Below are 72,089 nucleotides of genomic sequence, written 5' to 3' on the forward strand. Positions count from 1 at the left end.
GAACTGTAAGACCAACTGACTTCTGGTTGTGTATTCCCTTTTTCTTTTGCTTAGATAAGATTCATTAACTGTTTCCTGTTGCTTAAATAAAACATCATTAGACACATGGTGGTAATGTTTTCTGATAATAATATTATAGGAGACCATAAAAGAAACTTTCCTTAGATCAAATCTGTTGTACAGAGTATATCTTTATTTTCAAAACAATTCTGTTTATATGTTACTATGCTCTGAAACCCTTTCACTGGAGACCTGAACTCATACAGTCAAGAGATAATTTATTAGTAGAACTTAAACACTGTCTCATCTGCTTATGCATGTAGTAGTTTATTATTTTTCAAATTACAGTTTGAAAGTTAGAGGTATGCACATCACCTGTGAGTCCCTTATCAGCATCCACACCAAATCCACATGTCTTTTGTCTGCATCTGTAGCTATTAAAACTTTGTAAATCACTTTAATCTGTTATGTGTGCCAGAGCGGTTATAACATTCTTGCTCCTGGCTTGAATTTTCGTCTGATGAAGTTTGATCTTGTAGTATACATTGAAGATACTAAGACTACAGAGACTAGTCATAACCACGTTTTAATTATATGTGTTTCAAATAGAACTTTACAGGTTTGAAAATTCATATAAATTTATTGAAAGAAGATATAGAGCTGGATTTGATGTTATTTTGTAGGGAAACACTTCAAGTTTTTTTTACCTCAAACTAAAGATGTTGTGTATGGCTTCTATTGGATATCCTGCACACATTCCATCAGAAGTCATTTTTTTCCCAGACTCGCTGTAGCATTGCAGGTGTATCTTGCTCAGTGGCGGCGTGAATTCTTGTTGTAAGTTCAGGTAGCGAAGCTGGCACAGGAGGTACAAACACGATAACCTTGATGAATCCCTATAATAAAAATCGTGTGGTATCAGGTCTGGGGAACGTAGGGGGGGGGGGGGCTACGTGATGGGCGCATCACAGCCAATCCATTGACCTGGAAAGCGGTCACTGAGAAATTCCTGGATGTCAGCCAGGTAGTGGGGTGGTGCACCATCTTGTATGAAATAAAAATTTCGTTTTTGGTCATCCTCATCGATCCGTGGTATCAAAAATTATTAGAACATATCCAGGTACACATCCTGTTGATGGTTCTCTCACAGAAAAAAAGGGCCATACGCTTTGTTCTCACTCAATGTATATAAAACGTTCAGTTTAGGGCTATCACGAACGTGTTGCAATGTTTGATGTCGATCTTCACTGCCCCAAATCCTACAGTTATGTGTGTTAACCTTGCCACTTAAGTGAAAAGTCGACTCATCAGAAAAGATGATTTTGTCCAAGAAATGTTCATCCTCATGTTATCGATTTAACATATCCGCACAGAAGTTCTTGCGAGCAGTGTTATCAGTGTCTTTTATTGCTTGTACGATCGTCAATCTGTATGGTTTCAAATACAGACGGTTTCTCAACATATGCCAAACAATCGTATGTGGAATTTGCAGTTTGCGAAATGCGCGCCGGGTCGATTTAGTATGGCTGTTGACAAAACGTTGTCTCATTCGCTCAACAACGTCGTCAGATGTGCTTGGACGACCTGATGATTCCCCATGCCTTTCCGAGCACCCTGTTTCTACATAACATTTATGCCACTCATAAATTGTAGGCCTACTAGGAGGGTCTTTAGGGTACTTGGTATGGAAATTACGCAGAACTGTCGTCACCGACTTCGATTCTTCAAACCAAAACACACGCTAGCACACTCGGGTCCAGTGAAGGCAGCCACCTTGAACGCAACTACCACTAGCGCTCCTTACGGTGCGATTCGGCACTAGCGAACTACTCGAGACAATACTTGTTGTATTTCCCAACAGATTGACTCTATGAATTAATTTATATGAATTTTCAATGTTTTGAAGTTATTTTTTTAAAAACACCCTGCACATAAAATTCTGTCATATTGTTGATACATTTTGTAAGTTACGGTTTTCTGCCATAATTACTGAAACTGATTTTGCGAAATTATATTTCCTCTACAGTGGGCACTGAATGAAATCCTGTCAGAAGCTGTTGTCTCAGTTCGCATGTTCCTAAATGTTAGTCATACTGTTTGGTTAGCAAATGTACATTAATTCACCATAATATTAGATCATATTAATAATCTGGGCTTCTCAGTGTAATTAACGTCATATTATGTATTTGTATGTAAAAACGCCAACAGCGTCACTGATTTTATACAGAACATTATTTATATCATATATGATACACAACAAGAATCAGATGACTATGGAGTGTTCTAGAACAGTCCACATGTCACTTCTTGGGAGCTTTACATAATTTCTTAGGCGAGCTCTGTTAATATAAATGAAACATAAATGACTCAGATGTTAGGCAGCTGCTGGTATGATGGAGCCAGAATGTATGTGTAATTCTATGGAAAACCAGGTGGAAGGGCATGCCACTGTGTTTGTTGCTGCATTTGACAGTAATGCATAAAAAGTAATGCATATAAAGGACACTGCACATTCAAGCCAATACAATACCATAGCACTGAATGAGTAGTATTAATGACCAACACTACAATAATTCTTGTTATCAGTCACTTGTAATGGAAACAGATGAAGATCATACTATAGACATTGCACATTCAAGCCAATACAATACCGTAGTACTGAATGGGTAGTATTAATGACCAACACTACAATAATTCTTGTTATTGGTCACTTGTAATGGAAACAGATGAAGATCATACCAGAGACATCGTTCTTTAACTTCCAAAAATAAGGTCATTATTATTGCAGTTATTCACAGTTGTACCCACAAACATCTGCTTCAGCACAAGCCTTTATACACACAGTAATGTTTACTGTGGATATCTGCAGATAACTCTGCAGATATTTGCATCTGCACACACAGCTATCGATAGTTAGCATGAGGTACTACGTCTCTTTTCTTTATGAACTGGTTTGACTGTAGATTTTCAAACATCTGGATAATTACCACTATGAAAAATGAAACGAAATGATCGTGTGGCATTGCTGGCCAGGAGGCGCCATCCGGGGAAGTCCGGACGCTGGGTTGCGAGTCTTATTTCACGTGACAACACATTGGGTGACTTGCATGTCAGTCATGATGAAACGATGACAAGGACAGCACAACATGCAGTCTGCAAGAGGAGAAAGTCTCCAACCCGACTGGGTATTGAACCTGAGCCCACTGTCTGTTAGGCAAACATGTTACCACTTTTTTTTATTACTCAGCTAAGCAACCAACATTTAATGTTTTATTAATTAGTGTAGTCAATTGCATAAAAAATTGTTCTTTCTTTGTTTAATAACATATCCGAGAGGCCTTAGTAGCCCCCTGCTCTAGAATAACACAAGTCTGGAGAATGCTGTTCATTAGTTTTTTTGGTGTAACACAGAATTTGTTATCTGTAAACTCGTAATACATCCAGAACTGAAATCAAATAAAAATATGTAAAAACAAAGGCATGGTCAATGTTGTTAGTCAAAGAGAAAACCCTTACAGAAGTTGTTCACACTTCATTTGCAGAAACTAAAAATTTAGTTATGACCTGGCGTGATAGCATTATAACTGTTCCTGTAGGTAAAGCAACTTGTATTTGTCACAGAAAAAAATACAGATCAAAAATTGGATTATTCAAATGTAGGGCAAATTATGACTACATTACAAACTCTAAAAAGAAATAAAAAAGACTGCTGGCAATTTCATTAATGCAGAATTAGGTAAAAGCAAAACTATAAAAAAGCAACAAATGAAGTTAATGTTACTACAGATGAACTGAACATTTTCTTCTTAATGCTTCAAAGACCAGTTTCAAAACTTCTGGTAATCCGAAGCCAAAACCTGATTCTAATCCTGTTTAATGCTTAAGTTATCCAGTTTTCTGAGGTACAGAATTCAAATGACATAAATTCGGGGTTTTTCCGATAGACATCAAAGATGCGAAATTTTGTACTTCTATCATCTGTAGATAAGCAAAAGTGTCTACAACTAATTTTATTATAATTTATATGTTAGTTAACTTACAGGAAGACGTAATTTCTATGTATATGATATTCTGTATTAGTTAATATATTTGTTTTGTATTTATTATTTATATGAGTTAATTCTAGGGTGGCATACAGTGGTTGAAATTCATCAGCAGACATCCTTGCATCATACCAGGAGCTACCAACAGCAGACATAGTGCCTGGGGACACACCTCGCAACACGGCACCTGTAGGGACTTCTTTATGTTTCATAGCATGGAACTCTTTCACGTAGTGGCCATGTTCAGAAACGAATCTGTAGTGAAGAAAAGGAGAAGATACTTATTGAGATGAAACAAAAATTCAAAAAGAAGAAAATATTTATTAAAGAATAGTGTAAATACGGCTCCGCTTCCCACTATTCAAGAATATTTCGCTACTTTCAAACGAACTGTGTGGCAGGTGCTTCAATCAGCATAAGTTGAATGGATTCAGACGACAGTGTTAGGCATGTAACCACTGCAACACAGTGATGAAGGCTGGGCGATTGTAAAAAATAAAAGGAAGAGAAGACTTAATAATTACAAAGAATGAAACATAAAACTGAGGACTGGATTTAATATTTCATCTGTAAAGTGAATTAACAGATTGTTTTGAAGTTATACTGATGTACTGTGATTAAGTGGCATGAATTGCTGATGGAGAATTGGCATTAACTGGAAGTCAGATAAATGCATATTTAATGTGTCAAAATATTGTCAAATTGTGCATAATTTGAATTTCAAACACTTTTAAAGTAGTTAATATACATTGAAAGGATGTATAAGATAGAATTTTTCTTGGCAACAGTAATACTCGAGACGCTGTCAAGAAATTCAGCAACCAGAGCAAACATTAATAACTATTATTCCATGTCATTTAGCAGCGAATATCACACACAAAGAAGATTTCCTAGAAACTGACTTTGATTTTAAATGATCGTGAAGAACGAAGAGTGAAAACCTGAACTTGAAAGATAAACGATGCAATAAGCATGTGAGTTGTGTGAAGAACATTCTAACTGCACTAAAAATATGGAATGCAAAGTGTTTTCTGCAGTTAAGACAACAGTTAGCGGGTCGTACACTGGTGGATAATTAGGTGCTGTCGAGGCATGTCTACTCAGAGGATTTGCGAACATAGAAAATATCTACACCCTGTGAGTTTATGTACTATTGTGTGAGCAGTTAGCCCTAAATCTATGCCCATAAAAAAAGTCCCAGTTGCAAATCAGATTGGTGAAAATGATGTTTTATCACGCATTCCTCGACTCAGGAGGTGTAACAAATGATTGCACTATTTTCTAAGCTAGAAGAGTGCAGTTGTTGATCTCACTGATAGCAATTTGTATGTTGTGATTGGTTGTTATGGCGTTACTATTGATTTCATTAGCGTGATAGAGGGCCACGGCAAATTTTGTCAGTGAGTTCAAATGAGGTTTGTGGGAGAGTTCAATGATACTAGTCAGATGACAACAACAACAGAACGAATATATTGGCTGCCATAAGCAAGATAATTAATAAATGAGATTGTCTCCAATCTATTCAGAGAGTTGCACTACAGTGAGTACTAGAATATTACGTTACAGTCTTTGAAAAGTGTCCTAACATTACCCATAAGTGCAAATGTAAATTAGATGTGTATCCTAAGGACAACTGCTCCTACAGTGTTCATTGGGTCAAACGACCAGCGGTAACTAACCATAACTGAAATTTCAAAAAGTCCGTATCACAAACCATTAGTTGCTGTCTCCAAGCAAGGTGGTAGTGTACGTCTAGTGCTTGAGTGAGGAAGATAGAACCAGGCCAGAAAATATTTTAAAAAATCCAGGTTCCATGGGGTAAGCTATCTGTCCAATATTGACTTACAAGCTTCTTCAACTGGCAGATCCCTGTTGCCAAAGAGTCACACAAATACATTACTTTCATTCTTGCTGGTAGAAGCTACCAATTTACAGTATTGCCGTTTGTGTTTAATGTAAACTCTGGCATATTTACACTGAGGTGACAAATTTATGCAATAGGATATGAACATATACAGATGGCGGTAGTATCGCATACAGAAGATATAAAAGGGCAGTGCATTGGCCGAGGTGTCATTTGTACTCCATTGATTCACATGAAAAGGTTTCTGACATGATTATACCTGCACGACATGAATGGTAGTTGGAGCTAGACTCATAGAAAATTCCATTTCGGAAATCGCGCGGGATTTCAACATTCCGAGATCTCTCACCACAGATAGAGCAGTGGACGGCACCCTTCACCTAACGACTGACAGCAGCTGCGTTACCAGGGAGTTGTCAGTGCTAACAGACAAGCAACACTGTGTGAAATAACCGCAGAAATTAATGTGGGACGTACGACGAATGTATTCGTTAACAGAGCGCTGTGAAATCTGGCGTTAATGAGCCATGGTAGCAGCTGACCAATGTGAGTGCCTTTGCTAGAAGCCCTTCAGTGGCCTCTCCTGAACTCGTGACCATATCGGTTAGATCCTAGACTTCCACATAACTTCAAATGAGTCCCAATTTCAGTTCGTTAGAGCTGAATGTCGGGTTCGCGTGTGGTGGAGATTCCATGAAGCAATGGTATGGACCAAAGTTGGCAACACTGCACTGCCCAAGACGGTGGTGGCTCCTTGATGGTGTGGGCTTTGTTTATATGGAATGGACTGGGTCCTCTGGCCCAACTGAACCGATCTATAACTGGAAATAGTTACTTTCGGCTAGTTGGAGACCATTTGTAGACATTCAAGGACTTCATGAGAGTGTGCCATGTCACTGGGCCACAGTTGTTCACGACTGGTTTGGAGAATAATCTGGACAATTCGAGCGAATGGTTTGGCCACCCAGATCGTCTGACATGACTCACATCGAACATTTATGGGATATAATCGAGAGATAAGTTCGTGTGCAAACTCCTAACACAGAGTCAAGGCCACATGAGAGTTTCATGATTGTTTTGCCAGTAACGAAGAGTTTTTTCTTGACTCCATAATGATGGGGAGAGAAACACTGATTTACCACCATATCCCAGTGAACAAGCGACAATCAATGCAGTTGCCCCCCAACTCACCCCCCTTCAAAAAAATTCTAAACTCAGCAATCAGCTGAAAAAGTCAGGGCAATCGTTTTTTTGGGAGGGAAAGGGGGTTCTACTTGTTGATTTCTTGCCAAGACGCGAAGGAGTCAACTCTGAATAATACTGTGAGTCCTTCGAGGAAATCCATAGAGCCATACAGAACACTGTGGAATGCTAAGGAAGGGAGTCTGCCGTTTATGACAAAGCAGGCCGTGTTCCTCTCAAACAATACAATTTTCTTTTTTACTAACCCTCTCACAGTTCCAATCTTGCAGTTAGCGACTGTCATTAATTTCCTAAATTCAAGGAATACGTCAATGGAAAACACTTTTCTGATGATGAGGAGGTGAAAAATGAAAGTGGAAGAAATGGTTTAAGGAGTTGGCAGGAGATACCTATGATTAAGGTTTTAAAAAACTCACCCCTTGGTCGATGATATGCACTGAAGTAAATGGTAGTTATGGGGCAAAATGATGTAGTAGTTATGCTACTGGTCCTGAACACTTCATTGAAATATATGCATTTGTCTTTGTGTAAAGAATCTTGTAACCTTACTTTCTGGATGTACCTTGTATTAGAGAGAGCGATGTTGTTTGTTAATGACTTACTGATAGCTACATGCACTTCATCTGAACATTTTGAATTACTGGGCAAAGTTCTATAAAAATCTAAAGAGGCTGAAGTCAAAGCGAATCTACAAAAATTGAAGTTTGAACAAGATAACATATAATTCTTGGACGTATTATTACTCTTTCAGACTCTGGACCTGAGAACATCAAATTAAGTGCTGTCAAGAATTTTCTAATCTTTAGATCTACGAAACAACTGAAATCTTTCTTTGAACTTGTATACTTTAATGGCAGGTTCTTTCCAAACCAGTTATTAAACAGCAAAGCTTTGTCTAAATTTCTCAAAGGGCATGCTCAATGATAATTATCCTGGGAATGGCAACAAGCTTTTGAAAAGGTCAGACAAGCTCTTTGCAGTTCATAATAACTGTACGATCAAGACGTGAATGAACACTTCTACCTCTCAGTGGACGCATCAGAATTGGCGTGGGGGCGTGTTTGTTCCAGATGCGACGAATAAATTGCAAACTAATCGCCTATACTATAAGTTTTGCAAGCAGGATTTTCACAAATTGTGGAAGATCTTACACTGCAGTAGAGCTGGAAGCATTAACTGTGATGTGGACCTTCAAAATATCCCACTGTTAACTGTCAGGTCACAATAAAAATGTTTATTGTGACCACCAGATTTCTGTTAAATGTAAATTACAGTTTGAAAGACTAGCAAGATGGTCAATAGACTTGCAGGAATAGTGTTTCAAGGGTGTACATGTCAAGGACCAAGATAATGTATGGCGGATACCTTACTGATGTTATGGGAAGGACTGGAAAATATACCATATTATTTTAATGACCAGGAATGTGATACTAAGGTGTATTTAATTGAGGGTTATATCAACAGGAATTACATCTTGGGTCTATTCAGAAATATGGCTCAGATGCAAGAGACAGATCTCAACTGGCTAAAAGTTGAGATCAACTGCAAAATAATTCCCCTGAAAAGTTAAGTTCTCTCGTTATAAAATCTATAATGAAGTGTTACTTCATGGGAGACATCTTGAATATAGCGCTTGGTGTGTCTCTATACCTGTTGAGGCAGAAGGTAAACTCATATGGTACAGACACTATGTGTGGGAGCACTATGGAGTAGTTAAGGGTGCCAAAAAGATTGATGAATACTGCTGTTTCAATAATTTGAGACAGGAGGTATAGCAGTTATTGAAAACTTGTCTTCTCTGCCATAAGGCAAAACCTTCAAATGTATGCAGGAAGAGTGAGCTAATCTTCAAATGTCTGCAGGAAGAGTGAGCTATTTTGTATGCTACCTACCAAACCATTACATGTAGTAGCTGTTAACATTTGTGACCCACTCTTCAGAAGCATGACAAGAGTGAAGATTGTAAAACTTTTGTATGTTTTTTTCTGAACATGTACAGTTGTGTAGTCTTGTACTGTTACCAGTGAACTAATCATAGAAAAGATTCAAAACGGCTATATACCTAGATTCGGTCATTCTAAAGCAATTCTTTCAGACAATGGCAATGTTTTCACTAGTAATAAGTGAAAGGACATTCTGCTACCAAAACAGATTAAGAAAATATTAATATCTAATTATTATCCTGAAGAAAACCCGACAGTAAAGATATTTAGGGAAAGATATTTAGGGAATTAAATCGGTTTATCATAGCTTACATTCACCATAAACAGAATACATGATATTAGCATTTAGGTCGGTTTGAACAATTAACGAGTGATTTACCTCATACTTCCACAAACTGCTCACCAAGAGAACTTATGCTCGACAAACCAGAAAGAAATGAGCGGTATTTGCTGATTGTGAGACTTCTTCAAAACTTAATTAAAAAGCAAGGCAGTGTAAGCAGTATTTTTGATAGTTAACACAGGCATACATGTGTCTGCCTTGTGATAAAGTGCTCATGTTGCTTAACCCTAAATCATCTTGGCTAAATAAACACAACAAAAATGGCAGCTAATGTATTGGCCTCTATTTATTGTCGCCAGAATTCCGAATTCGGTACACTGTTTACTAGTATATCCAAATTTTGGTAAGATTAAGAGACTGTATACTTACCAAAATAGCAAGGACTTCCAGAGATAGTTTGTGAACTAATGCAACTGCACACACACTTCAAAATAAAGTACAAAAATATAATTTTTGTTAGTATGTATCGATCTAATATGTGTGTACATAGGATATATATGTATATACATTCGAATATGTGTTAGTTGCATGGACATTCTGTTCAGTGTGATTTGTTGACTTAAAAGATGAAGATTATTGCACAGTTTGTTGAAACAAGTGCTGAGGATTAAAACATATTCATAGATGATATTTCACATATCCTTTAGGGTGGACAGATAGATAAGCAATTTTATTTTTGGGAGATTTATTTACTTTTTGTGGAAAGTAGATGCTTTGAAAAATGTGTATGCGAGACACCCTCCTGTTACAAATGCCATGAAAGTTTTTGTACTTCAGTACATATGTATTCTGACAAATATATACTCACTTCTGCAGAAATTACAACGCCTGATGAGAGGAGAAAATTATGATTGCTAACTAAGTGATCCAAGAAACGAGTTGATATCTATGTGTAAGTTCATTTAGCTATGGTGGGCCATGAATAATTCCATTTATTGGCCTTTTATTTAGACAGAAGTATGGATTTCTTTGTATGTCACTTAATTAGTCTCAGGATTGATTCTTCTTTTATTTGTTTTATTTCAACTAAGGTTAGTTATTAATGGGGAGAAGCAATTTCTTCACACATAATATTTGGTGGAAAATTGTATGCAAAACTAATGTATAGTAATGCGAGGTTGGAGACAGTTTTACTCTAGACAATGTACTGCAACTAGTGATGTGTAGACAGTGAAAAAAGTGCTTGGACTGCAACTAGTGATATGTAGACAGTGAACAAAAGTGCTTAGACTAATGCACACTAGAGAATGTTACTGTGTCATATAAAAGAGAATAGACAGCACTCAAATGTTACACTTTGGGAAGAAATTTGTGTTACACCAATGTTCACATTTCTATGTAAGATAAACACTCTTATACCTGAGATGTCACACAGTTTCAATTGAAGAAACAACTCTGTGCACCATATTAAATGATGAGAAATACCAACAGTTACACTGTAGCAAAATCATTGAGGTTTGAAATTTACACACACTTAACAAGTTGACAGTATGGGAACTATTAATATTTATTGCAGTCCAGAAATGATGCTGCCATGGTACTGAAAATTACTTAAGCAGACACACTTTCAGTTAAGGCCATATTCCTTTCTCTGAATGTCGAGAAAATTAAAATGAACTGATTAGGATAGATCTGTGTACATGAATTATATGTTTTCTTTTTTATGTGCCTCTGCCCCCACACGCAGTGTTGAGATGGTCAGATAGTTTTCCTATGCTAATGGTAGTTTCCTTTCCAGAGATGATAATATGTTTGATGAATCTGATTCTTGTCACACAGTTTCGTTTGTTCCATGAACTACATATTCCTGAAACAGTGCCCAGAAGTTGTGCCACAATCCAGCCACCCACTACACAGGTGATAAACTTCGATGCTTTTGTTCTCGACGCACTCCCTTCCTTGTGTTCCTAGTTCTTCAGTGAAATGAATACCAAACTACGAGGCATAGATGATGAAATACCCGACTGGAACGTCCTACCAAACAGTTTTTGCGGTGGTTTTCTGTGAGCCATGGACACATGTCAGAATGTGAGCCAACATAGCAGGATTAGGAGACTGCAAAGACAACACAGTCATTTGAGAGAGAATGTTATTTAAATTTCAAGGAAATCTTCTTTCAAATTTGTAATCAAACTCTTGAATGATGTAACGGTAATTCAAACACATATTATAAAAATAAGAAATATTTTAGCTGTTTGGGTGAATTTTACTGTACAAATAACTCTTGTCCACGTAGGATGTTTCACAGAAACCAAAGCAGCCGACATTTATAGATTTCGATAGGCTGAACACGAATACCGCAATTAAAATCGTCTCCTAGCTTAGGTTACAATTAATTTGCGACTTTAGGTTTTACTTATATTGCTGCCATAATCAATAGGATATAATACTGAACTTACCTGATTTATTCACACCATTTCTTTGCCTTCCTCTTGTGGGTGATGTCTGGAGAATCTTTGTGTAGCATCCTGCAGAAATCAGCCAACATAACAGTAGTGCACCATCCTATGTACTGCTGTTCTATGAGAGAAATGTCCTTGTGGAACTGCTCGCCATGCTCATCACTGAATGCACTACAGTGCTCTGGGAACACATCGAGGTGGCATTAAAGGAAGTGCACCTTCAAGGTCATGTTGCAGCCAACGACTTTATAAGCATGAGTGAGTTCGTCCCAGATGTCCTGCAATTTTCGATTCTCTCGTTTCCCAAGAACAATGTTGCCACATTAAAAAAACAATGCCATGGCTGCAGGTGATGAGAGGTCAGAGTAGACTCCGAGCGTGTGTCCACTGGCAGCTGGCGTATCAGTGGACAAACGAAAATCTTCTTGGTGATCTTCTCTGTGCTGAGTTGTGGAAAGTTCTTAAACAGATGCTGAAATGTTGCCTCATTTCTGTGCACAGTCTTAACAAATGCTGCCATGAGACACAACTTAATGAGTGATGGTGTGAGAACAATTTTGTTAGATTACTTTAGAGGTTCTGCGCTGTGGTGGCTAGCAAGTACACATTCGGAATGTTCATAGATTTTTGAATTCAGATAAATATGAGATTGTGAAATTAATAGTATCTGCTGTGTAGCAGTTATGCTTATCAACTTATTTGTACAACTTCAGCCACTATCAATAATAATAATAATAATAATATGGATAACATTGTCTCAAGAAGAAAGAATTATTTTTGTTGCCTTTCGTTGTTTTGTACATAATTACATACAATTTATGGAACGAAAGAAATAAGGTTTAAGCTATCAATAGTCTCTGTTTCGCGTTTTTGGGAGTTTTCGCGCTTTTTAATTTTTTTGGACAAATGTACAATATCCCTAATACATCTATACATCTATTAGTGAATGAATTAACTTCCAGGTTGAAAATCAGATATTCTTACGTTGCACCCACACAAAGACTTGCGCTTATTATACACTTCTTTGTTAAACGTTCACTTCTATCACCCTAATTTTATTTCGTCACTTTCTCAGAAAATGGATCTGGTCGGGGAGGCCCTAGTTCCTTTGCGGGTACTTTTTCCTGGTAACTTTCTTTTCTGCACGCACATAAAACAGATCTAACAGGAGAGCTGATAACTGCACATGAAACAACCAACTCCCAACACAAACTACCATTTGCAGAAAAGATTAAGTAATACAAATGAGATGCTGAGAACTGTAAGAGGCAAAAGTACACCGTCTTCGACCCCACATTTAAGGGAATATCAGAGAAAACCAGCGAGACAGCGTTTCATGAACGTTCATATATATATATATATATATATATATATATATATATATATATATATATATATATAGGGTGTTTCAAAAATGACCGGTATATTTGAAACGGCAATAAAAACTAAACGAGCAGCGATAGAAATACACCGTTTGTTGCAATATGCATGGGACAACAGTACATTTTCAGGCGGACAAACTTTCGAAATTACAGTAGTTACAATTTTCAACAACAGATGGCGCTGCGGTCTGGGAAACTCTATAGTACGATATATTCCACATATCCACCATGCGTAGCAATAATATGGCGTAGTCTCTGAATGAAATTACCCGAAACCTTTGACAACGTGTCTGGCGGAATGGCTTCACATGCAGATGAGATGTACTGCTTCAGCTGTTCAATTGTTTCTGGTTTCTGGCAGTACACCTGGTCTTTCAAATGTCCCCACAGAAAGAAGTCACAGGGGTTCATGTCTGGCGAATAGGGAGGCCAATCCACGCCGCCTCCTGTATGTTTCGGATAGCCCAAAGCAATCACACGATCATCGAAATATTCATTCAGGAAATTAAAGACGTCGGCCGTGCGATGTGGCCGGGCACCATCTTGCATAAACCACGAGGTGTTCGCAGTGTCGTCTAAGGCAGTTTGTACCGCCACAAATTCACGAAGAATGTCCAGATAGCGTGACGCAGTAATCGTTTCGGATCTGAAAAATGGGCCAATGATTCCTTTGGAAGAAATGGCGGCCCAGACCAGTACTTTTTGAGGATGCAGGGACGATGGGACTGCAACATGGGGCTTTTCGGTTCCCCATATGCGCCAGTTCTGTTTATTGACGAAGCCGTCCAGGTAAAAATAAGCTTCATCAGTAAACAAAATGCTGCCCACATGCATATCGCCGTCATCAATCCTGTGCACTATATCGTTAGCGAATGTCTCTCGTGCAGCAATGGTAGCGGCGCTGAGGGGTTGCCGCGTTTGAATTTTGTATGGATAGAGGTGTAAACTCTGGCGCATGAGACGATACGTGGACGTTGGCGTCATTTGGACCGCAGCTGCAACACGGCGAACGGAAACCCGAGGCCGCTGTTGGATCACCTGCTGCACTAGCTGCACGTTGCCCTCTGTGGTTGCCGTACGTGGTCGCCCTACCTTTCCAGCACATTCATCTGTCACGTTCCCAGTCCGTTGAAATTTTTCAAACAGATCCTTTATTGTATCGCTTTTCGGTCCTTTGGTTACATTAAACCTCCGTTGAAAACTTCATCTTGTTGCAACAACACTGTGTTCTAGGCGGTGGAATTCCAACACCAGAAAAATCCTCTGTTCTAAGGAACAAACCATGTTGTCTACAGCACACTTGCACATTGTGAACAGCACACGCTTACAGCAGAAAGACGACGTACAGAATGGCGCACCCACAGACTGCGTTGTCTTCTATATCTTTCACATCACTTGCAGCGCCATCTGTTGTTGAAAATTGTAACTACTGTAATTTCGAAAGTTTGTCCGCCTGAAAATGTACTGTTGCCGGAAGCATATCGCAACAAACGGTGTATTTCTATCGCTGCTCGTTTAGTTTTTATGGCCATTTCAAATATACCGGTCATTTTTGAAACACCCTATATATATACACTCCTGGAAATTGAAATAAGAACACCGTGAATTCATTGTCCCAGGAAGGGGAAACTTTATTGACACATTCCTGGGGTCAGATACATCACATGATCACACTGACAGAACCACAGGCACATAGACACAGGCAACAGAGCATGCACAATGTCGGCACTAGTACAGTGTATATCCACCTTTCGCAGCAATGCAGGCTGCTATTCTCCCATGGAGACGATCGTAGAGATGCTGGATGTAGTCCTGTGGAACGGCTTGCCATGCCATTTCCACCTGGCGCCTCAGTTGGACCAGCGTTCGTGCTGGACGTGCAGACCGCGTGAGACGACGCTTCATCCAGTCCCAAACATGCTCAATGGGGGACAGATCCGGAGATCTTGCTGGCCAGGGTAGTTGACTTACACCTTCTAGAGCACGTTGGGTGGCACGGGATACATGCGGACGTGCATTGTCCTGTTGGAACAGCAAGTTCCCTTGCCGGTCTAGGAATGGTAGAACGATGGGTTCGATGACGGTTTGGATGTACCGTGCACTATTCAGTGTCCCCTCGACGATCACCAGTGGTGTACGGCCAGTGTAGGAGATCGCTCCCCACACCATGATGCCGGGTGTTGGCCCTGTGTGCCTCGGTCGTATGCAGTCCTGATTGTGGCGCTCACCTGCACGGCGCCAAACACGCATACGACCATCATTGGCACCAAGGCAGAAGCGACTCTCATCGCGGAAGACGACACGTCTCCATTCGTCCCTCCATTCACGCCTGTCGCGACACCACTGGAGGCGGGCTGCACGATGTTGGGGCGTGAGCGGAAGACGGCCTAACGGTGTGCGGGACCGTAGCCCAGCTTCATGGAGACGGTTGCGAATGGTCCTCGCCGATACCCCAGGAGCAACAGTGTCCCTAATTTGCTGGGAAGTGGCGGTGCGGTCCTCTACGGTACTGCGTAGGATCCTACGGTCTTGACGTGCATCCGTGCGTCGCTGCGGTCCGGTCCCAGGTCGACGGGCACGTGCTCCTTCCGCCGACCACTGGCGACAACATCGATGTACTGTGGAGACCTCACGCCCCACGTGTTGAGCAATTCGGCGGTACGTCCACCCGGCCTCCCGCATGCCCACTATACGCCCTCGCTCAAAGTCCGTCAACTGCACATACGGTTCACGTCCACGCTGTCGCGGCATGCTACCAGTGTTAAAGACTGCGATGGAGCTCCGTATGCCATGGCAAACTGGCTGACACTGACGGCGGCGGTGCACAAATGCTGCGCAGCTAGCGCCATTCGACGGCCAACACCGCGGTTCCTGGTGTGTCCGCTGTGCCGTGCGTGTGATCATTGCTTGTACAGCCCTCTCGCAGTGTCCGGAGCAAGTATGGTGGGTCTGACACACCGGTGTCAATGTGTTCTTTTTTCCATTTCCAGGAGTATATATATATATATATATATATATATATATATATATATATATATATATATATATATATATAATGTGAGCATACAATACAGATAAACCCGACCCACTGTAAGATCAACACATGTCAAAAACATGAATAAATGCTACAGTCTCACATTCGATGATGATGATGTGCTTCATGGTTCCCAGCTCCTCAAATCCAAAACTTAATATATACTGTATCTCATTCAGAATTCCACAAAATAGTTTTTTTATCGATATAACTATAATATATACTGATGTTCAGTCTAATTTTACTATATAGTGAGTGACTCGGCATATCTGAGCAATGTACTACCGTCTAGCGGGATTTATGCCAAGCGAAGACTGCTGCAGTGTGCTACCACATGGTGGCAGTGATGTAAGCTTGTATTTGCGTAGTAAGGGTTAGCTGTGCACGTCGTGAACCGTGCACATTGTTAATCAAATCCGTATGTATATGGCCCATAAGGCAATTACGTCACGCAAGTCGCGCATGCCCGAAGTCTCCCTAAAATATCGCCGGCCGGAGTGGCCGAGCGGTTCTAGGCGCTACAGTCTGAAACCGCGTGACCGCTACGGTCGCAGGTTCTACATCTACATCTACATCCATACTCCGCAAGCCACCTGACGGTGTGTGGCGGAGGGTACCTTGAGTACCTCTATCGGTTGTCCCTTCTATTCCAGTCTCGGTATTGTTAGTGGAAAGAAGGATTGTCGGTATGCTTCTGTGTGGGCTCTAATCTCTCTGATTTTATCCTCATGGTCTCTTCGCGAGATATACGTAGGAGGGAGCAATATACTGCTTGACTCTTCGGTGAAGGTATGTTCTCGAAACTTTAACAAAAGCCCGTACCGAGCTACTGAAGACTGCAGAGTCTTCCACTGGAGTTTATCTATCATGTCCGTAACGCTTTCGCGATTACTAAATGATTCTGTAACGAAGCGCGCTGCTCTCCGTTGGATCCTCTCTATCTCTTCTATCAATCCTATATGGTACGGATCCCACACAGCTGAGCAGTGTTCAAGCAGTGGGCGAACAAGCGTACTGTAACTTACTTCCTTTGTTTTCGGATTGCATTTCCTTAGGATTCTTCCAAAGAATCTCAGTCTGGCATCTGCTTTACCGACGATCAACATTATATGATCATTCCATTTTAAATCACTCCTAATGCGTACTCCCAGATAATTTATGGAATTAACTGCTTCCAGTTGCTGACCTGCTATATTGTAGCTAAATGATAAGGGATCTATCTTTCTATGTATTCGCAGCACATTACACTTTTCTACATTGAGATTAAATTGCCATTCCCTGCACCGTGCATCAATTCGCTGCAGATCCTCCTGCATTTAAGTACAATTTTCCATTGTTACAACCTCTCGATACACCACAGCATCATATGCAAAAAGCCTCAGTGAACTTCTGATGTCATCCACAAGGTCATTTATGTATATTGTGAATAGCAACGCTCCTATGACACTCCCCTGCGGCACACCTGAAATCACTCTTACTTCGGAAGACTTCTCTCCATTGAGAATGACATGCTGCGTTCTGTTATCTAGGAACTCTTCAATCCAATCACACAATTGGTCTGATAGTCCATATACTCTTATTTTGTTCATCAAACGACTGCCCTGCCTCAGGCATGGATGTGTGTGATGTCCTTAGGTTAGTTAGGTTTAAGTAGTTCTAAGTTCTAGGGGACTGATGACCACAGAAGTTAAGTCCCATAGCGCTCAGAGCCATCTGAACCATTTTTGAGCCTTAAAATATCAAGAAGTGAAGCTGTGCTCGCAACACTGATGCCATGTTTCACTGAGTCAGAGGAGCAATGTAGCATAGTGCGGTAGATTTAGTGCCATGCGTTTCAGACTACAGCATCGACTTTAAGTTTAACAGCAATAAATTCGTGAGGTGTCAAAGGTTAGGGTGTTCGTGCGCTTCTGTGCTCTTACACCACAGCTGCCACTGGTTCTGCAGCAATATGTTTTTACCCAGCCTCCAGACTGTTCATATAGAGCATTCCCTATGGGTGTAGTATTTTTCTCTTGCACAACTGTCCCACTTAACACTGGGAGCAGCAAAACTTAATGTGACCTACTTGCAACCCTAATAGCATCGCAATGACTTTGAAATCTCCACATACCAGCCACTCATGCTTATTGTAAGTAATACGGTTTACAACGGATTTCAACGTGGTATAGCTTTCCTTAGTTAAGGCAGCATATGCGACAGGAATGGATAGCTTTTCATTACAGTTATGTAACAGTACTTACCTCAGTCTTGTTTTTGAGCCATTTACAAAGAGTCTTCGACGTCTGGTTGCTTTGTAATATTTAGGTCTTCCAAAAAACTGCCAATGTCACTGCAGAATGTAATGTCGCCTTCAGTACTGAAATGACACTGATGTTTTTTTTCTGACACTCCTGAAACACAGACACACATACTGTGTCAGCATGGAGATTCCAGTGGGCATTCATGAGGCCAAAAGTTCAGCTTCACATTTTGGAAGATCAAAGACACTAAACAAGTCACTGAGTTCACACTGTGTGACTCTGTGCAGTTCTCTAGAAGTTGATGTAAATGTAGCGTCAGTGTCACTGGCAGATCACTGCATGTTTTTGGCTATATCTGCTTTATGGTGGTACATATGGGGGAAACATGAACTGGCAGTCTTTCGCCATGAGCCACAGGGCGAATGATAGTTGGTATATGAGGGTATAGAATATTCCTCTTTCTCTTGGTATTGACTCTTTTCCTCAAGGCAAGTAGAATACAAAACCTGTAATCTGATGCATGACTTGCGGTTTCATATCAAACAGCAGATACGCCAAACTTCATGGAGATGCTTTTAGCATACATCCAAGTATTCAATGTTGACAAACAAGAAGCGAAACACTTGTGGAGCCCACGATTTATTTTGGTCTCCAACTCGACACCCAAAATAAAAGGGGTGTTCTCGTTTCACTGCTTTAGGTACTGATCGCCTTCTTGAACCACAAATAACATCTACACACAAGTAATAAAAGTTATCAGGTTTGTTACTGTAGGTGCAGGGAATTTTTGTAAAATCATACACATGAACAATAACACACGTCTTCAAATTCAAAAAATCACTTCACATACATTCATTGCAAAATACCACGACACTCACTACAGTAACAAGTAAACAAATGTAGCACAAGAGCACGCAGCTGTCACAAACGACAATTAAAATCGCGTCTGGTTTCTACATTCGAAAATGTCCAAGTGACTGGATAATGCGAACGAGAATTATGATGTAAAACAGTGTTGCCAAATTATACTGGAAGCGTGATCTCAATAAAAACAAGATACACAACTGCTGTGCTTTGGACCCTTGGAAATCGTGACGATCAATTTTTGTTAGGTTGGCAACACCGTACGTATAGGTCGTGTTGTTTTGTCCTTTCTGTTGTTTGATAATCATTCATTCGTGAGCTATTTATTAAGTTTGTGGAGCTATAATGATGTAATATTGTGTAGCTTATGGTTGTAAAGAACTCCAGAGGAATGGCAGTGGAGTTCAGTTTCATAGGTATGTTATATTTTTGTTCAGAACTAGTGTTTCTACCACACTGTATTTCATGTATAAATTGCACTACTGCAGACGATATTTCTTGGATTAAATTCTGTATTTGCCTCTCGTTTATGCAGGTTTCCATTGTCTCGTCCGCAAATTCTGAAATTATGGGTGCAAGCAATTTGTAGAGACAAGTGGTCACCTTCTGCATACAGCACGATATGCAGCCGACACTTTACCGAAAATTTGTAACAAGTGAAGCCAGGAGCATCATTAAGACTGTTAAAAGAAGATTCCATCCCATCCGTCTTTGATTTTCCAGAACATATGCAGAAAAAGATGACTGCAAGGCGACAGTTGGTTCGTAAAGAACCTGCTAGTAATCAAGTAACTGGAATATATTACAAGCTTTGAATTATAACTGTATAGGCCTAAACAAAATAAACGTCACTGGGCCTGTATTTATAATTATTGTTTTAAGCTTTCTTATTAAGGTTTTATAATTTTGAACTGTTGTGATGTGTGCAAAACTACAATGACCTGCTTTCTTGCACGATGTACATCATGCAGGTGTACACCTGGAAAAGTCTCCTGAAGCAGTTGCTGAAAATAAACGAGTTCAGGCAATCCTCCATTCACCAACAAAAACAAATTTAAGAAAGAAGATAAGAAGATTGCAAATGGCTGTAGGCCAACGAAACAAAAAGATTTCGACAATGGCACAGCTTATCAATGAACTTTAAAAAAAAGGACACCTGAACAGTAATGTAGAGAATCATTTAAAATTTAATTTTAGTGGTTTTCCTTTGCACTTCGTCGTTAACGAACTGAAAAACTCTGTGTGTGACAAACAAGCTAGAAGATATTCAGATATTATAAAACAGTTCTCTCTGACACATTTTTATTCACCTAAAGCATATAGATATGTTGGATCATTTTTTAGTTTGCCCCATCCAAAGTGCATCAGATCGTGGATCTCATCTGTCAACTGTGTTTCATCAGTGAAGTGTTCAGTTTCTTAAAAGAAAATGTAGAGAAAAAATCCTGCTTAAGAGAATGTGATTTAACTTTTGACAGTATGATGATTCACAAACAATTGTTATGGGAAAATAGTAGATAAGTTAACAGTGGTTTCGTAAATATTGGTGGCATTAAGCCAGTAGATTCGAATGAAGTAGCTAGAGAAGCATTAGTATTCCAAATTGTTTCCTATTGGAAAAAATTTAAATGTCCAGTTGCATAGATTTTGTAAATAGTAATCAAGCTGAACTTTTAGCTGAATTAATCCATGCATGCCTCCTAAAATTACATGAAGGTGGTCTAGTTGTATGGTCCATTACTTGTGATGGCCGAGTTGTAAACGTGCAAGATTTGAAAAACATGGGTTGCAACTATGAACCTGATAATATTATTTAGTATTTTAAACACCCTTCAGCTGAATGCAATGTTATGTAGTTTTGGACCCTTGCCACATGCTTAAATTAACAAGAAATACTTTGTCTGACAAACAGATTTTGCAGACAGTTGATGACGAAGTACAGTGGAGCTACATAGTTAATTTAAATGAACTACAGGAGAGTGAAGGCTTGAAGTTTGCTAATTCAGTCACCAACCATCATGTTAAGTTCCACAATAAGAAGATGAATGTCTCTCTTGCTGCTCAAACCCTGAGTTCAAGTGTAGCAGATGCTATTGAATTTCTTGAGTCACATCAACATACAGATTTTCAAGGATCAGCTGCAACCATTTCTTTTATCAGAAAAGTAGACAAACTTTTTGATTTGTTAAATAGTAGATATGTTTTTACTAAAGGCTTTAAACAACCATTAAATACGTTCAACATAAATTTCTGCCGTTATTTTTATGAAGAGATGGAATATTTTTTGAAGTCTATCTCCATTGAAGGTTTACCCATTCTACAGAGTTCTCAGAAGACATTTGCTCTGGGTTCCTTGCTGTCGATTAAAAGAGTAGGGATGCTTGCTACAGAATTTCGTTTCCGTGACACAGATCCATTTCAGTATTTTTTAACGTGTAAAATGTCTCAAGATCAACTGCAATTATTATTTTCATGTATTAGAGGTAAAGGAGGCTGGAACAATAATCCAAATACTATTCAGTTCCAGTCAGCTCTCAATGCCCTATTATTAAAAGAATAGTGTAAGCTCTGGATGTGAGACAAAGTACTTGATTTTGAATAAAACAATGTGTTTTCAATTGCTCACTTTAGGTACCACCATGTTCAAACAGAAAATATTAATATAAATGATGCTTCACTGAGGCAGTGTTTAGCTTATTGTAGAAGACTGAATGACGTAAACCTCAGTAATTATGTTAATAATATTTTGTATTTCATAGCAGGATTTGTAGTTAAAAAAATGTTAAAAGGTTTGAAGTGTTGTGAATGTGCCTGTTTGTTAATTTTTGATAATGACAAAGTAAGTGACCAGATATATAGTAAGATGCCTTTGTCTGACCCAAATGCTTTTACTCAGCAGGTTTCTAGGGGAGGACTTAAGTTTGCTTCTGAAGCAGTTTACAAAATTATTGTTTATTGTGAGAAGAAGTTTCATATGTTTGCAAATGTGGAAGATTTGGGTAAGGTTTATTCCTAGTTCATAAATTCAGTGTCTCACCATTTTCCTGTTAATGAAAAAAATATTTTTGGACATTCTGTAAATTCTGCATTTGACCTAGAGGACATACGTGAAACAAAACTTATTATAGATATTGCATCAATATATATGCGGTTAGATTAAGAGCAGATGCAAAAAATGTAGCAAATAAGGTCAATGGAAAAAATTGTTCTGTTCAACAGAGACTGACAAAAATTATTTTGATTTCAAATGTCTAATATAAACGAAAAATACAAATTAATGTTGAACTGAAAATTATTTACTTTTAAGTTTTTTTCACCCTTTCCACAGAAACTAGATCAAAGTATGAGAAGTTTTATCATTCCCAAACTTTTGTTGAAGTAGAGGAGAATGGGGATGGTAAAAGTGGACACAAAATAATTTTAATTAAATAATCTTTTTGTTTTCGGAAAACTGGCCTTATTTATATATAAAAAATTGCTGTCCACTTTTACCCCATGCTATTTCAGTTAATGGCAACACTTTACAATGGGGTAAATGTGGACAGATTGCATTTGTTTAGATGTTTCATTTGGTGATCAAACTATTGAAGAAACATAGAATTACTTTAATGATTCTTTTAGTATGAAAATTGGTTAATCGAATACATTAAATCTTAAAAATTTGCCTCAAACTGTTTCGAGATACATCGTGAAATATAAAAACTGTCTGTACTAGCCCCACCCACTCCCTACATAGTGCATTTTATTTCAAATGAAGGTCATCAAACTTTTAACGAAACATGTAATAATAGTTACAATCAAATTACAGAATTGCTGTTGCCTCAAGGAAGTTTTGCAATACAGTTTTTCAGCTGATAATGTGAAGAGGATATTTTTAAACAGCAGACTACGGTTCTTTATTTTCTGTAGGTATTTAATGCTTCCTGTTCAAATAATTGCCAGCCTGAGCAATCAGGAATGTCAAATATACAAAATTCAGATAAAATGCGATGTTTTGTGTCCATAATAATGGCAAAGTAAAAGTTTACTCGTCTTTTTGCGGAACAGCTGTATACTGACAGTTGGATAGAGAGAGACAGATATACATTCAGCAACATGGTGGCCAAAGATGTCGAGCGTCACGACTTTGTAACACACAGTGCTGCCTCCAGATTATCTACTGTGAGCGCACTGCGTTCACCTCATTCTCTTATGGCAGTGGATCCCTTAACATATGCCTTTGCATGTAGTTTTTATAATGTCGCGTAAGTGTCACTGCGAAACTTAAACACCTTATTCACTTGTAATCCTGAGATAGAAGATAATTTTAACCTTGGCATTCGTCTTTAGCACATCTAAATTATAAAGCACAGTTACTTTCGTTTCTGCAAAACTTAAAAATTAAAATTTGTGGGCCAGTGTAATTTTTTTTTATTATGAAACGACGTTTGTTGATTTAGTTTTCATATGTACCTACGCTATTGGTATGTTGAGAACGTATCAATGAAACAGGACATTTTTTTGAACAATCTATTCAGCTAACAGGCACTTGTACACATATCGTTTATTTCTGGTGTAAAGCCACGGAGAGAGTCATTCAGTGCATTTGCAGAATGAGATTTTCACTCTGCAGCGGTGTGTGCGCTGATAGGAAACTTCCTGGCAGATTACAACTGTGTACTAGACCGAGACTCGAACTCGGGACCTTTGCCTTTAGCGAGCAAGTGCTTTACAATCTGAGCTACCCAAGCACGACTCACGTCCCGTCCCCACAACTTTACTTTCGCCAGTACCTCGTCAACTATTTTTCCAAATTTCACAGAAGCTCTCCTGCGAACTTTGCAGAATTAGCACTCCTGGCAGAAAGGATGTTACGGAGACATGGCTTAGCCATGCAAGGAAGTTTCAATGTTTATGTTACTTCACTTCTTTCTCTCGTGGATGTTAGGTAACTGCAAGAGTACAAACATCCGACTATGATTCCTGCCCTTACTGTTGCGATCATTCTACACTGGCTTCCGTCAGTGATGGGCCAACAGAGCAGCAAGTTACGTATTTAGGTTTTTCTACGTTTTTTCGTAGTTTGGTTCCTAATTCTGTGCATGTTTTTGTATTTAAGAAGAGTGCAGTCTGCATCACCGTTGTCATTTCTTTTGACCTGCCTACTATACATCTCAATAAGGCGCCTACCTCCATTAATGACAGGTCAGGAAGGTAGCAAATTACATATTTAGCTTTCTGTGTGTGGTTTTATAGTTAATGTTTAAGTTAATAGTACTGGGATGCATAGGATGTGTGTTTGCTCAGTGCCGGCACAACAGGGGCTAGCCACTGTTCGTGAACAGCTGAAGACACTTTTGGCAACAGTCAGTCAGCCATTTTCAGACTGCTGCCTCGTGGTGTAGTGGTGTCGGAGAATTTGGCGCATCACATAGGACGCCACAGGTGTCGCTTATTTCGCCCATGGGCCCTGCTGCCAAGGCACATTGGAGTGTACCTGGCGCAGTGGATCTGCCCTCTCCTCAGGGTGAGTGGCTGGCGGTAATGCATTCACACCGCATGAGGTGAAGAGTCGATGTGGAGGATGGCCGTCTGGTCTTGTCTGTTCACCATGTGAGTAGACAGGTGGCCATTCCTTCAGCAGGATCCGAGCAGGCACACAAAGTAAGGAGTTTGGTAGTTGTTGTTATCTCCAATGAGGGGCACGTTATGGAGCACCTTAGGGAAATAGTATCCAATGCCAGAAAGAAATCCAATGTCCATTCAGTACGTCTGGACAGGGCCTCGTCCAATATGTGCAGGAGGCCATACCTGCAGCTATCGAGAGTGCACGGTGAACTTGTCTGCAAGTTGTAATGACATTTGTCGTTTGAGTTCTGAAGCCACCCTCACCTCATACAGATGACTGGCAAAAGTGGTGAAGACTGCTAGCCTCACACAGGGTGCAAGCTGAACTCACAATTTGTGGGATTGTTTCAGAATTCATCAGGATCCTTTGGTTTGAAGCTGAGTGGAAGGTCTCAACCAAAGGCTCTGTTGATTCTCTAATGATAGTGGCTGCAGATTTCTGGGCCTGCGTTGAAGAGTGGAGAATTGTAGGACACCCATGATAGGTCCGGCGTGCACTACGCAAAGGAAGCAACTGTTTTGATAGCAGAGTACTTGGGGAGCGCACAAGGTGATTTTTTATACTAGACGGTAGTTTGAGGACATCTGATGTGCAGTCACCTGTCAATATGCAGAGACTGAAATCAAATGGTGTACAAAGTAAAGACACTGCGACTGTCAAAATTTTAACAATAAATTGTGGAAGTGTTCATAATAAAGTTTCTGTACTTACCACCTTCCAGAAAAGTCGTCATCCTCAAATTATTCTCGAAACCGAGAGTGGGCTGAAACGCGAACTCAAGATGTCTGAAATATTTAGCAACTTATGAAACATATACCGAGAAAACCGGTCAGACGCTATGGTCGGGGAGATATTCATTGCAGGTGACAAAAATATGTTTCTATCGATGTCAAAATTGAGTCAGACATGTGGAGTTGTGTGAAGGCATGTAAGAGGTCTAGGTGAACTTAAGTTAATTACTAGATTTTTTACTGGCCACTCGATGCCACCACTACAGTTTTAGAAGCATTAAAAGAAAGTCTACACACAGCAGTGCTAAAATATCACGATCATGCAATATAAAAAATGGTTCAAATGGCTCTTAGCAGTATGGGACTTAAATTCTGAGGTCATCAGTCCCTGAGACTTAGAACTACTTAAACCTAACTAACCTAAGGACATCACACAAATCCATGTCAGAGGCAGGATTCGAACCTGCGACCGTAGCAGCAGCACGGTTCCAGACTGAAGCGCCTAGAACCGCATGGTCACAGAGGCCGGCCATGCAATGTTAGTTGGAGGTAACTTTAACCTATAAAATGGTACATCTATGGATTCAATCCATGTGGTATGGACAGGCAATCTTGTGAAGTACTTTTGAACACGTTTACCGAAAACTGTCTTGAGCAGCTAGTTCGATAGTCCAAACGCAATGGGAGTGTTTTAGACCCCGTAGTTTTAACCAGGCCTGGCCTTATCGATGGTATCGATACCGAGACAGGGATTAGTGATCGTGATGTCATCATAGCGGCAAGGGTTTCTAAAGATAATAAATCCATCAGAAAGGCTAGGATAGTATTTTTGCTAGAAACAGCAGATAAGCATCTAATTTAGAAAATAAATGGACGTCAGTTAGTTCCCGTATGATGGACATAGAGAATTATGGGCAAAGTTTAAACGGATTGTAAGTCACATCCTGTAGAAGTATGTGCCAAGTAAGTAGATTAAGGGTGGAAAGGCTCATCATGGATTACTAACAAAATTCAGAAATTCCTGAGGAAGCATGAACTACTGCATTCTCGTTTCAAAAAAGAACAGGCAAATAAGGACAAGTAAAAGGTAGTAGAAATTAGTAAGTCTGTAAAAGGATCGATGCTAGAAATATAGAACAACTACCACCGTCACAGCATAGCAAAAGATCTTGCAAAAGCCAGAGAAGATTCTGATCCTACCTAAATTAGATAAGTGGCCTCTATCCAGCCACTCGTTGACCAGTTTGGTGTGGCAACGGAATACAGCAGTAGAAAAACCGAAGTTTTAAATCTTGCATTTCAGAAATCGTTCGTGGAGGAGGAGCATACAAGCATACTACCGTTTGACAATAATATTTGACTCTCATGTGGAGGACATAGTAGTAATAGTCATCCCTGGCGTATTAGAAAGCATCTGAAAGAGTTCAAAACAAGTAAGTCACCAGGTCACAATGAAATTTCAGTTTGGTTTTACAGACAGTACTCTACATCACTGGGTCCTTACTTAGTTTGCATTTACCGCTAATGTCTCGCCCAGCGCGAAGTTCCAAGCGACTGGAAAGAAGTGAGGATGTCTCTTCTAAATGAGAAGGATAAAAGAATGGACCAATAAAATCACAGATCAATATACTTAACAATGGTCTGATGCAGAATTCTTGAACGTATTCTAAGTTCGAATACACTGAATTTTGGGTTCAGATAGAAGAGCTACTGACCACAAATCAGCATGTATTTACAAAAGATCGCTCATGCAAAATTCAGCTTGCCCATTTTTCACATTATATCTTATGACCCGTGGTTGAAGGGCGACAGGCAGGTTCCAATTTCCAGATTTCCTAGATTTCTAGAAAGCAGTGCACTACAGCAAAAGGTACTAACATATGGAATAGGTTCCCAGGTAGGTGAGTGGATCAAAGACTCGTCAGGGGTGCCTCAGGGAAGTGTGATAAGACCACTCTTACTCTCTTTATGTAAGTGTTCTGATGGACAAGGTGAGCAGCAATCTATGGCTGTTTGCTGATGATGCTGTGGTGTATGGGAAGGTGTCGTCCTCGAGTGACTGTAGGAGGATACAAGCTAACTTACAGGAAACTTCTAATTCGTGTGATGAATGGCAGCTTGGCAGATGAGTTGGAAAAACAATCTCATAATATTCAAATACAGCATTTGTAGCGTACTTATTGACAGAGTCACTTTGATTAAACATCTAGGTTTAACATTGCAACACAATATGAAATGGGACAAGCACTTAAGGACGGTAGTAGGTAGGGAAGGCCATTGGCTGACTTAGTTTGTTGGGAGAATTTTAGGTAATTGTAGTCCACCTGTAAAGGAGACTTTTTGTAGAACACTAGTGGGACCCACATTCTTGAATGTTTGGCATCCCCAGCAGATTGGATTAAACGAAGACAGAATCAGTTCAGAGGGGGGTTGCTAGATTTGTTCCAGTAAGTTTGATCGTCACCTGAGTATTTATAAACTCATGTGGAATCTCTAGAAGCAAGAATACATTTTTCTTGGCTGTCGCCAATGTACATTTTGCATAACTACCATGAAGATAATAGAAATTAGGGCTTATATGGAGGCACATGAATAGTCGTTTTCCCTCATTCTGTTTCGGACTGGAACAGAAAAGGAAATGATTAGTAGTGGTACAAGTTACCCTCTGACCTGTACTACACACAGGTTTGCAGCGTATGTGCGTAGATGCAGAGTTTTGTGATTCAAATGATAGTTGTACATTGAGTGTAAAGTGACTGCATTAATTTTCCTTTGAACGATTCCTGTCACCGCTGGGGTGGTGGTATTTTGACATAAATTTATGTAATTTCCCCTTATTCTCTCCTTTCTGTTCTCATGAGTGTAAAACTTATCGATGAAGATATTAAATCTCTGTTGCAAATATGTCCCCTGGCACTTGTTTTATCATTGGATTTTGTTAAGTAACACTGTTTTCTCTGAACATCCAGTAGATAATGTTGGCTGCCCTCATGATTGACATATCTTACTATAATATTGGTTGGACTATAGACTCAGGGCTTGTTATTTGTAACCACTAAGCTACGGAAAATGATTATATTAATTTTTGAGGTATGTTAATGGATCTTCACCCACAACTATTGGTGCTGATCCATTTTCTGTTTGTGTTCGAAACAGAGTTTTTATTGTGTCCAAAATCATGGACAACCTATGCTACCATAAGAAAGGTGCTGTATCACTATGCTGCCACAAGAGGTGCGTACCGCTACCTTCTCATGCCAGCAGTAATTAAATAAAAAGAGACCTGCCACTTATTCATTGCAACAACAATTTACTGGTTGTCCAACAGTCAGTGGACACAAATAAAAATACGATTCTTGTTATTTAAGAACAATAAGATAAAAAGTAAATAATATTCGGGTGCCGCACTCAAATCAAAGACAAACGTACACTGAAGTGACAAAAGTCATGGGATACCTCCTAATACCATGTCGGAACTACTTTTGCCTGGCATTTTGCAGCAACTCGACATGGCACATACTCAACAAGATGTTGGAAGTACCCTGCAGAAATAGTGGACTGTGCTGCCTTTATAGCCATCCATAATTGAAAAAGTGTTGCCGGTGCAGGATACATTACACACTACACTACACTACACTACTGACCTCTCGACTATATCCCATAAACATGCTATGGGATTTATCTTGGAAGGTCTGGGTGGGCAAATCATTTACTGGAATTGTCCAGAATGTTCTTCAAACAGTCATGAACAACTATGGCTCATGGACATGGTGCAACGTTAGGATGTTCATGAATGGCTCAAGATGGCTTCCAAGTACCTGAACATAACCATTTCCAGTCGATAATCGATTCAGTTGGACCAGAAAACCCAGTCAGTTCAATGTAAACTCAGCCTACACCACAGGAGGCCACCACTGCCTTGCACAATGCCTTGTTGACAACCTGGGTCCATAGCTATGAGGGGTCTACTCCACACTCGAATCCTACTTTCAGCTCTTACCAATTGAAATTGGGGCTCATTTGACCAAGCCACAGTTTTTCAATCTTCTAGGGTCCAACCATCCCCGGGGGAGGCTCTGCAGGTGATGTTGTGCTGTTAGAGAAGGCACTCAGTCGATCGTCTGCTGCCATAACCCACTAACGCCAAATTTCGCTGCACTGTCCTATTGGATACATTCGTCGTACGTCCTGCATTGACTTCTGCGGTTGTTTCACGCAGTGCTCCTTGTCTGTTAGCACTGACAACTATGCACAAATGCCACTGCTCTCAGTTGTTAAGCGAAGGCTGTCGCCACTAGATTGTCCATGGTGGGTGGCAATGCCTGAAATTTGGTATTCTCGGCCCCTCTTGACACTTTGGTCTCGGAGTATTGAACTCTCTAACGATTTCCGAAATGGAATGTTCTGTGTGTCTAGCTCCAACTACCATTCCGCGTTTAAAGTCTGTTAATTCCCATCGTGTGGGCATAACCACGTCAGAAACTTTTCAAATGGATCACATGAGTAGAAATGACAGCTCCGCCAATGCACTGCCTTCTATACCTTGTGTATGCAATACTACCGCCTTTACATACGCATATCTCATAACTTGTGTCACCTCAGTGTGTATTGTTTACTATTAGGAAATGGTTCATTACTGTCAGTACCACTTCTGTGACTTTAAATTATTATTTATGAGAAGATTAACGAATGTGATTTTCATTGTAAAAAGGGAGACCTTCGAAAAAAATGTGCAGGGGATCTCCAAAATAAATGACAGGCTGCTTAAAATAGATGAAAAATTTTCGCAAAGATTTGAAAGATTCTGACAAATATATGACAGGTATTTACAATGGAAGGAGGAGTAATTAGCATAGATGATAAAGATATACCTGATTTAGATGATCATTTATACTAAAAAGGAGAAAATTTAGTTATATTGTTATTATGAATAGCAGCTAGCTACACTGCTCTTTAAAAGGTTTTTATTTTATAAATCACCCACAATGAGCCCATTTCGGCATATTGCTATCATCAGGTCGCTGTAAATTCATAAGTAAGTGATGGTCTCAATGTAATTGTCTGTAACTAAGATAATAAAAGTTATAATACAGTCATGTGCAGCGCCGGATTTAGGGTGGGGCGACCCGAGCGGTCGCCCAGGGCGCCGGGGCCCAAGGGGCGCCACATACTAAACGCATGTAAAAAAAAAAAAAAATTACAATTTACAATCACCCATTTCGCGAAACTAAAATATTATTCAGTCTCATTCAACATACGTCGCTAATCTCACGAATGCGCGATGAATTCGGGGTAGCAGAAGAGAAATCATGCTGAATGCAATCTTCGTATTGTCTGCAACCATCTATGTTTGACGCGGGCTAGCACGGGCTCTACCAAAGTGCCTCTCTTATTTGTTTCAAGAACTGCAACAAGGAAGAGCCCATGCAGCCGCACCATCTCTCGTTCACAACAGAAACAATTTTCTGGAGTTTTTGTAGATGTACAGTGCAGTACTACGCAATATTTTTAGACAATTTCCCAAAACGTGAATGCCCAAACAATATATCACTGCTATACTGACTGTTACGGCAGCGACAGCAGCTTGCTGGACTGGCGTCACAGGCTACACAAGACTCACATGGAGCGTCTTAGCGGGCTTTCAGATTATTTGGATTTCATTTCCATTTAAAAAAATAAAATACTCAAATTTACGATGGAAAAAACCATGTTAAGATGACGCCATTAACCACTTAAGACGATTTCTAGAAAACAGTCAAATACCGTGTTGCAAAGCACTGCCAGGTTCGCTATTTATACAATAAAGGGCGCCAACTGGACGACTCGCCCGGGGCACCTGGATGGCTAAGGCCGGCCCTGGTCATGTGGCGTTTTTACCTTATATGTAATATCGTTGCTGCCACATGTCGTCTTTTCTTTTTTTTCTTTTTTTTTTATAATTGATAGTTTCTCCTTTGACATACATTGGAGAATTATCTCAATACATGGCACTATAGAAATTTTACAACTAACAAAGCTTGTCTTTCAGCTGAATTACTTCGAGTTTGGTAATGAAATATACACACAAAATGATAGAGTCATGATGAGATGTAGCATTGCTGGAACCATAACTGAAATATTCCTTAACAGCTTGAAAGAAAATTTCTTCAGAACAGAAAACGTAACTAATCAAAAAATCATATACTACTACAGATACATGAACAATACTTTAACGGTTAAAGAAGGTAACCTTGCTGACATAGATGAAACATATAAAACACAGAATCAATTACATCCCAAAGTGAAATTTACCTTAGAACAGGAAACCAACAACGCAGTTAGCTTTCTCAACTTAACTATTAAGAACACTAACAACAAACATTGCTTCGAAATTTACAGAAAGCCTACCACAAAAAACTGTATTGCCAATGGATAATCACATCAACCTACAGCCTACAAACTCGCATTATTCTGCACAATGCTTAAAGATTAATAAATTTGCCACTAGAAGACAAAGCAATTCTGAAGGAAATAAAAATCTTAGAATACCTAGCACAGCAAAAAGATTATGAGCCATAAGTTGGAACACAATTATACTACAGTAGCACACAACCTCAAAGGCCCAATATATGTAAAGAGATAACATTAAACATACACTCAACATAAAAGAAGAAAACAATATGTGTAACCACAATTTATCTAGGAAACATCTTAACAAAATTAACAAATTATTCAACAAAATCGACATCGCCTTTGCATATCAAAACACACACAGTCTCAAACGCAAAATCCACAAAGGCAGTTCGAAAATTTCTACACACAACACTAAACTTTACAAAATTTCATGATACACATGCCACAAATTCCATATGGGAGAAAGCAGTAGAAATTTCAACATTAAATATAAAGAGAACACCAGGGAAACTGAAAACAACTTATTGACATTTTTTCAACAGCGACAAAGTGGTAGAAACTTCAACATCAGATATAAAGAGAACACCAGGGAAAGTGAAAACAACTCAACCACAATATTTCATCAGGAACAGGCGGTAGAAACTTCAACATTAGACATAAGAGAACACCAGGGAAAGTGAAAACAACTCATCCACGTTTTTCCAACACCTACAAACAGAAAAACACTATGTAAGACCCTTAAACGAAGCACTAGACATCCCCCTGATGATGCAAAAGGGAGCAATCATGAATATACTTTGAGAAACAGAGATATATTCACATGCATACAGCAACACCACGAATTTACTGAATGAACAAACCGACCTAAAGCACAAAAAGTACATAGAAAATTGTATTCACATAATAAACCAAGAAAAGTGGTAAAGTAACAAAACAGAGACAATAAACAGCACATTTCCATAGTAACAGAGATAACAACATGAAGGGTATACAACAAAGACATAACACCAAGAAAACATCACAAATCATAGACAATAACAAAATTTATTATGAAAAAATGAAAATATAACACAAAAATCTAGACTAAAATAAAATACCAGGCAAAAATATAACTAGTATCAAACATATAAAAATCTTTAAAAAAACGAATTTCCACATATCACTTATGATAGTAAACATATAGTAACCATGTAAAAACGTAATATCGCTGATCCACTGCCATCTACACTGACGAGAGAAAAATAGCACACATAAAAACCGACTAAAGGCAGACACATGTCTCCAATGTACATCTAATGAGAAACTAATAGTTCTAAAAAAGAAAAGAAAAAAAGATAGGACTTGCAGCAACAATATTACATTTAAAGTAAAAACACCAAACGAATGTTTATAACTTTTATGATCATAGTTACAGATCATTATGTGAACTCCATCACTTATGTGTTTTTTAGAGCACCTGATTATGGCAACATGTCGAAATGGGCTCATTGTGAGTGATTTATAAAATAAAATTCATTTAAAGAGCAGTGTAACTGACTGATATTCGTGATAATTATGTCATTAGAGGACATTTTTGCACTGCTGTTTGCAAAAAGTTAGGAACGTTGAGTTTTTTGTATAATTAGTTCACTATAAAATGATCTTGTGAAGAAAGTACATATGTTGCAGAAGAGTTAATAAAAGTAAAGAATAATTTAAAGTAAGTTACAGCTAAGAAAGAGAAATCACCCATTAAATGGAATCACAATTAGGAAACTTAGAAACTAACATGTAAAATTCACCTCATGGATGAACTGACCATAATAGGGATATAAGCTGCTGCATTCTATTGCTACTGACAAATTACTATCGCGTATTATTACTGATAAGCTCCTATCTTTCGTTAGTGCTGTAAAACCTGCAGTAGGAACTCCATTGAAAAGCATTGGGATTAGAGATCTACTACACAGTGAATACATAGCAGTAATTACTTAACTTTTATTATGTTAATGTATGCGAATCATATGATTAGATGATATGTACTTTGGTCACAGAAAGTGTATACTGGACATGAAGAAACATTATTACTGTAACAAAATATTTATCTTGTCAAAAATTATTAAGAACCAACAGTACAGTTCACAAAGTAAAATTAATTACTTCAGGTGCATATAATATTTTATATTTAATAATACCAGAAACCCTGTGGCATTTTGTGGCACAGTGGTCCACTACCTCAAGCCTGGGGAGGAACTGCGTATGTTCCCACTGGAATCATACATTTTCTAGCTGACACACAGATATTGACAACAAATATCCCTACATACGGCATACAACTACAGACAACAAATAGTACAGAGTGTTTAAGAGGGATCCCTGTGCTTAATTTTAGGTGTTTTGATATTTTAACAATGTGACGATATATTTTTGGTGAAGTCTTAGAAGAAATCACATTTATTTTCTCTATTAACTACAGTGGGTTACTAGAAAAAAAACTGCTAGTGTAAACATATTATGGAGAGCAGGAAGGCTGACTAGCTGATAGTGATGGGGAATTTTTTTAAAATACATATTGTACTTCTAAAGGAATGCATAAATTACAATTTCATATTTTATTATATATGTACTGTAATTATATCAGTGTTGCTTTATTATTTCTTGGGTGAGATGCTGTTGTTCTTCTTGTATTGCCATGTGTATCATGTCGACATATAACACAAATAAATTTCTTTTAACAGCATGTTAGGTTTTTATTTCTGAGATGGTAGCAGATGTGTGTGGTTCCGCTAAACACAGATTTGATAAGCTATTGAGATTTATAATTTAATAAAGTTATCTAAAAACGATGAATTCAGTCAGGCAGCTTGTGATGTTATACCACATTATTCTGGAAAGCTTACAGAGTCATTCGATGTGTTTGAAAAATTTAAAACAATACAGAAAAGAGCAAGAGTACTCAGTTGATACCTGTGGAGAAGAAGAAATATCATGACTGAAGAGAAATAACAGACTGAAAAATTAACTGATGACTAGAACTGGGCAATATGATGTTATACTCTCAGAAACTTTATTTTAGAATGTGATGCACTTTATGATGTGATAAGTGGTATTTTCACCAAACCAGAAGTAAATGTTGAAGACTGCATTGCGACATTAGCTACTTGGACTAACCGAACTCTAAGGCAAAGGAACATGGCACTACATATAAAACTATTACTTCGAGTTGCCACATGTGAAACTGCAAAAGATGTATGGGAACAATTACACCAGAGTTACTATAGTGAGTCTGCAGAAAATATTGACTTGTTGGAGCATAAGTTTCATAATACTAAATGGAAATGGTCAGGTGCTATGGAAGGTCTTTTAGCAAAATTTGATGAAGTTCAAACAAAGATGTCTATGCTAAATAATCCTTGAGATGAAGCTGATTTGTGTTCATGTTTACTTTAGACATTGCCAAAAGAATTTGATGACATTTATGTGACTTAGCACACCACAAGAACAGAAAATGTGGCATAAATTACAGAAAAAAGCCTGAGTTGCGAGTTGCAAATACAAACAAGAGATGAAAAAAATGTAGCATCTCAATCCAAGGGAAGGGTATTAACAGGGCAATGAGGCAAAAGTAAAATGCTTAGTATACAAAAATGACAAAATTACGTAGATCAAACACGATATGAAGACATATTTTTACTGTTGCAAAAACTGACTTGTGTCACTAGAATGAAAAAACAAGTTTAGTGTGCTTTAAATGTAGAGGTAAAAGTAATTTATCCAGCAACTGTTCTACCTGTGGTGCTTCTGCAACGCAATGCAATCATTCTGATTCTGTAAGTCGTCAAGATTTTCTTCGAGAAATCTGATTTACCTAAAAACGTGGTGTATCGGTTTGTTATGAACGGTACACTGAGAGTGGTGACAGCAGTGGGCTTGTTTTATCAAGTTTTTTTAGTGGCTTCATTTTTGGTTTTCGTAGTGCGAGTGTGCCAGATATTTATATTCATTCTGTGTGCAGCCAGGTTCCATGTCACTATAAAATTATAGCTTTTTTTTGTTATGGTTACAGTGTAACTTTTGGTTGTAATAAAGAAAGGAGCGATAAGTTATTTTTACTCCAAAATACCGTATTTCGCTCTGTTAAATTCTGCCAAACATAATTAAAGACATCAGGTTATCGGACCAGGCAAACACACACATACGGTATTTGTTTCTGCTTTGTAAATTCATTGCTTTTAATCGGAGTTTTATTCCCGTAAACCGTGACATCAAGTTCTGGAACCGTCGTATTTCGCTGGTCTATCGTGGAAAATCTTTGTTTTCGTTTTGAAATGAGTATTGTAAGTTTGACTTACATTCAACCTACACGAAGATGGATAAATTGAAAACGTACAGTATCCATAAATTTGAAGGTAAAAATGTCAATTGTGAAAATATCAGTTGCAAAATTATTTTTCCTGCTGAAAAACTGCTCGATGTTATCGAGTGGAAACCGAGGCCAATTGAAGCTGGTGAGAGTCAAACCGCTTGGAACGACTTAAATGCAAAGTCAATGCTCATTCTGTCTATTGCAATGGAATTTCACCAATTGCAATCTGTTGTGACGTGCAAAAATGCAGCAGATATGTGGGCCAGACTAAAGATTATTCATGAACAGCGATCTGCAGTTAATAAAATGGCCTTGAAGCAGAAATTTTTTCATTACAAAATGTCGCCAACAGACAACTGCACAACACATCAGTCAAGTTGAGTACATGAAGCATTAGGTGATATTGGGAAACCCGTCACAGAAGTTGACAAAATGGCTAAAATTTTGGGAAGCAAAGTTTGCAATTTTTTCAACTGCCTGGCACTCGTGTGCTGAAGATCAACAAACGTTCGATAATTTGATTTTAAGGTTATTGAAAGAAGAACAAAAATTTTTACAATGTGATGAAAACCCAACAGCCTTTGCAGCAGTTAATGTGAACAAAACACGCAAGTTCAGTTCAAATACTGGTAACAGCAGTGCGTCTAACACGGTCAGTAGAAAAGACAGTGAATGTTATTACTGTTACGAAAAGGGACATTTTAAATCTGAGTGCAGAAAACTTTTAGCAAAACTTAATATCAAAACTGATACATCTGAAAACCAAGCTTTGAATGCAGAAAATGCTTATGTTTTTGCTCCAAGTTGTGAAAACATTTGGTTAGCTGACAGTGCTGCATAAAACATATGACGTCTCACAAAGAGTGTTTCAACACTTTTAAGCCAATTCAGTTATATGACTCGTTTGTTCAAATTGGAGACAACTCGATCGTCAAAGCAGAAGGCATTGGATCAATTGAAGTATTAGTTGAGGGCAACTGGCAACCTCGCACTTTGGAAAACACATTATATATTCCTAAGCTATATAAAAATTTATTTTCAGTGGCAGCAGTCACAAAAAGAGGAATGAAAGTTATTTTTGACGACAAGAGAATGGAAGTTCGCAGTTCAGGTCTAATTACAGCAGGAATTAAGATGGACAATCAGTGTTATTAAATGTTGTTTAAATGTCCAGATGTACTACAGGCAAATCCTGTTTCCCTGAATTCCACCATGATCTGGGATGAGAGACTTGGGCACATTCATTTCAGAGGTCTCAAGAATATGAATGATCTCAACTTAATACCTAGTTTCCATATGAACAATGTTGAAAATCTTCATTGTGAAACATGTCAGTATGGCAAGATGAAAAAAAAATCTTTTAATTCAAATTTGGAATCAAGATGGAAAGTTCATGGTGTATTTAGTCATGTAGATTTGAGTGGATGAATGAGAAAAGGTCTCTTGGAGGTGCACAATTATATGTAGTTTTCAAGAATGATTGCACTTCTTACAGGTTCGTGTATTTTTTTAAAAGTAAGTATGATACTTTCCCTATGTTTTTGGAATTTCAGAGACTGGTTGAAAAACAACTGGAAACAAAATCAAAGTTCTGAGAAGTGAAAATGGAACCGAATTCATAAATAAGCAATTTGAAGATTATTTCAAGCAAAATGCTATCATTATTGACTGTGCACCCACTATGTTATTAAGTACTGACTTGTCTCACGAATTGTGGACAGGGGCAGTAAATTGTGCTGCATATATCTTAAATCGCCGACCATGTAAAGCAAACGATAATGTTATGCCATATGAAAAAAGGTTTGGAAAACCTCATGAGGAAGTTTGGATCAACAGCATATGTACACATTCCTGATAAATTGAATCAAAATGGGATAGTAAATCGAAGAAATTGATCATGATTGGCTATGAAGAGTATAAAATCAATTATCGCCTCTAAAATCCTGAGTCAAAGAAAATTACAATCTCCTGCAATGTCTCTTTCAATGAAGAACAAATCCATGGCTTAAACGTAGAACAAAGATATACTGAATTTTACCTTGGAGACCAAGTGACAGAAAATGTTCAAGAGGAATCAGAAGAGGATGACACCAGTGAACAAATGACACAAAATCAAAAAGATGTTCGAGAGAAATCTGAAGAGGATGATGAAATGAAAAAAAATCAACGGATTAATCTGAGAGATTGGTCTAATCTGCGAGTACCTGCTCGTTTTTGAGACCAAGATTGCTTGTGGCACTACTTTACTCTTTTTCAGGTGTGTAGGGAACAGTCCCTTCTCCATTACCAAGCTTAATAATAATGTCAGAGGCTTAACTAGATACTATGAGCAGCAATAGATTACTTTTGCAGATATTCCATCTCTGCCTTCCGTGTCTTTGTTTTTCAGTGATCTGATTATATTTGTAACTTCTATTGGAAACAGAATACACAGTCTGTTATTTCTGTTGGAACTATACACTTCTTAGTTAGTGTTTAATTTTATTTCATTAGGTTCTGAACTACATTTACATAACACTGATTTAAAGCAGGACACTGTTCATATGGGTTGGTCAGTTCTTTCCCTTGTGATGTAAGTCCCATATTCGTACTTTCTGTCTTATTTGATTCATTCTTGGTTGTATTTATTTGTGACCAGACTGTCTTAGAAATATTTGATGAAGTTCCTATTTGATGTTTATAATAGATCGATTTTGTTGCCGTATCACATTGTTACATCCTCTCTCTTCTTATGTCTGTACATTTCAGTCTGCCTGACTATTACATTTCCTGTATCTTTCATATGAAACCTTTAAATCTTTTCTCGCAGTTTTGATATCTCTGGTGATCCATTTCTTACTGTTTATAACATTTCCTTCTGCTGGCATTTGGACAAGCCATGTTTATTTTGTGACTAAAGGCTGAAACTAAAGTTTTCCAGTTTTCTTCCACATCACTGCCTGTGGTGTGCGTACTGTAAGACCTTCAGTACACACACCATCAGATTATTTGACTTGTTGCTCTAACGAAGTAGGCGAGTATCAGCAATATGTCTCGTGGTCTTATTGTAGCGTGTTTATCTTCTGCTATTAGGTCAGACGATAGAAATGCCACTTGCACACTTAGAGTAGCCGATTGACGGTGACCAACTTTAAACAGAACTTGATTAATTTTCACACACATTTATTAAAATAATAACAAGCATAAAAATTACTTAACTTGGTTCTGGATGCTCTTTACAATTGACAATATGAAGTTCCTTTGGTATTGCTATGTTAATCTTATTCTCACATACATCGCTGATACTTGACAAAAGTGTCTATACATTTATCTTCATGGCCATGTACAGGAATGTGGTAATCTTATTAGGCGCAGACTGAAACTTGACTATAGACTGGTACAGACAAATGTAGACTGGTACAGACTGATGCAGACAAATACAGACTGGTGCAGACAAATGCAGACTGACTAATGGGAGGTCTGTACACTCGTTGTCATACCTCATGCGTTGATGTATCACTGCACAAGTGTGATCCGCGAGGAGAAAAGGTTCTATGTTTGCAGCAATCTTATTGGCTGCATTACATATTAATACGCAGATTGGCGGAAGCAGAATTTGGTCCGTCTCTTTGGCAGCGCCATCTCGTAGTGCGGAGACGGATGAGCGCTGCACCTGCACTGTTGTGGTAAAGTTGTGTACGCGCTGACTATGCGGAACTATGTACACAACACTGCTGTACACAGCCTTCCAGTCTTTTGATCTGACAATGAGCAACATTTCTACTTCGTTGTGATTTCCTGCTTTTGTCAACCTATGGTCTACAACTACATTTCCAGTTTCAGTTTTCTTATCCTGTAGTGCAAGTAACTGACCATGGCGGTCTGAAATTACTGTTAATTATGTGTACTTACAGATTATTTAAAGCTGCATTCGTAAAAAAACGTAATGTAATATTGTGTCTGATGAGTCAGTGTCCCTTGTTGGCCTATTTACCTGCAGCTTCATATTACATGTATTTACTACATCTTGAAAACATGTTGTACAGGTCTCTCTTTCAATGTATTTATATTTAGCTTACCAGCTACTATTAAGTATGGGGATTCTTTAACAGGTTTATCAAGTAGTACTTCAAGCTCTGTTAGCTTGGAGATCGATATATACCTAACACTAGACATTTATCCTTTTGAAAATTTTTCGAATTGCTGCTGCTTCAAAACACATTTCTATACAGTTTCTAAGTCCCTGTGGAAACACTTACCCTGCTAACCACATACAATGCTACCTCAACACTTTCATTTTAGATTCTGCAAAATTATGACACTGTAATGTAACCCTGTAAATTGTACATTTTTATTTCATTTCCAGTCAGTCCAAGCTCAGTAATTATGAAGATATTTGGTACCTCTGCAGCAAATAAAGTTTCTATCTCCTCTGCTTTTTTAAGCATACTGGACGTTTTGGTGAAATATTCTTGTACTGTTGTAGGAAGTATGGTACTCAGGATAGTAGTTACATATAATAACAACTAAGAGGTTGTCCTATGAGGTATAAAGCATGTTGTCATAAACATCGATCACAGCTGACTATCTGTAGGTCCAGAGAGGTTAGTTGAGCTACCTCAGGGCAGTGATACTTTTTTGGGAGACTCCACAGAGTTACATCCCCACAGAAACCTCCCCTCCCCCTCCCCAATAGTATGGAGTACATGGGAGAAAGCTGTGTGCTCTGGGAGGGTGTCAGTTCAATGGAGGCCATGGAGGCCGTTAATCGCTTATGTGTCGCAATCAGCGATGTGCGCCGAAGGGTGCAGAGAGTGGCCAAAGTGCGAATTGGGAGAAGCCACTGGGGGGGGAGGAAAGGGGGTTGGCGAAGCAGTGTGGGTGGTATGATGGTTCGCGCCCTGCGAGGCAGCGGCAGATGTGACGTCATCATCGGCGACTGAGGAGGGGGCAGCGTACCCAGCCTGATGATCAGGGGCTGGTAAAGTCATGGTAGAAGCGGCATTATCCCTGGCGTTGGTGGCAGGAGCGATGTATACAAGGGAAGTGCCGATGATGGCACCATTGGACATGAAGGGTGATGCAAACCCTGGTCTGTCGACAAAGCACAGCAGGTGCATGGCATCTTTGATTGACCTGGAGACTACACTGGGACCTGCCTGCCTATTTGTGAAACTGGAAGTGATGACTAACAATGAGTCACGTATGGTGACATCAATATGTTCTGGCACAAAGTCATTTGTACTTTGAACTGACTGTTGCCTGTGAAGACGCCAATCCCACAGGGGAGTCGGCTAAAGTCCATGCAGGCTTCAGTCTGCTTAAGGACACCACAGTGGTCCGTCCTGAGATGATAATGTTAAATGTCTTGGTGCCCCACTTGACTACGTGGTATGAGCCACTGTGGGGATTGTGCAAAGCCAGCTTGACAGCATATGTGAGCAGCATAATGTGAGAACAGCTATTTAAGTCCTTGTGAACAAATATCGTAGGCTTTGGATGATGGATAGATGGTGGCACACAGCTGTTGAGTATACGCTCATGGAGTAGTTCCAACAGGTCATGGTCCGGTGTATCCACACCTTGAGTGACAAATTCTGCAGGGAGATGGAGTGGCTCACAATATAGGGCCCCAACAAGCGAGGCATTCAAATATTCTTTATGAGCAGTCCTAATTCCAAGAAGCACCCAGGACAGTGCATTGGTCCACGACTGCAAGTGGAAGATTAACTGCAAGTGGCAGTGACATTTGATGGGGGTAGTCAGCAGACATGTGGAAATGATGGTACCTGCAAAGAAGCACAGTTCATTGAAAAAGGCATATTCAAATTACCGGCCTTGGCCTCTCATGTGTGATTCAGGACAGTCGAACCTGGCAATCCAGTCGCAAACAAAGGTGTTGACAAATGTGTTGGTTGAAATATCCGAAAATGGGGCAGCCACAACCCAATGGATCGAATATCCGAAAATGGGGCAGCCACAACCCAATGCATCGTATGGTCAGTCATGGATAACATGTACTCTGAACCCTGAGGCTCAGGGAGTGGCCCCACAAAATCAATATGAACATGTAGAAAACGCCCCATTAGGTTAGGGAATTTCCCTAAGGGAAGCTGAGCGTTGCATCCTACCTTTGCCTGTCGACAAGGGACGCAGCCCTTTGTCCATGCAGCACAATCCTACTTGACATTGAGCCAGATGAAGCATTCTGTGACTAACTTAGGTGTGAACATACACTGGGATGTGCAAGACTGTGCAGCAAGTCGAACACAATTCTACGATACGATTGCGGGATGACTGGTGGTATTCTCTCACAAGACACATCACATCAAACACGTCTGGTGGCTGCTGGCAATGTGCACTCTTGTAATTATAGTCCAGGGTCTTGTCCGGTGAGTAGCTCTTGTAGGTAAGGGTCTGTGGCCTGTGCATCAGTGAGTAGATCGAAGTCCAGCTGAGCAGACATGCCTACCAAGCGAGACAGGTAGTCCACGACTCTATTCTCTGCACCCTGGATGTGACTGACATCGGTGCTAAATTGCGAGACCAGGTCGAGATGGCGAAAGCGCCTTGACGTGGTGTTAACAGAAGGGTTTTTGATCACGTCTGCAAGAGGTTTGTAGTTTGTGTAAATGGTTAGAGGGCACCATTCAATGTCATCATGGAAACAGCGGTCTGCCTCATATATAGTTAAAAGCTCTCTGTCGAAAGTCGACGACTTCTTCTGAGTATTGGTCAACTTTCGAGAGAAGAAATGCAGCGGCTATGTTACGCCAGCGATCTCTTGTCGCATTACTGTGTCAACCGCATGGTCGCTGGCGTCTGTGGTGATTACGACGTGTGTGTCTGGTGACAGAAGAGCGAGGGTAACAGCCTGTGCGATGCCGGACTTAATCTGGCTGAAAGCATTTCAGGCGTCCACGTCACGAGTTGTATGCTGGGGCGTTCTTGCTGCACAGTGCCTCAGTCAGAAGCAAGACATTTTCAGCAGCATGTGGCAGATGACACCTGTAAAGAGTGATGACTCCAAGGCAACGTTTTAGTTCTTAATAGTCCAAGGGGGTTATAGGAGGCGGATTTGTTCCCTTTTCTCTGGGGTGGAGTATATTCCTCAAGCATCAATCAAATTTCCAACAAGAATAACACACGATTGCCATAGTTGGCATTTATTGTTATTAATTACTACGCCATGTGCCAATATCTTGTCTGAAACAGTGAGTAATTGAATCTCATGTACATTGGGAGACCGTAAGCAAAGTATCGTATCATCTTCATCATGTTAAAAAGGAAGCCATCAATAAACCTCTGCCAGGTCTGGGATGCGTTTTTTAACCCATATGGCATAAACAAAAACTCGAACTGACCGAATGGAGTGATTATCGTTTTTTTTTGGCATGTCCTCGTCAATCATAAGTATCTGTAAATAGACCCTTTTACAGTGAACAGCATTGAATATAGTGGTGAAGTCTTTTAAGATCAATACATGGTAGCTGTCTATTAAAGTTTGGACGTTGAGGTACCGATAATCACCACACAGTCGCCAAGTATTATATTAATTTTTAAAAATCTAAATTTTTCTATATAGATAAAAGCAAATCAAAATGTACTACAGAACGGAGCTATTCCAAAACTTAGAACACTATTCCAAAGAAAAAAGTGGTTAAGTTATGCTGATTTAGAAAATTATTGTAAAGAAAATGGATATTCAATTGTAACTAGATTAGATCTCTTGGAATTTATTGATTATTTCAATATGAAAGAAACAAAGAAGAGAGAACTAAGATATGAAAATATAAAAGAACTTCGATTAAATAAAAAATTTAAAATTATTATTCCAAACTTAATGTAGAAAATTAATCGATCTTATCCTAAATCCTGCTGACAGTATTAATAATAATGACAGCTAATTGAATAAAATATCTTAAAAAGAACTACATGGAATCTTTAAGATGAAAAAATTAGAAAATTATTCTACGCCTTATAATAAACAACAATTTATGACCTTTATCGAAATATCTGAGAATAATAATAGTAATGAAAATAAGAAATTGAATTAAAAAATCTTTAGAACATATTTGTAAAATCTGTAAAATGAAAAATTTTAAAAATTATTCTAAACTTAATAAACAACTATTAATCGATTTTATCAATACACCTGAATGTAATATTAATAATCTCAATAATGAGAATCATTCTCAAAAATTCTAGTGAAAACTATCAAGAAATTAAACAAAAATCTATCTGAAAAACTGCTCAGGTTACAATTTTCTAGATGATGATTTTTAAATCATCGAAATGAATGAATAGGAAAGCTGCAGCTTTTAAATCTAGAATAATAACTAACGAAATTAATAATGTCGATAATATTGTGTAACCACAAGAATTTTTTAATCAAATTGAAGAGTAAGTAATCACTAAATTTAAGAATATTTTAATTCAAAGTAGAGCACGTAAAGCTAACATGAAATTTTAATGTATGGTTAGAAAACATGACGAAATACAAGAGTTCAATTTTTAAAAAGTAACTAATTTTCATTAAGAACAACTAATTTAGAAGACTATTATCAAAAATCAATGAATAAACTATTAACTGAGATGGAGGAAGTGCAAAGGAATAAAAGATTTTCTTTATTTTATATAGATATTCTAGGATCAAGTGTTAATAGACACAAAACAATTTCCAGTTTTTCTTAGCCCAATTTACCTGAAGAAATTAAATATAAAAAGCTGTAATTAAATTAAATAACACAGATAAAAAATGTTTTCTCTTTTCAATAAAATCAGCTTTATATCCTGTAGATTAAAAAGTATAAAGAATTAATACAATTAAAAATACTGGATTAAAATTAGATGAAATTCTTGAAGAAGAAAAAAATAATTTCCTGTTCAATTAACAGATACTCCTAAATTTGAAAAAAAATCAAATATTTTCATTAATGCTGAAGCAAATGAATACAAATATAAAGGAGAAAAATTTGTAATATATTCTCTTTACCATAGACAAATAAATAAGACAACATTTTAACCTTCTTTTGATTCAAGACAAAAATAATTCACATTATTGTTGGCTAAAAATATGTCTAATTTAATTCGTTCGCAAACAAGTGAATACAATGGAAAAATTTATCCTTATGATAGATGTTTAAGACATATTCTTTCACAAGAAAAATTAAACACTCGCAATAACGATTGGTGAGTAACATAAAGAAGTACAAATAGATGCACGTGTAGAAGATGAAAAAATTGAATTTCAAAATTATAAACATTCATTAAGCATACCTTTTGTAATTTATGCATATGTAAATGTTTTTTAAAAGATGTTAACACTGTCAACTGGATCCAGAAGAAGCATATATTAATGAATATCAAATACATATTCCATTTTCACTTACATATTATGTTAAATATTATATTGGTGATTATAAAAACCAGTAACGTATACTGGTAAAAATGCAGCAAAAAATTTGTTGAAATGTTAAAACAAGAATCTAGAGAAATTGTTGACATCTTTGAATGAAGTATTCCAATGATAATGACAAATGAAGATAAAATAAACTTTAAGAATTTAAAACAGTTGTAAGAGATCACTGTCATTTAGCATATCGACAAAGTGCTCATGAAGATTGTGATCTTAATTATCAGAATCCTACTTTTATTCCAGTTTTTATTCATAATTTAACAAATTACAATGATCATTTGTTTATCAAAAAATTAGCAATCGTAATTCAGATATTAATACGTTTCCAAATAATGAACAAAAGCACATTTCTTTCAGTAAATTGGTTGGAGATGGATTAACATTGAGACTTTTAAATAAATTCAAATTTATGGCTTTAAGTACTGATAAATTATCTTCTACTCTTATGAAAGAACAATTTAGAAAAAGACCAGAACATTTTGAAGGTGAACAATTAGATTTAACGATTAAAAATGGAGTGTAGCCTTACGGCTACATGAATTCTGAAGAAAAATTTAAAAAACGAAATTACCTAAAAAAGAATATTTTTCTTCTAGATTTGAAAAAAAAATTCCTGAAGAAGATTATAATCATACAAAATTTGTATGGAAAAATTCAATATTAAAAATTTAGATGAATATACAAAATTATGCAATAAATAATATGTTGTAATACTAGCAGATATTTTTGAAATTTTTAGAGACACACATATTTAATCTTATAAACTCGCTCCATCTTCGTATTTTACAGCACCTGGTTTATCTTGGCATTCTATGTTAAAAATGACAAAAGTGCAATTACATGTATTTAACGATTACGATATAATTTCATTCCATGAAAAAGGAATTTGAGGTGGAAATTGAAATAATAAATACATGAAAAATTTTGAGGCAGAAAAACAGTCAAATTATGTATCATATTTAGACGCAAATAATTTATATAGTTGGGCAATATCTGAATTTTTACCACTTAAAAATTTGGAGTGGTTACATACAAAATATTTTAATTCTGAAAAAATACTGAAAAATCAGATGATAATAAGTATGCTAAAATTTTATATGTCGATTTAGAATATCCAAAAAAATTACATTTACACAAAGATTTACCATTAGCACCAGAAAGAGAAAGTTAGTAAAATATATTTACATGGTAGGATTTTAAACAATGTTTTAATCTTGGTTTAAAGTTAACAATAAATTCATAGAATCTTATCATGTGAACAGTCAGACTGGTTGAAAAAATATAATGGTTTTAATACAGAAATAGAAATAAAACCAAAATTTTTAAATTTGTTTTGTAAACTTTACATTTGACTTTTTCCTCTCTTGGTTTATTAAACATATTTTCATCAAATTTAAATTCATCTCACATATTAGTCACTTTTTGTTCTAGTTTATGAAAAATCATTGAATACTTTTTATATTTTTAAAATAATGAATTCGTTTGTTTCGAATAGATAAATTTTTGATCGTGGAATGTAACAAATCGAAAATCTTACTTTTAAGTCGAAAATTTTTTTAAAAATATGGTCTTTGGTACAGAATACTCATAAATATACTACTGATGGTCGCTGAGTGGGATAGGTGTTGAAGCAGAATTGCCTTGATAGACTTGTACTTGTTTGTTTGTGTGTGCACATGAAGCAGAAAGTCACTCATGAGGTCAGTGTAAACAACGAGGTGGCTGAGAAGTACTACAAATTTCTCACTATCCTCACTGATGCCCATGGAGTGCTTTATGCACTCACTAAGCACGAACCACAGCACAGGCGAGTCCACATTCTATGGAAAGGAGTTCTGGCCAAGGACATTCAGAATGGTAAAAGCCATGGTCATGTGAGGCTGCACCATCATGAGGTGGGCGTTACCCAGTGCGGTAGATGCGGCAGGAGCAATGCATTGCAGAGTGGCATATCATGAAGTGGCAAAGAGATACACAGCACAGTAGTAGTGATAGGTGCAGAAGCATCGAGGAGCAGCACATCGTAAAGTGGTGTAGAGAAACGCAGCACAGCAAGTGCAGCAGGCACAGAAGCATTGTGGCAGAGAACGTTGTGGTGACACGGAGGTATGTGCAATGTGTTACATGCAACCTGAGCATGAAGGTAGGCGTGACCAGTGGTATGTGATGCTTAGTGCTGGTCCACAGGAGCTGCATGATGCTGTGAGTACGTGGTATGCTCATGAGGTAATGAATCTACTGAGGCAGTTGTGCTGAATCTGAGCATTACGCATACATGGAGGATCTGAAGTGTGTGTGCATCGTGCATAGCAGTGGCAGCTGCAAGTGAACGCAGGGTGGGTGGCGGAGATGAGACATCGCACAGATGATGCGGTGGTGGCTACGATGCAGATAATGTCAAGGAACGCTGCATGACGACATAGTCGCCGATTCAATACACACTATCGAATCAGACACTTAAGGTTTTCGCGATAGTGCGAAACTGAGGCAGGAAGAATTCTTGGAATTCACAGGCGTTGGCGAAAATGTGAGATTGACATTCCTTGGAGCTGCAGCATTATAGGAAAAGGGACTGGCAGGGGAGATTTTACATTTTAAATGCAACGCAGATGAAATTTCGGTGTCACTACTGTAGGACGTATGGTACTCGGGATAATAGTTATGTATAATAACAACAAACAGGTTGTATGATTCCATTCAAATATATTTTATTGTCCTATAAGGTACACAGCATACTATCACAAACGTTGATCAGAGTGAAGTAACTTCAGCTCGACACAGGTTAGTTGAGCTACCTCAGGGCAGCAATATTGTTCTAGCCGACAACACAGAGTTACATCCCCACACTGCTTACACTTTAATTGTGTGGGTTTGTGTCATTGTCTTGCTCACGGATATCTGTTTTCTGTTTTGTAGAATCACCTTCCACACTTTACACACTGTGTTCACGGATTTCTTCATTTCGTTTTTTGAAGTGCTTAGATGGCTGGACAAATATTTCTCTAATCTTGAATCCGAATGGAGGACTATGTCTAGCTCTGTATTTATTGCTGAGTTGTAGTTTGGTAGTTCACTTGTTATCTCTAAGCTACTTTGTACTAAACCCAATAAGCTGACGCATTTGTTAACACAGTTTTCTATTTTTTTAGGTTCCAAAAAGTTCGCAAGCTTTGCAATGAAACTTCATTCTCACTTTTGAACATATCACAGCATGAGCTTCACTGTTACTGCGGCCTACATGGTTATTGTGGAAGGATTTTGTACACCATAATCCATACACCAAAACTATGCTTTACCTTTTTTTTGCACTTTACACATGAATTACATCACTCGCTGCCATCTTGGCATGAACAGAAATGGCCGTACCGGTGTTGAAGCTTTTGACGGAAAAAGGTGGACTACACAATATTTTGAAGATGTGTGTTACTGTCTAGATGGTCATTGTTATTTATTTTCTGTTAGAAAGTCTGGAGCAAAAGGTATGGATCAAAGTGACAAAAAAGTATTTATTGTACAGAAACAACATACCAATTACTGTTACTTTATACAAAAGAAAGAATGAACTCTATTGTTTGGCACTGAAAGTGATATTGCAAGAAAAGTCTTTTGATGTGAGGGAAACCATGGCACTCTTCAAAAGATGGCATGAAATATTTGGGCATCAGAGTAAACAGCATATACAACCATCCCAGACAATACATGGCATCGATGATGATGATTAATTTTGTAAGGGTAGTATGCTAGGAAAAGGTCACTGGCTGGTTTTTGGTAACTGAGTCGATAAATCAACTGTCCCAGGAGAATTAGTCTCTGCTGATGTCTGTGGTCCAATAGAAGAAAAGGATTTAGCTGGCTATCGATATCTTGTTATTTTTAAGGACAATTTTTCTGGTTACAGAGTGACAAATCTTTTACAGCAGAAAGATGAAGTTAAACAGAAATTGCCACTATTTATTGAGATGATGAAAAAACTCCCAACTATTTTAGACAAGGAGTTTGATAACTGTGATGTAAAAAGATATGTTGGGTCAATTAAGCTGAAACATCTATAAATGTGCCATATACACCACAGCAAAATGGAGTTGTTGAATGTGAGAACAGGATTTCTGTCAGATGGTATGTGTGTGGTTTCAGTCAGCAAAGCATAATTGAAAAACGTTGTGGAGTGAAGTTCTATTTGCTGCAACTCACCCCCTGAATAGAACTGGGCCAACAAGAGTTAAAGGAAAAATACTAAATTAATTACTTTTTAAGAAAGGGGAGTAAGTTTGATCAACTGAAAGTATTTGGGACAAAATATTTTGTCTGCTTTCCAACACAGAAAGGGAAGAAGTTCGTTGCTAAAGGTTTCAAAGGTTATGTAATTGTCTATGACAAAAGTGGCTATTGTGTGTTCTGTATGTATTGTAAAGGTACTTTGGTGGGCTGCAGCTGTCAGTGCGAGAATACGCTTTTGTACAATGAATACTTTTTCTCTTAACGATGAATTACCCCAAAATATTATGCCATATGAAAGCAGTGAATGAAAATAGGCATTGTAGGCTAATTTACTGGCATATTTATCACCAAAATTTGCAAAAACCCTAACAGCATAAGTAGCTGAACCTAATCATTTCAGCAGATCATCAATGTGTTCCTTCAATTTCTCATCAATACATACACCCAGAAATTTTGTGTATTTTGCCTTAGCAGCAGACTTCTGTTCAAGGTCCATATTTACCAATGGTGTTATGGTATTTACTGTACAGAATTGTAAGTACTGTGTTTTCTCTAAATTTAGTGAGAGCCCAATTGCAGATAACTACTTAATAATTTTCTGAAAGACATTATTTACAATTTCCTTAGCTGATTCTTGTTTGTTGAGTGTGATTACTATACTTGCACCACCAGCAAAAGGAAGTTGTTTTTCATCTTCGTGAATATAGAGTGGCAAGTCTTTAATATATAATAAGAACTATAAAAAGTCCAAGATTGAACCCTGTAGGATACCATTCTCGATATCTCCCCAGTTAGAAGACTCTGCTGATTTTTTGAGACTATTTGTACTTCTAATTTCAACCTTCTGAATTCTTCCAGTTAAATATGAATTAAACTATTTGTGCACTTTCCCACTCATACCACAATACTTAAGCTTATCTAGAAGAATTGCGTGAGTCACACTGTGAAAAGCCTTTGAGGGATCACAAAATATCCCAATGAGTGACGTTCGGTTACTCGGAGCATTTAATATTTGATCAGTGAAAGCCTTTCTGAAAACCAAACTGATATTTTGTTAGTACTTCATTTTTACAAATATGTGATGCTACCCTTTAATTCAAGAATTTTGCATGAGTTTTGAATAAAGCTGTAAGAAGTGAGACTGGGCAGTAGTTGTTAGCATCAGACCTATCCGCTTTTTTATACAATGGTTTAACAATATCGCATTTACGTCTATCTGGAAAGATGGCCTGCTTTAGTCAGCTACTATACATGTGGCTGATAATCCTATTTATCTGTAGGGAACAAGCTTTTAGTACTCTGTTAGAAATGACATCAATTCAATGTGAGCTTTTATTTTGAGTGAATTTATTATTTTCCTAATTTAAGTAGGAGATGTGGCTTGAACTTCACTTTTATCAAACTGCATAACTATTACCTCTTCCAAGTACTGCCTTGCATTTTATAATAAATAGCTGGATCCTATTTTCTCTACACCACTTAAAAATGTTTATTAAAAACTTTTTCTACTTCTGACATTTTTTAACAAAATTTTCATTGAGTTTGATAGAAAAACAGCCTTTCTGTGCTCTCGGTTGCCCTGTTCCCCTTTTAGCAATATTTCAAACTGTTTTAATTTTATTATCAGAGGCGCTAATCTCAGACTAATGCACATATTTCTGGCCTTTTTGAAATATCAGTGGATGCCTCAGGTTAAAGGAATAACTAATCCATTGTTGTTGTTGTTGTGGTCTTCAGTCCTGAGACTGGTTTGATGCAGCTCTCCATGCTACTCTATCCTGTGCAAGCTTCTTCATCTCCCATTACCTACTGCAACCTACATCCTTCTGAATCTGCTTAGTGTATTCATCTCTTGGTCTCCCCCTACGATTTTTACCCTCCACGCTGCCCTCCAATACTAAATTGGTGATCCCTTGATGCCTCAGAACATGTCCTACCAACCGATCCCTTCTTCTGGTCAAGTTGTGCCACAAACTTCTCTTCTCACCAATCCTACTCAATACTTCCTCATTAGTTATGTGATCTACCCATCTAATCTTCAGCATTCTTCTGTAGCACCACATTTCAAAAGCTTCTATTCTCTTCTTGTCCAAACTATTTACCGTCCATGTTTCACTTCCATACATGGCTACACTCCACACAAATACTTTCAGAAATGACTTCCTGACACTTAAATCCATACTCAATGTTAAAAAATTTCTCTTCTTCAGAAACGCTTTCCTTGCCATTGCCAGTCTACATTTTATATCCTCTCTACTTCGACCATCATCAGTTATTTTGCTCCCCAAATAGCAAAACTCCTTTACTACTTTAAGTGTTTCATTTCCTAATCTAATACCCTCAACATCACCCGACTTAATTCGACTACATTCCATTATCCTCGTTTTGCTTTTGTTGATGTTCATCTTATATACTCCCTTCAAGACACCATCCATTCTGTTCAACTGCTCTTCCAAGTCCTTTGCTGTCTCTGACAGAATTACAATGTCATCGGCGAACCTCAAAGTTTTTATTTCTTCTCCATGGATTTTAATACCTACTCCAAATTTTTCTTTTGTTTCCTTTACTGCTTGCTCAATATACAGATTGAATAACATCAGGGATAGGCTACAACCCTGTCTCACTCCCTTCCCAACCACTGCTTCCTTTTCATGCCCCTCGACTCTTATAACTGCCATCTGGTTTCTGTACAAATTGTAAATAGCCTTTCGCTCCCTGTATTTTACCCCTGCCACCTTTAGAATTTGAAAGAGAGTATTCCAGTCAACATTGTCAAAAGCTTTCTCTAAGTCTACAAATGCTAGAAAAGTAGGTTTGCCTTTCCTTAATCTAGCTTCTAAGATAAGTCGTAAGGTCAGTATTGCCTCAGGTGTTCCAGTATTTCTACGGAATCCAAACTGATCTTCCCCGAGGTCGGCTTCTACTAATTTTTCCATTCGTCTGCAAAGAATTCGTGTCAGTACTTTGCAGCTGTGGCTTATTAAACTGATTGTTCGGTAATTTTCACATCTGTCAACACCTGCTTTCTTTGGGATTGGAATTATTATATTCTTCTTGAAGTCTGAGGGTATTTCGCCTGTTTCATACATCTTGCTCACCAGATGATAGAGTTTTGTCAGGACTGGCTCTCCCAAGGCCGTCAGTAGTTCCAATGGAATGTTGTCTACTCTGGGGGCCTTGTTTCGACTCAGGTCTTTCAGTGCTCTGTCAAACTCTTCACGCAGTATCGTATCTCCCATTTCATCTTCATCTACATCCTCTTCCATTTCCATAATACTGTCCTCAAGTGCATCGCCCTTGTATAGACCCTCTATATACTCCTTCCACCTTTCTGCTTTCCCTTCTTTGCTTAGAACTGGGTTTCCATCTGAGCTCTTGATGTTCATACAAGTGGTTCTCTTATCTCCAAAGGTCTCTTTAATTTTCCTGTAGGCAGTATCTATCTTACCCCTAGTGAGATAAGCCTCTACATCCTTACATTTGTCCTCTAGCCATCCCTGCTTAGCCATTTTGCACTTCCTGTCGATCTCATTTTTGAGACGTTTGTATTCCTTTTTGCCTGCTTCATTTACTGCATTTTTATGTTTTCTCCTTTCATCAATTAAATTCAATATTTCTTCTGTTACCCAAGGATTTCTACTAGCCCTCGTCTTTTTACCTACTTGATCCTCTGCTGCCTTCACTACTTCATCCCTCAAAGCTACCCATTCTTCTTCTACTGTATTTCTTTCCCCCATTCCTGTCAATTGTTCCCTTATGCTCTCCCTGAAACTCTGTACAACCTCTGGTTCTTTCAGTTTATCCAGGTCCCATCTCCTTAAATTCCCACCTTTTTGCAGTTTCTTCAGTTTTAATCTACATGTCATAACCAATAGATTGTGGTCAGAGTCCATATCTGCCCCTGGAAATGTCTTACAATTTAAAACATAGTTCCTAAATCTCTGTCTTACCATTATATAATCTATCTGATACCTTTTAGTAAACCATTGTGGGAAGCTGAAATGCATTCATCACAAGTCATTTGTTACTTCACAAAAATTCAACAACACTTTATTGCACAGACAAATCTTATAATTCAACTGCCTAACAAAACACATTCCTACTGAATCTTACCACCATAAATATAGAGCATTTTCAAACATACGTTAAAAACAGAACTCTTCAATTCAGATTTATGGGTTAACAGAACAATAGATTCAATATAAATAAATTATTTGTAACACTGGCCAGTACTAACTCACAGTTCTGAAAACATTTGATCAGTCACAGAATACTACCTAGGAAACATATTTCTTCTGAGTTCTTTTAGTCTAGCTTACCACCATAAGTATAGAGCATTTCTCTGAAATACATTAAAAATGGAAACCGTTCAATTCAGATTTCCACATTAACAACACACAATAGGTTCAATATAAATAAATAAAAAAAATAAAAATCTCATAACCCTGGCCAAAGTGAATCACTTTATTTGAGAACATTCATTAAATCAGAGAAAGCTCCTTGGCGCTTTCAAGATACTGGGGTGGAATAATAATAAAATACCATTTAACAGCTGAGTAGTAAATCAACATTAAAACTATTACGTTAAAAAATCAAACTTCAAACAGGGAAACCATGGCAGGGGCAGCTGCAGCAGGCCAGGTCTGAAGAAAGTGAAAAACATATTGGATACGACTGGGTAAATTAACGCCCGGGAGCTATGAGATAGAAACTCAACTGATAAAGGATGTCATAGCAAAACAGGAGGCCATAACGTCTCAGAGGTTATGGTGAGACAGGAATTGGCATGCCACCCACGTGCACGTACACAGCCGACACAGACAGACTACACCTAGTGGACCAGTGGGTAACAAATAAGACCCTGAATGCTATGAACAGCTCGGAAGGCTGAGAGAAACCAAGCAAACATATAAATCATACTTAATAATCATGGAATATATGAAAATGCTCAGATCAATGCCAAAACTAAATGTGAGCATGGCCCTAAACCCTGAGCAAACCTTATGTGTAACAATCAGAATTTTACCAAGAATCATTACTGATTAACTGGTTAATCTTCCAATAACATATAAAAATAATTTAATGTAATAATCACACACAACTCTCAGTCAAATTAACTTAATGGACTTAGAAGGAAACAGACAAATCTTGAGTGCTAGCACTCAAACATCTACGATCGTAAACACATTGTTTACTTACCATAGCTGTAGGCAATTTTCTAGACGCTACAACAGTCAGGGAAGCAACAACTTCCATTACAAATCAGACTCAATTCCAATCTCTGTGGTCACTAACACACGAGCAGCCTAGAGCGTAAGACAATTAATTTTAGATGCAGCTGACAGATAAGCAGACATTGAACAAATTGTAATTAAAGGAAATTTTAAAACATACAAATGTAGCGCTCAAATAATGTCAAATTGAGGCACCAAAAGGTAAATTCCGTTATTCAAATAGATTGATGGAGAAACACAGGCAATCTAGTGTAGTTGGAGCAACTTCAACACGGGAGGACATGTGGCAGTCAAGTAATGAGTACCTTATCTGCAAGGACAGACAAGATGGCATTAGAAAATGACAACACTCCAACCCTTATCAGTAAACTATGCCTCCTTCTCCTTAATGCAGGATAAATCCGCTGTGTCTGACTCCAATGTCGTCAACAAGCTGCCCAAGGAAACACATCCTAGGACTCTATTACGGGGCCACCAAGGCGCCACCTTGTGACTAGGGAGAGGTGCACTGCATCAGTAGGCAAGGACGTAAACACAGAATGAGTCAACATGACTCACTTTTTAATATGTTTTCTTAATACAATTCCGTAGTTTTTATAAAGGTTCATTGTGTCTGGCTCATTACCCCTCCTAGCTATAAGATAAATTTCCCTTTTCTGTTTACAACATATTTTTATCCTGTAGTAAGTCATCGTTTTTAGATGGTTTCTTACAATTGTAGTTCATTGTTTTTTAGAGAAACTCTTTTCAAATATACTATCAAAGGCACCATGAAATAGATTAAATTTTAAATTAGCATCTGGTTCCTTTACACCTCATTCCAGTTTAACTGTCGCAAGTTTTCCCTAAAACTGAATGCACTAATTTGGAGGACTGTTTTTCAATACTGTATGGAGCTATGTTATATACTGTAACTAGCTGTGCATCATGATCAGACAGATCATTCTTAATTGGAAAAGTTTTTATTTGATTTAATTTATCTTGCTTTATAAAAACATTATCTATCAGTGTGCAGCTTTCCTGTACCACCTGATTAGGGACATCAATAACTGACATAAAATTGAAAGAACCAAGTATTCCTTTAAGGTCAAGCTGTCTATCGAGCTCTTTCAGAAAATCCTCACTGGCATCCCCACAAACAATAATTTGCTTCGCTCTCTCTGACAGGATGAACAACAAAGAATCTAAATTTTTCAAAAATAGCTGAAAATTTCCCAATGTGACCCATACATAGTTACAATTATAAAAGTTACATTATTTAGTTTAAGGTCTCATGCAGGTGCTTCTATATGTTGCTGTGCACAACATGTTAGTTTCTAAATTTTTCACACTATGATACATTTTAGCATATATGGCATTTCCTCTCTCCATAGTGTCTCTTCTTACATGTGCTGAAAGCTTATATCCACCTACATTTACCTGTTCCACATCTGTGACTATTATGTTTGGACAGGTATAGTACATCTATTCCACCCTCAGTTTCCAAATTTTCTAAACAAACAAGAAGCTCATCTACTTTGTTTTTAAATCCCCTAATATTCTGATGCAATATAATAACATTATTTTTCACCATGCTTTTATGACAATCTTGTGACATATGAACATTGTTTTCCACTTTACTTTTATGAGAATCTTGTGATTTTTAACATCTCTAGATCTGCCTGTCTGAGCTTCTCATTAAGCTTAATTTCATTCAATGTTGAATCGTTGGACACTGATCTTATCATAAAAAAGAGGCACACCCATTTAGACCTGCCATTAGAGTTCAAATAATGAGAGCCCTTTTGCATGCTGCTGATCTTCAAAACTGGAAGACAAAACAACTTGATGTCAAAATGACATTCCTGAATGGTATGTTGGATGAAGAAATTTACATGCAACAGCCACAAAGTTATGGTGATGGTACAGATCATGTGTCAACTCCTTTAAAGCTTGTGTGGATTGAAGCTATCAGGAAACATTTTGTTGTTATTGTTGCATGCTTAAAATGCAGTGTATCTATCTTGCATTATTTTCTTGTACTTAACGATATTTGCCCAAGTTTCTATTATTATCATCGTTATTATTATTGCATTAATTTTGATGACACCAAATACGTGGAAAGATTCTCAAAGGAGAAATAAAACATTTATATTTGTATTTGACAGAGTTTCCTTACTGAATTCACTATTCTTGCTAAAAAATGTTGATATGGACGCTTGAAAGAATGAGTACTGCTGATTCATTGGTGTATTTTAACGAGAATTTAATTCTTTTGTTTTGTGTGGATGATCTATTGCTAATGGGATTAGATGAAATGATTCATACCTGCCAAGAACAATTACAAAGGAGCTTGATTTTATGTTAAGTGGATAGCTATCTGGGTCTCCAAATACAAAGATTTGAAAATTATATGAAGATTAATCAGAGTGCATAAGCAAGAAGAGTGGTGACAAAATATAGTATGACTGGGGCAAAGCCAGTATCATCAGTGACTGAACCTGGATGGGTACCTAGTGATTCACCATGAATTAGTGATACTGACACACATTTAAAATTGGAAACACATCCAGCTACAACATATGCTACTTATATAAATATTGATTCGAGATAACAAGCTACACCTAATGGAGCCCACTGTAAATAGGTTAAACGAATTCACCAATATCTAAGAACTGCAATTGAATATGGAATCAGGTTTACAAAATTAATGAGTTCTGTTGTAGAAGGTTATAGTAATGCCAGTTGTACAGGTGAAAAAATTGACTAGACATTCAACAAATGGAGTTTTACTGAAGTACTGAGGTGGACCAGTGATGTGCAAAAGTAAATTTTAAAAATGTGTTGCACAGCCCTCAATTGAAACTGAATTTGTTACTGCAAGTGAGACAAGTAAGTCATTAGTGTGGGTGGATCATTTATTGACAACTCAAAGAGTCTCGGAACATAACCCCTTTTTAAATGTTGCCATGCAACAATGAAGAGTGCCCCCAAAAATACTTATGAACTGTTTATATATAGTTCTGAGCTATCAATCCAAACAATAAAACTGTGTCATGGGCTATTCCAACTCCCACAATCACCTATTTCTAGTTATCCAGCACTCATTAACTCCTTTGTTTTAGAGGTGGCTAGAATGGCCAGTGGAAACAACAGCAGTGTAGGAGGAAAATTAGTGAAGTGTGCATTAAATGTAGTAACTGTAGCAGTATCTGCAACAATAGTGATAGTTTCCCTGCTATTTGAAAAATGTGAATGTCTATGTGGGACCATGTAGAATACGAGGTGGCGGACTGTAATTTAAAAAATAGAAATAAGTCAAATTTCTGTACAATTTTTGCATATCTTTTTAAGCAGAATTTTTATATATGCTATCACACTTTCATGCACTTTAGTAGAACAAACTGAGAAAAAAGGACATCTCTTGGATAGATTTTAATGCGCTGTAGTGCTGAAACTGTTTATTCATGGGATAAGCAAGTACAAATACGAAGTCCATCAGATATAGCTTCATAGCTTCAGAAACTGTGGAATGGAGATTGTACTATCTGATAAGCTTTTGTTACACGACCTGGACATAAGACCCTTGATCTGCTCAGCCAATGAGGACACACAATGTGAGCACATTACACATTATCTAATCAGCTAAACATATTGTCACATTTTCAATATGTGAACAAACAAACAATGAATAATTCTTAGGAAACAAAAATTATTGAAGTTCAGTTCCTACATTACACATTAAAAATCAAAGTAGATTAATCAAGTATAAGGTACAGTATTCTATGAACTTCTAAACATATTGAAACACTTATCAGCAGTCAGTCAGTGAGAAAATCAATTTAGAACATGTTTCAGTAAGAGATCAAGCAGCAGACATTTCTACTAATGGTCTATCAATGAAGATGTTATCAAGAATGAAAACTTTGACTGGAATGACTGAGTTAAATCTTTGATTCAATAAAAAATATGAACGTTTTGAGAGATGTAATGGAATACATAAATTACAGCTTCACATTTTATTATATATCTAATGATATCTGTGTTACTGTGTAAGTTCATACGTGAGCTGCTATTGTTCTTGTTATGTTGCCATGAGTGACATGTTGATAAATAACACTCAATAAATCTTTGTTTACACAGTGTATTAGGTTTTTATTCCTAACAGTGTGTATATGTATGAATATAAATATGTTGTGGTCAGAGGATCATTTGTGCCCTTACTATGGGCCACACCTGCAGTGGTGTTTATTGAAGTAGCATTTACCTATAATTACTGTAGACCTAGTACCCTTTGTCCTCTGTGCAAGGAAGAGCCTTTTCTTATCCTACCACAAGAAAGTATCGATTGATATGTAATAATTACTGTGGTCTTTGTACGTTTTGTGCTCGGTATAGGGAGGCAATTTCTACTTTTCTTCCTACAGGGAAGCTGCGATTTTTCTGGTCGGATTTTTTCTCATATAGGAGAGTCTGCCAGTAGTGGTGAAGCTAATATTTACAGTGTTGGAGGAAGGAGAACGTCAATCTTACACCATGAAAGACACACTCTAGTTTACTGCTTGTGTCAGTCTCCTGACTAGTTTCTAGATTAAGGTTACTACTCCAGATTAATAAATGTGTCAGTCCGATGATGAGTTTCTAGATTAAAGTCACTGGTATATAATTTTATATATCTGTGTAGTGTGATTTTGTAGCTTTAATTTATTAAACAGTGAAAACTTGTATGTGTTTTTACTATTTCCTGCAGGGAGATAGCTTTAGTATGATTTCAGTTCTGATCAAAGGGAATTTCTGCTATTTGGAGTTTACTAAATTAAAACATGGTATAGTTTTTTTTGTAATTTACTAAGGGTAGTTAATTTAATTATTGTATCTGTAGTCAAGTTTATTGTTATTTTGCCGTACCTAACGAATTCTTGAATGGTATAAATTTGTGGGTAATTTGAAACAATGTCCAAACAGCTCATAGTCAGAATATTTCATGGTTTTGCACCAAAAGGAATACAAACTTTTCAGAATACTAAACATAAACTAAATGTTTGAGGTGCATCTGTAAAACAAATACATAAATACATTATGGTACATCCACTGAAATGCCAATACAACCCTTTGTTGTAATATTTGGAAAACTGTGATATGTCGTGTGTGACAGGCCCCATAAAACAGAACCTAGTTCCATATAGTGCCCTTTAAACTTCAGTTATGATAGAAAGACGAAGCTAAAAGATAATACAGAAGTATTATGAAATTAGCAGAACCAGTCCCATTAAAGTTCATGTGATCCTTTGACTTGAAAGGAAAATAAGAATAATAATAACGAAAATATTTACCAACCAGGTTAGCTGAGAGCGCTAATGCACTGCCTCTGGACTAAGGTAGCTGTGATGGCCCCGGATCTAATCCGCCCGGCGACTTAACGACGTGGGCTGGTGTGCTGGCCTTCCTGGATGTGGTTTTTAGGCGGTTTTCCACATACACCTAGGTGAATAGTGGGCTAATCCCCACATCCCACCTCAGTTACATGACTTGCAGACATTTGAAACACGTTTGCACTCTTTCACAGTTTACACTAGAAGCAGATAGCTGGGGTACTCTGATTCCTTGCTGGGGGTATGGAGTGGCAGTAGGAAGGGTATCTGGCCACCCCTTTAAATTAACCATGACAAATCCGATTGTCACAATGCTGACCCAGCGACAACTGCGGGACGAGACACAAGTCAAAGAAAGAATAACGAAAAATATTTATACATAAAATATTTTTCTACTTAGCTGATATAATTCATAAGTAGTAGTTTTCGAAAGCAAACTGGAAATGGTGTGAATATTCTGAGTTGGTTAATGAATAATTTACATAAAAGAACAACAAACATGATTATATCCCACTATTTGTTGTATACTGGAAAAAATATAATTCTTTTTGTAAAACTTAACATTTTAATTAGATTATTTGAGAAATAGAAAACATTTACTGATTTATATGGGGCAGCATATGTGAGGTTACAGAAGTCAGCCAAATTAAATTAAGGATTTTTCCCATAAGCAATAGAGGTTCAAAACTTTCTACTCTCCGTAAATGAGCTAAGATGTCTACAATGAATTTTGTTATAATTTCTGTGATTACAAGAAGATATCATATCTATGTATATGACATTCTGTACTAGTTGAGATGTTTTTATTATTTAATGAGGTATTCCTTGGAGTTGTCGTTCATCAGCAGACAGATCTACATCACAGCAGGTGCAGCAATAGAGCTATGAACACTGTATAGAGTGTCAAGGAGCACCTCAGAGCACACCACCTCTTGGAACTTCTGTAGGGTTATTGTACTAGAGGACCAACGCTTTCAGTAATGTAAAGTTAGAATGAAACAGGAATGGAAATAAATTGTAAAAACTTTTGATTTTCAGTAGGTTGAACGCCACTACATGATGAAGAGCATGTTTATTTAGAATATGTAATAAGCTTCATCATTAAGTGAAACTTATGAAAGTCGTTTCAAAGAACAATGTAAGAGCATACTTATTAATTACTAACTCTCAGGGACCCATATCAGAAATTTATGTTTCACTACCTATCTCCTTTCAGTTTCTACTAAACTTCGAAAATACAGCGACAACATCTATCTGGAAATAATTAATTATATTAATTGTTATATTAATTATACCATCAAATAAATGACAAAATTGATCTGTTCTATATATGAACACTTTTTTGGTCATGAGTCTTCTGATGGGTTTGATGTGATCTGCCATGAATTCCTTTCCTTAAAGGAAAACATTTTGTCCAATCAAACTTTGTGATTAAGAACATAATTGAGTTGATATCGTGTTCTCAGCGTGTGTTAATAAACTGTACCTTTGTTAGTGGTCTTTTCCAGAATGTCTAAAAAAGACAGAAATTTTTCCCCTATACGAAAGGATGACAAATCCTTTAGTAATAATTATCATTTATCATTATCATCTATCATTATCATTATCATCTATCATTATCATCTATCATCTAATCTCTGTGATTCCTATATTTTCCCTAATAATTGAATGTGTAATATCCATGACACTATGTTCTAGCCACAAGATTTTAAAATGAACTAAGTGTACAAACTTCAACAAATATTGTCGATACTACATGTAAAAGAGACTGTATCGTGTAAAAATGACGATATTATTTCATTATTTCTGTAATAATTTAATTTGTGTGTGAATTAAAACTATTATCAGAGAACTACATTCATAGACAATGACAATTATTATCTTTTTTTGTTATCTGTGATAATTGTGGTTTAGTTGTTCTTCCTGTGCTAACCGATGAACTGTTCGGATGTGAGACATGTGAGTCTGCAAATATAAAGCCTGTAACTATATTGTTAATTATTATTTGAAAAATAGAGCCGTTATTGTCTAGATGTGGATTTGTATTTATTTCAATTGTAATCCAATATGATTAATGTTTTTAAGTGTTAATTTTCAGCTCCACAATTAGGAGTGCAGCCATTAGCGCTAGTAACTTGCAGCGGAGTTTACTACTAGCTGGTATAAAAAACATGAAGTATATTTCATTGAGAATAATTTTAAATGCTAAAGAATAGAGAGCAAAAGGTTTAAAGACTTTTACCTAAATATATTAACTTGATATAAAAGGAATCAGAAATAACAATAGACAAACTCACTATCGTCTGTCTGCCGCCATCTTAGCAAAAATATCTCTGTCGCAGTTTTGAATCAAGAATTTTAACAAACATAAATGTTGTTAGATATAAATGAATGGAAGTAAATGTGCACTGGTGGTCCCGAATCTAGTTTAAAAGACAGAATCCAACTCAGATTGAATCTTTAAATACAGGGGTCACAGCACATTACGTAATATCAATTTCTTATTTGCTGATATATGAAGCCTAATTATTTCTGACGATTTGCATGAAATATTTTAATAGGGGACATACGTCAGTGTTGTGCATGGGTAGTATTTTGTGACTAAATGTTCCTTTCGCTGAGAAAAGTGCTTCCATCTTAAGTATAAGTTTTGTAAAATCTGATAAATGATATGCAATTTAGTGCCACACACACGACTTTACAGACAACATTTCTACACAACATCAAGGAGAGATTTTTTTCAGAGTGAAAAATATTAGGCGGGATAATCATTTTCGAGATCAAACGAATTGTTACGCTGACAATAGGTAACTGGTTTTATTTTTTTCATCTACCTCAAATATCATTTATAAGTAATTAAAGTCATGAAATACTATAAACCGGTACCGCCACAAATGTTGCACACAACTGCAAATGTGTATGCATTAATTTAGTAATAATAACTGGATTGCATCTCAGTAGGATTTCAGTCCCTTCTTATTGATAGCTAAAAGTGATGAAGAGGTTATTTCTTTTGCGCAAATCTGTTTTGACTCAAAATTATCTGCTGAAGCCACACTAGTTGATCTGGCAAATGCATTTAATTCTGTAAACGGTTAAATATTACTGTAGATTCTGTAGTGTTATTGCTTTATATGTTTTGAACTCTCTCTAGCTGAATCCTATTTCAGTAATGATAAACAAATTGGGAACTATGAGAATGAAAAGTCATACCTCGTGAATATTACTCAAGGAATTCCCCAAGGATCATTGTGTGGGTAACAACAATTTCTAATATATGTAAATGAGCTGCCAGTAACATGAAACTAAATCTGTGCTTTATGCAGATGACATGACATTCATAAATCCCAGGAAAGTTGTGAACAAATTAAAACCTACAATGAAAAGTATCTTAAGTTAACAAATATCTAGTTAAAAGTTAATGAATTATCTATTAATTATGAAAATAATATGAACATTTTTGCAATTTGTCCCATGTTGCCATCGAATGTTCATTTGTTAAAATCCTTTGTACATATCTGAATTAATTATTAACTTGGAACAACCACACATAGAGCGATCACATAAACTGAGCTCCGTTTATGTGATCGCTCTAAGCTTGTTGACACCAGTGCCTACCAATTTAAATTGTATATTACAGCACTGAGGATGGTCACTAAGTGACCGAAAATCGATTTTGCGGTTAATAAAACAAAAAAGTACGAGCAATGCTGTCTCTCCTTCCAAATAAAAGACTTGTTCTCGGATCTTCTAAAATACTTATAAAATACAGATTATCCTTCCTCGAGTTCCTTTTATAGTGGGTGAAGTTCCCTTCCGTTCCACATAATAACGTTTTCGGATACACGCCCTTTTTTGAGGTGTTTCTTCACTTCTGTCATCTCTAAATACAACATATCCCTGCAACCTGCGTACAATTTCAGTCCAATAAATGTCATTTTCGTACAAATGTGGACTCCAGCATCCCTGTATATAAGCTACTGCATTGTTTATGTGCACTTCATTAGGAAAACAGTTGACAGTCATCTGTGTGAAGATAGCAATACCAGCGAAAAAAAAAACAGTTGAGGGTGGCCATAGGTTTTGAGATCAAGTGACTTGAACTGACTTCGCCTTCCATGATGTGATTGCCATCCAATAGTTTTCGCCTGGATCATTGCAAAAACTTGCTTGCAACATTTGTGGCAAATGCAATGTCTGGTCAGGAAGTCTGTGCTAAGTACAGAAGATTTCCTACAACATTCAAATAGGATACACTTTCCTTGCAGTGTGTTAACTGTAAGACAGCAGAGTTGTGAGGGGAGTGCGGGGAGGGGAGGAAGCAAGCATTGGCTGGCGAGGGGAGAGGAGCCGTTGGGGGGGGGGGACAAGACACGCATACCAGTTGCAGTGCTGGCACTACAAATTGCGCGTCATGCTTACACGAAAGCAGACGAAAGGCTTGGAAGTAAAACTCGCTTTAAATGTTGTTTGTAAACGAAACTGAAATCTTCATGTACATTAAAATCTACATATATATATATATATATATATATATATATATATATATATATATATATATATATATATATAAATGAATGTATCTATGTTTGTCTACTATGCGCTCACAAACCATTCATCCGATTGCAATAAAACTTTGGTGAGTTGTTCTCCAAACCCCCTAACAGCGTAATGGACAATGTTTCAACAATTATATCACTGTAGCATGTGTAGCGCAATTGGTTAGGTAAAGGCTTGTCAAGCAGAGGACCCAGGTTCGATTCCCAGTGTTCGCAATTTCTTTTTGATTTTATTTCATTCCCCGCAATGTTAAACTATTAATTATAAAATTTAAATATACTTCAACAGGTCATATAGTATAAAGTAACTATCAATCTCTATATATAAAAATGAATGTATGTATGTCTGCCCTCTGTGCGTTCCCAAACCATTCATCCGATTGCGATGAAATTTTTGTGATTTGTTGTCCGTACGCCGACGAAGGTTCCTAGCCGAAAAAAAAAGAAATAAGACAGATTCTTGAGGAGATATGACGTCATAAACAAAGAGATGCCACCGCGGGAAAATGCCCAGATTTATGCATCCACTATTGCCAGCTAGCAACAAACGTTACATACAATTTCAAACCTTTACGAAAATTTTTCTCACTGACACCCCCCCACAAAATAATGAAAGGAAAAAAGGTTGTCGCTTACTACATTTTCTCAGTACATACCGTAAATCTGCCGCAGTAGGCATGACGTTTTAATCTACTATTTCGTTACTATTAACTCTAATCGCAACAAATTTCGCATACAGTATCCACATATATCAGTAAATGCGCCAGCAAATTTATGTCTCTTTATGACATATAATTCAGGAGGTATGACGTGGTAAACATCGAGATGCGTGAAAAAGTGCCGCGTCAGGCATGACGTTTTGTTCTATTATTTCTTCACTACTAACACTATTCGCAACACGTTTCGCAAACGTGTTAAAAAAAGTATATAAAACCATGGGCGTATTCCTAAAAAACTCCCGAGATGGGCCAGCAACTGCCTCTTCACTCATTTTGATAATGTTTAGCACAACTTCAGAATAAAAACACGCAGAACAGTACAGCGCAAAACAATAACGAAGCAGACGACAATGGCTACCTTGTACAATACAGTCAGCTACGTAATGTTGGCAGCAGTCGAAACTGCATGCCTACCGAAGCCTCCCGACAATTACCGACTTCTACAGATTCAGGACTAGGGAGAGGTCTGCCATCTAAAAGTTTACACACTGTACATTCCCTGTCCTTAGCAGCTAATAAGAGTTTTGCATTATTTTCCACTGGGGTAGAAATAGGATTTCAGTTTTCCATACTGAACTTTTCTAAGATTTTCTTTCCATACAGAGATCGATCAACCATAATTCTTCTCTGTTGGCACTTCTTAGAATCTTGATAACTAAGTGTTGATTATTTTCCCCCAAGTCATGCATATTAAATTTTGATCATAACTGTTTATTAAATAGGCCCATTTTTTGTCACTATTGATCAAAAAAATCTTCTACCTATATGGCCATGATTGTGATTTCTTTCTTGCTACTTTTATAACATTCATTTGGATCTCCTTTTGACTGCGACTTGCCCAGTTTTATCAAAGTTTTATGTAAACATTTATTTCAGCAATAATCACTCTGCTTTAATCCATACATGCCTTTCTTTGAATGTCAAATTTTCCCTTCCCTTGAAAATGTCTTTTAACTTCATCACACATATATTTCTTCTCCAGCTTTCCATTAAGATAGGCTATTTTCACATCCATTTGATGAATTAATAGGTCTTCCCCTACTGCAAAAGCTAAAAGCTATCTTAATGATGAATATTTCACCACTGGTGAGAAAGTCATTATAATCTGTTCCTTCTTTCTGGCACTATACTGTACTACCAATCTGCCCTTAAATTTTGGTGTTTCAGTCTCAGGATTTTAAATATTGAATACTCATCTTGTTCTTAGCAGCTTTTTTTCAAATCTGTCAAACCATTCTTATGTATAAGTATTTAAAAATGATTGTAATTCTTTTTCAGTAGCCTCTTTACAACTTTGAGCATTGCTATTTGCCAAAGATTTATCGACTATGATAGGTTCACTATTGAAGGTATGGGCAACATACATTTCATCCTCTGGCTATTTTTTTTTTGCAGTAGAACGTCTCAAACTCTCTTTTTAAATTGAATCTTCTTTCTCAGTTTCATTCTAAGACAGCTTGTCCGCTTTCTCTTTATCCCTATCTTCCTCTATTTCAGTTTCCATGTCTTTTTTAGCACTAACACACCTTATTTTTGGTTAATTACTGTATTATTTTGACTACTTTCCTTTCCCTAAAATGCTACATCTATAATGCTTATTATCTTCTTATTCACATGATTACAAAATCTTTATCCTTTTGAATCATCACTAATAAAAATATATTTCTGAGGTTTCGAAATTTGAACCATGGCTTTACATCATAAGGCTTTTGAGTGCCTCATCTTTATAGGTGGTTTTCCTCTCAGAACTACTAGAATTAACTTGCTTCTTTCCTTTAATACTCAACCTTTCGTTACACAGTGGTGAAAAATGTCCATTATTCCGGCATCTGAAACGTTTTGTTGGTTTCTTCTTCTTGTATTTAGAGTATAAATCCAATGCTGTTTCTGTCTTTTGAGTGTAAGAATCTGGCTTATTTTTTATTCCCTGTATAATCTTTACCTTCACACTATTGTCTGTAATGGGTATCCCAAAACTTTCCAATCTGGTAGTTCAGCTAACAACAAGGTGACAATCTATTCTTCTGCAATTTCAAATCCAATGTTCTTCAGACAATTTGAGATTGAAGTTTCTTTATTCATGTAATCGTTCACCTTTTTGCACTTGCTCAATCTTGTAATTATCATCTCATGAGGTAATCCTAGTTTCTGCTTCAACATCCATCTTCAAATGCGTTTTTCAGTTTGGCCCATACCTCCTTTACTGATGTAGTCTTTTCCATATGAAAATCATTTACTGGATCAATCAAAAGGATTAGTTTCGATTTCTCCTTCCGACCCTTAGCAGAAAAACTTAATTCCATATGTTTCAATGTACCTTTTACAGTGTTCCACAGGTCATCCAAGTGCAAATACGTCTCAGTAGCAAATTTCCAAGCTGCATACTTCTCGCAACCTACAACCTATTCTACTTGCAGTATATGTGCTGTACTCATATTAATAGTCACTTTTCTTCACTGTATACACAATGCAACCTTATATGAACTTCTGTGCACTTTTCCCAAAAACATGTCCCTGTGAAATTTATTATTTCAGTTTAATTCAATGCTGAGCCCATAAATTGTTGAATTCTTTAGTTTAGCGCAGCAAAGTGGTGTGGAAAAATTGTTTAGGGACAAAATAAAAACGTATATTTTATTAACACATAATAGAATACCAATTTACAGAGGTCTAATGCGCAATTATACACACACTGGAAAAATACTTTGTTCATATATCTCCACAAATACACCTTGACAGAACTGTGCTGTGATGTGATAATGGCATGATGGCCAGTGAAAATTGGCCTTAATGGAACAGAACAGCAGGTGACATAACCATCAAATGCTGATATGTTCACTTTACATACAATATCAATGCAATGTCAATACCGAATGATAAAACCGAGGATGCGGGATACAATCATTCATAGAAGAAGTTGGAATATATTATCGGAGTTAAACTACTGGCAATGACAAAGTTTATTAATAGCCAAAGCAAATTTAATAAGAGATGTTCTTGATAAAATCTGTATGCTAAATTGTTGAGAAGTGAAACAACAGGAATAGTGTCGCCCGAACATTTCAAAATACCAATAGTTCTTTAGTACAGAAAACATATACACAGAAACACATCACACAACAATACCATTCCCCACACCAACATCAATGTAAAAACTGGGGAGCCCCGACAATGACGACGTAGTGACCGCTACCAGCACCCCCTATAGAGGAAGGTCTGCACGCCCGCTCAGTGACGTCATGCACAGAGTCTGGTGCCAGTGCTCGCAGTCTGTTTAGCCACAGCAATAGACAGTAAAGTGATCCGGACGACGAAAATTGGTAAAGAACCCCTCGGATACACAAAAGCATGAAGACACCAAACTCACACAGGTGTGGTCCATAGAAGCAACTGTGAAACAGAGTAACAGAATAATTCAAAGTAATTCTCGGACTGTGTATCCTCTAGAACTATGAAATACTTAATGGTAGTGCTTTTTATGAGACAGACATTGTTTTGCTTTTGTCTTTCAGCTGCTATTCCCTAGTCGATATATCAATTCATAACTTGCATAAAAACTGACAATATAATGAAGCTGATACAGTGCCAGTTATGTGCTACCCATTAGGCTAAACATAAGCACACAATTGTTTTAAGTATTTTAGTTGTGTATCTATAAGACAGCAGTGTAGGCCACCGGCATTTATCTGAAATTCCAGACCCAGAAAGTAAGAATTTATACAATACACAAGTATTTTTTTATTTTTTGCCTGTTTTCACAGTTTCTCCTTTTGCATTTTCTGATAGCCTATTGATCCGTTCATGTACTCATTCATTTCTCCTTTCTATGGTTTTAAAGCAAAATATTTATTCGTGCATTATAAAGTCAGAAGCTCACTATAATCACTAACAGTAACATTCCTTCCATTGAACTTCAAATTCCCATCAATAATTTATTAAAAACAAGCGACTGAGACATTGCTTTTACTTAATTTTCAATTTTTGGGTACACCACATTCCTTGTTTTTGAACAGGCAACTTCCTGAAGACTTTTACAGCAGAAAAAAACAGAACTAAATACTAGAACCAGAATACATCGAAACTCATCTGTATCTTATGTGCATGTACTTAATCATAAATCGACTTTTATTCCTAACAACAAACAGTAAGTATAAAGACATACTGAGATAGGTCTATTTAACTAATTAAGTATGAATGTGCCTAGGCTATACTGCTTGAACTTGCAGAATATAGAATTCATATAACCTAAACCAGCTAAACTGTAGAATTGCCAGGACAAGAAATGGAAACACTGTTTTCTTCGGCACTTATGCAGTTAAGATCTTATATATTAGTCAAAATGTCGCTGACCTTCAACACTGCGTAAGTGCCTATTCTTTGTTAGCACACTTAACCTCTTTTAGGAAATAAACAAAACAAATACTCACTATTGAACTTGAAGAAGGACTAAAGTTATCTCTGCGAATACTTGACAACTGTTTCTTCCTCGTTGTTTCATCCTCCTTCCCAGAGGATTTAAACACAGACACTTTTGGTTGACCGTCGTAATTTCCCCTACAGTTTGGCGCAGAGCATCGAAACGGCATTTGGCAGGCAGCGAAATTTTCACAGGCAAAAAGAAAAAAAAACAGATCATCAGTTTAGTGCACAGAAAATAAACAATCAAATCACGTACACTAATGCAGGAACACCATTCACTATAATAGTAAACTGATTCGAAATGCGCCGCAGGACTGTTCACAAGCACTGTTTCATAAAACTGTTGAAAACTAGTTAGACTTCATGTGTAGCCATGTTGTGACATCACGCACTACATGGACAGGCTTTCTTTTACAGGGGGTGCTGCCGCTACTCACGTCGACTGCTGTGTCCACACACATTAGCTCCATTTGTGCCATCCATAGATACGGTTGTGTTGCGAATTTACTGACTGCATGGCAACAACGGAATGGCGTAAACCACCAAGTTTGAATCCGCCGCTTGGAGCGCTGAATAATGTTGTTGCCTACTCCTTGGAGTTATAACTTTTGTTTTTATGTTTATTCTGTTCCTTTGTTACTGTTTTGTTGTTTACAAGTTTCATATAGCAATACCAAGTAATAAACCATTCAATTATATTCTCAATGTGTGTTTGAATATTTATTAAGTATGGGTAGCTTAGGCTGTCCATTTCATTTTCATTGAAAAAGGGGACATTTAAAATAAATTAGAGGAAAACCTGGGACAATGAAGAAAAAAACGGGACATAAATATTATATAGACTAATTTAATACACATAAAAGTTTACCTTTACAATGTTCACACAGATGACCCCAAATCACTTTTTACAATTATTGTGCCACACTATCACCGTACTTTTCACTTTTATGCACTTTATCAAGAAGTGCATTTTCGTTTGAAATTGTATCATAAAAGTCAGTACACGATACACTATTAAAGTGTGTGTTGACAATGAGCAAGGCCCTCACTGTTTCAACTTTCATTTTTTTTTTCATCTGACCACAAAGAGTTCACTAACGAAAACACACGTTCCACAGCAGCATTTGACCCAGGAATTGCCAGACAAAAAAACTCCACCAAATGAATCATGTTTTTCATGCTAATGTTTTTACTTTGAAATAAGCAAATATTTTACACCACGTTGCACTAACATTTTCTTTGTCTCCTTCTTCACTTTTTATGAAGTTCTGTGCACATGAAAATACATCAAACAGTTCGTCTTCATCAACAGGAAAGTTTGGTACAATACTTTTAACAAAAACACAACAGTCCTGAATATCCTCCCACTGTAGCTGCTCCTTTTCAGTATTAACCCAGTCAAATGCTTTAAAAGGCGTGAGAAATGGTAAACACCATTCTTTAATATACTCAATGCAAGAGTCATAGAAGATGTCAGCATAAATATGAAATTGTTCTACAGTAATTTCACCCTCTTCTTCCAGCTTTCTTAGAGTCTCATGTACAAATGATGTGAGAAACCTTTCAGATTTTCTACTTTGTAATTGGCCCAATTATTTGTTTATTTCTTGATAAACTTCCACTATTGTGATTTCTTGTTTCTCAATACATTTAATTGTTGTGGAGAAAGGTTTTAGCTGGCTAACAAGAAAATGTAGAAGAACAATAGACACAAGGTTATCAAAGAATTTGTAAGTAGGCTGTTTAGGTTTTTGTATTGGTAACGCCACCTCTGTATGAAAATCACTGGCTGTG

This window comes from Schistocerca cancellata, chromosome 6 (assembly GCF_023864275.1).
Source record: "Schistocerca cancellata isolate TAMUIC-IGC-003103 chromosome 6, iqSchCanc2.1, whole genome shotgun sequence".
In the NCBI taxonomy this organism is placed as follows: Eukaryota; Metazoa; Arthropoda; class Insecta; order Orthoptera; family Acrididae; genus Schistocerca; species Schistocerca cancellata.